Here is a 72089-nt window from a genome sequence, read left to right as displayed (position 1 = left end):
TAAAGACTTTCGATGCATTTTATGGATTTGGAGTTGGTGGAAAATTTGCGATTGATGGGGTTGATTTTGTTTTCCGTGAATTTGGTAGTGGTCATGCCCAAAGGCAAGAGGTGGATTCGATGAAAGGATGAATATCAGTTCTAGAATCTAGGTTTTGAAGTTTAGATCTAATGGGTTCCCAGTTTCGAGATGTATATTGATTGAGTTTTTTCGATGACTGTAGTTAAGAGTCCCCAACCCTGTGGTTCTTGATAGAAGTTCGGTTTGATAGCTAAGAAGTTGTAGATCATGTTGGCGTTGTTTGTGCTTCTTTGCAGTATTTAATGGATGAGGATCAATTTAGGAGTCGTCATGGTATTGATGTATTAGTTGTTTTCATCAGTAGTTCATGGTGTATGTGATGGTATATTGGGTTGACGCGATCTAGTCATGTTGAAGGCTCTATATTTGGGTCAACCTGCATGAAGATCACACAAGTTATGGGCTTCGAATTCAATAGTAGTGTTGGTAAAAGGATCAGTTTTTGTTCTTTGTTATGGTGTGGGTCGAATTGTTTGGATACCAGTTGGGTGATAAGGAGTGATTTCGAGGACGAAATCCAATTTAAGTGGGGGAGAGTTGTAACACCCTGTCCCAAATCATTTCCTAATTCAGGGTCGCGACCCGAAGACCGGTTATCATAAGGATTAAGGAGCTTTGTAAAGATATATTTAGACCCATCTGGATGTGGGTAAGGTAGGATAGATGATCCAAGAAGTTCGGTTTGTGATTTGGAGCCCAAGGGTATAACCGTAAAGTGGCAGTCGGGCCTTTTATGAATTTTGGATTTTTGTTCGGAAAGTTTTAATGCAAGGATGAGTTGATAGAAGTGTATATATCTTCTCTTTACCTTTTTGTGGATATAAGGATCGTAAAAAACGGACTTATAACGAAGAAGTTATGGCCTTTGGAAGTTTGGGTGATTTTAGGGTTTATATGGGTACCCGGGGCGTACTTTGGTGTACGATGGGTGTACTACATTGATGATCGTGGAAGCCTTAGGGAGTACGTTGTATGTACTCCAGTCAATCCCAAACCCTAATTTAAAGTCTTGTTCCATATTTAAGAACCTTAACTCATCACCAAAACCTAATATCTTCATCCTCCATCCTTTTTAGCCCTAGAAATGAATCCGCAGCCTCCATTGGTGTGGTTCTTGAGTTCTTGGTGGTAATTCATGCATCTTGGTGCTCATCGAAGAAAAAGGAGCTTCTTGGAGCAGTGTGAGATTGCATGGAGCTTGTGGATCCAGGCTTAGTGCATCATGATCTATCTTCTAAAGGTATAAGCTTCAAACTTGATGACTCAATTCTTAGATCTTTTCATCGCATAATTTCATGAGCTTTTTTCCCAAAGTTTGGATCTTTGTGAGTATGGATTACTCCAAAGCATTTTAGTTGTCCTTTTTGAGGTTTTGAAATGTAATGAGTCATAATAATGCTTGCTTGATGGTTTCCTTAGCACCATGCAAGAGTTGAATGGTTTTGAGTGTTGTGAAAGAAAGGATTTTGGAGATTTAGCCCTCTTTAGCCATGCATAGTCTTCAAGGTTTTGACTTCAAGGGTTAAGACATCATTTAGGGTTAAGAGAATTGGTTGGATACCTTTGACTTAACCCAATAAGAGCTTAATGTGATTTTTTTGCCCCTGATGAGTACGTTGGGTATACTCAGAAGTACGCTTAGCGTAAATGGGATTTTATGCTTTAAGGACTTGTACATTTCATTGGGAGAGTGAGTACGTGCGACGTACACTTCTGGTATGCGGGGCGTACTCCCCAGATGGTTGAATTTTGGTCCTTTTGGTTTGGGCCTTGTTGATCCATTGTATTTCTAACGTCAGTCCTTGGATTGAGTATGGGATTTCTTGGGATTTGATTCATGATGGGTTTTAGACCCAATTTGGAAGATGGACCCTACCGGGCCTTGGTTTTGGGCCAAGTAAGAAAAAGGGTAAATGGTCTTTTACCCTGGTCATTTGGAAAGCAGTTCAGATTCTTGAGTATGGGTCGAGATTCAATTATTAATTGGATGATATTTGATGGCGATAGCGAGCGGTGATTTTCGGATTAGTGGTCCGAAAATTTGTCTGAGATATGCAGCCGCTTCAAGTGAGTTTTCCTCATTGTACTTATGGGTCGAAGGTGATGGGTTTTGAGCATTACATCAATCCTATGGTGCACACGCAAACCCTAAAGCTTTGGATCTAGGTTTCTCTAACTGTACATGCAAATCATCCAAAGCTTGTAAACCCTAGATCTTGCATACAAAAATTGAAATTAATAACTAATAAAAGTTTAGATGATTACCTTTCAATTGAAGCTTGAAGATCCTTGACTTTAAGAGCTTAGTATCACAGATGTAATACCTCTAATCGATCACAAACACCAAGACAACTGGAAGAATGTACATACTAAATATAGTTATGGACATAGTCACTAATCCAAAAGAAGGCACACAGACTAGCCCATTGGATTGATGTCATGTTATACACTGATATGTCGAGTATGGAATAGATCTGCATGATTATGTGCTAGTTGTCGATATGCTAAACTTGTAGATCTGTAGGACTACCTGTGACTCTGTCTGCATGATTTTATGTATATGGTTGTTATCTGTCGACATATTGTGTTGGGTTGGATTTGCACTGCTTCTTGTTGTAGCCAACAAACCGTAAAGCATTCCAAATATGAGCTGAGGACCGAGTGGTACTCCAGACTCATACTGAGGGTGGAAGTACATTCCAGATACGAGTTGAGGACCTGGTGGTATGCCAGAATCATACTGAGGACTTGAGAGTATTGGAACATGCCAGATATGAGCTGAGGGCGGGATAGGGCATGACAGACTCATACTGAGGGCTTAGTAGCATTCCAGATACGAGCTGAGGACTGCTTGGTAGGCCAAACTCATACTAAGGGTTGACCATTTGTTTTCCAGTCTGATGACCGATTGGATTAGGGAGCAAGCTAGGCATAAGTTGTGGTCCTCAATGGTAAGCCAGACTTATGTTGTGGGCTCGGGAGCAAACCATATATGAGCTATGAGCCCGATAGGCAACCCAGACTCATACTGTGGATCATAGGTAATCCAATCTTTTAGCTGTTGACCCAATACATGTTGTTATTTGTATATGTTATCAGTTTTTGTGTTGGTACTTTGGAGGAACTCATTAAGCTTCGTACTTATAGTTTAATTTATGTTCTCAGGTTCTACAGAGGACCGTGTCAAGGTGAAGGAGTGACTGTACACATCCTTGGGTTTACAACTAATTGGATCTTGGGAGACTCTAATTTTAAATCATGTTTTGGAAACAATATTTTTGTAAATACTATTATTAGTAAATGGGTTGTTTTGAAAGGTTTAAATTGGTTGTGATTTTTATGGATGTTACATCTTGATTAAAGTGTATTAGTTTGTCCACAAAGATTATATTTCATGACGATGAAAACTAATGTGAAGTTGCACATACATAGAACGAGATAAACCCTAAGATTAAAAGGTCAAAGAATTGCACAAAAGCCCATATTAGAAATAGAATTTAAATTTGATGATCACGAATTAAACTAAAATTGATCGAACTATGTTATTATTAAAAAAAACAAATGTAAAAGTATTTAAATGGATCTTACATTTGATCTTACATCCATCACATCTAGAATCAAGAGCAATAACTTCATATACATTTGATCTTACATCCATCGCATCTAGAATCAAGAGCAATAACTTCATATTTATAAGCAATAACTTTCACCTTGACCTCCACTTGATCTTCAACATAGAAAGTGAGAATACATATTGTGCCTTCATCTTGTTTATAATCAACAATAATGAATCTTTGATCCATGGTAGATTTCAGATCGATTGATCATCATTGACAATGAAAAATGGATCGATTGTTGATATTGATCTGGAGGCAACAAGGAGACGTCAAGGAAAAACGTGAATGAGAATGTGACATCATCTGGAGGCAAATCGAGGAAATGAGGAAAAAAAGAGAGAGATCTATGAACGTTGTGTTCTCTCTCGATCACTCCCTGATGATTTCACCGGCGGAGGAAGAAGGCGGAGCGATGAATGATGACTTGTTTGTGTGTGAGAGAGAAAAGGATAGAGAGAGAAACGTAGAGTCGGTAACTAATAAAGAGAGAATTTAATTATCTTAAATTAGTTACATTAGTTATTAGGAAATAATGTATTTTATCTCTAATATACCCCTCTGGTCATTTTTTAAAAGTCTAAGGTACCATTAAAAGTGTTGATAATTACAAGTATGCCATATTTGACCTAAGCCATTAAAATTTTTGATCTAACGTCCCATCTTTAGTTCTCGGGTTCTCAGGAAACTATAGGTTCTTTAGTGATTATTCATATTTATATATATATATATATATATATATATATACACATACACACACACACACATATATATATATATATATATATATATATAGGGTTAGGTTATTTTGGTTTTACTAACTATTGTGTGCCCTTATGCACAGATCTGGACCACCGGATGGAATAGAATCAAGGTCATGATCTGAGGGTCTATGATATTACAATAGGGTAACATGTACCATATAATCACACAAATTTCAGCATAAGGACATTTTAGTTAATTAAGACAAATTTAAAAAAGGAAAAATCGAGATTTATGGGATAATAAATTATTTTGATTTAAATAATCTGATTTTTTTTTCAAATTAATTCAATTTCAAACGTAATTTGTAAGCATATACGATTTTATTCTATCAGAATGTCATTTTGTTAGAATGATATTCTGTAATTCTATCAGAATGGTATATAACTATGAACATAATATTATAAACACATATTATCAAGATCAATACTTTTTAATGAATACAAATGTTATATAAGACGAATTTTAATAGTTTAGAATAAATAATTACATTCATTCTTAAAGAATACAACTATGAACATAAATTACATTCATTCTTGAAATCTCTTGCAAAAAAAATATCGGCATTCTTGAAAGAATCCTCATTCACTTTCTTGTTTCATTCCTAGATGTCTTTTGTATGTTTGACCTCTAAGCTACTTCAAAATATCTAGCATTCTATGAGATTGACATTTTGTGAGATTTGCATTCTATCAGAATTGTATTGCATGAGAATGATTTTATAGGAGTTGCAAAAGGAGATAAACTCTAGGATGGTAAGTGATCCCTTGGCAAAACTTCAAACATCTGAAAAACATAAAAACAAAAATCATGTTAAAACATCAGCCAATTGCAATACAACCCTTGCAGAATCATTCTTATGTGATTATACCGGAAATACAATTCTGGCAGAATCATTCATATGTGATTTCCAAGATGATAATACTCTCCACAGAATATTCTTAAAGAATGAAATAATTATTCTTACATAATGAAAAAATTGAAGATAAGAATAAACACCCAACAACTATTCTACAGAAATATTCTTATGTGATTTCCAGCACTTTATTTCATAATCGAAAAATAATTCCCTCTCTTTCAATATTGAAAGAAAACGAGAGTAATTCTAAATTTAAAGTATGATAGAATAACATAATTCACTGTTTTTATTTTGTTTACCTTAGGAGATGAGATGCACAACAATAAACATTCCATCGCTAACCATGAATACAATCTAAGATTGTTATATTTCTCTTTGGCATTTCATCAAACACTTTAAGGACCCTCCCTAAATCACCACATTTTCTATGAATCATGAATAAAAAAAAAATCCAATTCAGAACCATCAAAATCAAATTCATATGAACAACAATATATTTCAACACCATTATAAAAATCTAAAACTAAAAGTTTAAATTGTAGAAATTGGTTAGTTGGAAGAACGAAGAAAAAAACTTGTTTTCTATGGAATGAAATTGCAAGTCTGGTAAATTAAATTGTAGAAATCTCTTTGACCAACTATTGGATATAGAAGATAGCTTCGATTGGAGATGGATTCGTCGAGAATAACATCTTCATCTTGTCAACGGAATGGGGAAATAGATTTGCAGCTTCTGATCCACGACTTCTTCTTCATTCGTCAATAAGAAAAGAAATTGGGAGGAGGCAGAAATAGAATACGTATCATATGAGAGGCTAGGGTTAAATAATTGGTCAAAGAGATTTTTATGGTAATTTCCATGAATTAAGAGATTTTATTTTAATTGTTATGCTAAAGTTACATAATTACCCTTATAACAATTTTTATTTATTTAATTATTCCTAAATTCATATTGGTGCATTTATGCACACAATAGTTGCTAGAAACATTTGAAACTAGCTCTCTCTCTCTCTCTCTCTCTATATATATATATATATATATATATATATATATATGTATGAAATCGCTATGGACCTCAAAATGGGGTCCAACAGGAGATGCTCTAAGATTAATCTTCATGGTTAATGATAGCGCTAAGTCCCTATTAAAACTAATATTGTCAAGATTAATGTCAAAAAGTAACATCTTATAATAATTAATCTGATTAATTTTGTTGTTGAAGTCACTTATGGTTTAACTGTATTCAATAAATTGTTTGGTTTCCGATTATGCCAGTGAAGATAACTTCAATTAGTAAATGGTTTTCCATAATAGGTGACATCCGTATGTCAACATGGTTGACATGAAATCACATTAAAAAAGTAAGTATGAAACGAATCAAAAATAGATATGTGGTTGGCATGAAATCACGATAAGCTTAAATAAAAATTCATGTAGACGTCATAACAACACCACGTGGACATAAGGATGCCACCTGTTATGGAAAACCATTTACGTAATTGAAGTTATCTTCACCGACATAATGAAAAACCAAACAATTTATTGAATACAGTTAAAACATAAGTGACTTCAACAACCAAATTAATCAAATTAATTATTATAAAATGTTACTTTCGGAAATTAACCCTGAAAAATATTAGTTTTAATAGGGCCTTAGTGCTATCATTGACCATGAAGATTAACTTTAGTGCATCTCTTGTTGGACCTCATTTTGAGGTCCGTAGTGATGTCATGTCATGCTGGAGATAAAGGACCAGTTCATGTAGCTCTCCCTCCGACATCACTTCCCTCCCGAATAACCTCAATATTCGTCTTTATTTCCTTCCTAGTTCGTGAAGACCATCACCTTCTTTTCCTCCCTCTCCTCCTTGCTTACTTTGAGTAGATCATAAACTTATTTTGGTCAATCACGATCTCCTCTTCTTTGAAGGCGTATCGTTCACCCTTAGCAACATATAAACTCTTACAAATCATTAATCTCTTTTTACTATTCATAAACATTTTCCAGATTTATAAACGGGTCTCATAATTTGTTTTATTTATTCAACTTTTATTTCTCTATTTTAAATCATATAACAGAAGCAAATCGTTATCTTTTATTTGTAAAACATATTATCCATCTTAATAAAAAGAAATGAATATAGATTTTGTATAATATATATATATATATATATATATATATATATATATATATATATATATATATGATGACAGATGATTAAAACTTGTTAAAATATATTTCGTTTTTGTTTTATTTTTAAGTGTATGGACGAAATACATTTAATGGTATCATTTATCTTATCTTCTCATTTATATATTTTTTTTTTGTTGTTTAGCGGTATCAAGTGTTGCTGAAAGGTGGCTCTCAGCCACAAGTTGTGGGTTCACGTCTTGTTGTCGACGAAATGTGTAGTTTATTATATGATAGAATATGTGTATGTTTGTCGTTCTAAATAAATAAATAAATAAGAAAAAATAAATTAAGTTAATATATATTAATATAGTTAGGAAAAAATCATCGAGGGGGCCAAGATATCGCTTTTAACCTCGTAGGATAAAAGGAACATAGAAACTTTGACTTATATGCATTTACTATTTACTCATCAAATCATACACAACATTGTGTTTTATAACATCAAGTTACTGATGCATTTATGCATTATCAATGCACAACCAACTCGCAAACAATAAACCATATATCTAGGTTTAAAGACTATATGATATTATCGTCTCACAATCACTCGTGATTAATTCCATGAAGTGATTCAAGTGAGCGCGGGTTTATTCCAATACTCAAATCTTATTTCAAGAGCACTCATGAACGTTGCAGCAAACATTTTCTATGTCTAAACACTTAGACAGTCTACAAGCCAATTCATGACAGTCTTCTTTCATACCTACTTCCAAAGTATGAGCGACTGTGGACAATTTAAATAATCTTATTTTATAAAAAGTCAAAACATGCAAAGTGAAACAATAGTAAATAATTGACATAAGATAGTAACATTACTCATAAATAATACTCACTTATTTAATCATCAAAATGTCAATTACAATTTATCTATTACAAGTTTCTATGGCTATCTAATCACTAAAACTAATATCGTCCTTCAACCCAATGCTCCTAGCATGCTGCAAGTGCTTAATGCTACTCAGTCCCTTCATAAGGGGATCTATTGGGATATCCTCTGACGATACCGTCTTAACCACGAGCATCCCCTCTTCTACCCGATGTCTAATGAAATGATATTCCCTGTCGATATGCCTGAATCTGCCATGATCCCTCGTTTTCTTGGTTAAGGCAACCGCACCTTCGTTATCGCAGAAAATCGCCATAGGCTCCTTTATGGCTTGCATAACTCCAAGGTCTCTGATGAAGTTCTTCAATCATATTGCCTTCTTTTACGCTTTGCTTGGTGCTATGTATTCTGATTCACACGTTGAATCAGCTACAGTCTCCTGCTTGGAACTTTTCCAAGTCACTGCTCCTCCATTCAGGGTAAAGACTCAGCTCGACTAAGAGCGGAAGTTGTCTCAGTCGGTCTGAAAACTGGCGTCACTATACCCTCCCACCGATAAGTCATCACTCCTACATAGGATAAGAAACCATTCCTTAATCCTCCGAAGGTACTTAAGAATATTCTTTACTGTGGTCCAATGTGCTCTACCAGGGTTCCGTTGATATCTATTGACCATGCTCAAAGTGAAGGCCACATCAGGGTGAGTACAAGTCATAGCATACATGATCGAGTGAACTACGGAAGCATAAGGTACTAGACTCATCTCTACTATCTCGGCTTTGGTACTCGGGCTTTAAGTCTTACTCAACTTGGTATTGCTTTGGATTGGTAACTCCCCTTTCTTGGAATTTTCCATACCAAAACGCTTTAGTACCTTATCCAAGTAAGTACTTTGACTAAGTCCTATTAGCCTTTACTCTTGTTTCTCACTATCCTTATCCCTAGAATATAAGTAGCTTCTCTAAGGTCCTTCATAGCGAAGCACTTCCCAAGCCAGGACTTAACTTCCTGCAGGGTTGGGACGTCGTTTCCTATGAGTAGTATGTCATCGACATACAAAATGAGAAAGCTAACTATACTCCTACTGGCTTTGATATATACACATGACTCATCCTCACTCATCAAGAAACCAAAATCTTTGACTTTATCATCGAAACAAAGACTCCATCTGCGAGATGCTTGTTTTAATCCATAAATGGATTTCTCAAGCTTACACACTCGATTAGGGTGATTCACATCGACAAAACCCTCTGGCTGACTCATGTAAACATCTTCAGCCAACTTCCCGTTGAGGAAAGCTGTTTTGACATCCATCTGCCATATTTCATAATCATGAAATGCAGCTATGGCTAGCATAACCCTTATAGATTTAATCTTCGCAACTGGTGAGAATGTCTGATCATAGTCAACTCCGGGAGTTTGAGTAGAGCCCTTCGCAACCAATCTCGCCTTATAAGTGTGTACTTTCCCATCCATTTCGGTCTTCTTCTCAAAGATCCACTTGCACCTGACCGGCTTACGACCTGGTACATTGTCAACCAAGTTCCAGACTTGATTGTCATACATGGACTGAATCTCACTGTCCATAGCCTCTTTCCATTTCGCACACTCTGGGCCTGCCATGGCTTCCTTATAGGTGTTAGATTCATCCAAATTTACTAGTGTACTATCACTAATAAACATATCGTCCTCACTCATTATATGAAAACCATACAACACGGGTGAAACACTAACTCCATTGGAACGTCTAAGAGGTAAGGACTCGTCAATCGGTTCAATAGTAGTTTCTTCCTCGGGTTGAACACCAACGTTAGAGGTTCCTTCATCATTTGATTCTTGAAGATCTTCAAGATCAATTTGCCTCCCACTATCCTCTTGGCTTATGAGTTATCGCTCTCGGAAAACCCATATCCTCGCAATGAAGACAACATTGTCACTTGGTCTATAGAAGAGATAACCAAAGGACTTATGCGGATAGCCGATGAAAATACACCGCTTACTACGAGGCTTGAGCTTGTTGTGAGTCTCTCATCTTACAAAATCCTCGTAACCCCAAACCTTGATATGTGCTAACAATGGAGGTTTCCCTGTCCACATCTTGTGAGGTGTTTTGGCAACATTCTTAGTAAGGACTAGATTAAGGATATGGGCGGCAGTCTCTAAGGCATACCCCTAAAATGAGGTAGGTAACGAAGCACGACTCATCATGGAATGAACCATATCCAATAAGGTTTGATTGCGCCTCTCAGCCACACCATTCAACTGCGGTGTCCTAGGTGGCGTCAATTGCAAAAAAAATTTGCATTTCTTGAGGTAATCATGGAATTCAAGACTAAGGTACTCACCACCGTGATTGGATCGGAGCATCTTAATTTTCCTGCCCAGCTGATTCTCCACTTCTTGCTTAAACTCTTTGAACTTTTCAAAGGTTTCTGACTTGTGCTTGCTTAAATAGATATACCCATATCTGCTATAATTATCGGTGAAAGTCCCAAAGAAGTGGCTTGCATTCCTTGTGGTGGATCTAAAGGGCCCACATACATTGGTATGTATGAGATCCAATAAAACCTCACCTCTTTCACAAGTGCCAGTGAAGGGTGACTTGGTCATCTTTCCAAGCAAACAAGACTCGCACACGTCATCGTCCCTAAGGTCGAATGACTCCAACACTCCATCCTTTTGGAGTTGGGCTATGCACTTCTTGTTGACATGTCCAAGATGGCAATGCCACAAGCATGCTTTGTCCAAACTATTGGAAGAATCAATATGCAATACATCATTTACTAGTTGTCTACAACCATCACAGTTTCATATATACCATTATAATGCAATGCTTCAAAATAGAAAGAACCATTCAAGAAAGCATTAATAGAACCTTGTTCGTAATCAAATGAAAATCTAAAACCTTGTTTATACAAATCATGAAAAGAAATAATATTTCGTGTCATTTCTGATGAGTAACAAAAATTATTCAAATCTAAACCTAACCCACTACTAAGCACTAAAGAGTGAACTTCAATCCTGGTGATAGGCGACACTTTCCTATTCCCCATGATCAAGTTTATCTTCCCATGCTCCACATCCCTACTTCTTCTTAGTCCTTGCAAATAAGAACAAATATGAAAACCACATCTTGTATCAAGGACCCAAGACATAGCATGTGATGAGTTGTTAGAATGAATAGTATAAATACCTGCGAAGGATGGATTTATCTTCCCATCCTTGATATCTTGAAAGTACTTTGGGCAGCTTCGTTTCCAATTCCCTTTCTCGTGGTAGTATTAGCACTCTGCAACCTTCGGGTTGGAGAAGGGTGCAGCGGGACCAGCCTTGGTTCCACTAGAAGAGGTGTTATCTTGGGACTTTTCCCTTGTGGCTCTTAGAAGGAGCCATCCTCTTCTTGCCCTTCCCTCGCCCAATTGCCAAGACGGGGGCGATAGTAGGAGTTGATGCAACAAATTTATCTTTCATACTGCTCTCAGTAGTTCTTAGCAAGCCTTGAAGCTTGCTAAGAGTGACCTCCTCCTTGTTCATGTGGTTGGTCATGTGGAATTAGTTGTAACAAGGAGGTAAGGAGTGTAAAATGATATCTATGGCCAACTCCTCATCGAAGTTAACATTTAACTTCAGCAAGCAGTCCATGTATCTATGCATTTTCTGTAAGTGGGTCGTGATGGACACTCCGTCCTTCATTTTGGTAGTGATCCTCGCACCGATGATCTCGTACCTTTCCTGCCTCGCGCTTTGATGGTACCTATCCATAAAATCTTGATGCATCTCATAGGGGTAGTAATCCTCGTAGGACTTTTGGAGTTCAGAGGTCATGGTCGTGAGCATGATGCAATGGACTTTCGTAGCATCTCGCTCGTGAGCCTCGAAAGCAACGATTTCTTCAGGAGTAGCAGTGTTGGCATTTACCTCTTCAACTCCTTATCGAGAACATACTTATTTTCCTCGTAGCGGGTGACCATGTGGATTTTGCGGATCCAATCATTGAAATTGGTTCCATCAAATATCACCCTCCCACACAAGTTCATGAGTGAGAATGAACTGGAAGGGGTCGAGCTTGAAGCTTGTTGTTGTTCGAAGTAGACATTTGAAATAGAAAATAGACAAAGTTTATAGATAAGAATCCCCAATTAAACACCCAAATGAGAAATTAGGGCTATGATCCAACAACATTATTCACAATTCATAAGAGGGATGCCGTAATCTAAACTGCAAATAATTTGAAGGTAAGTGAATGACGATTCACTAATTTCCACCATGAAAAACAAAAAAGAGATTAAGTTTTAAATGTATTGAAACTCCTAAATCTTTTGAGATTCATTGAACTTTTCAATGGCATGTTTAAATCTCAATATGCCCTTGAAGTTTGTGAATGGGATACCGAGGATGACAAACAAGGTGTGAATAACCATGCAAATATACTTGGTACCCTTGATGTCATTTGCCACCTAATCAATGTGTCGGTTAACCACACACGCTCCATTGATCTATGATAAACATCGACTTACCCTTTGCCACCATTGCTAGTCCATATTAGTGTGTTGGTTATCCATGCACGCTCTACTAACGACTTGGCAGGGTACAAAGTGTAATTTCATGGAATAACATCATTTCACATTTTTCCTAAAGTAACTAAGATTGGGAATTTAAAAAAAATATTTAGTTACTTTATTAATCATTATACTTTTAATAAGGAATAAAGGAAACGGTGGGTGATAGTGGACACCCATTAAACTGTCATTTTATATGCAACAACCTTATACCCCCTTATAGATCGGCTTCGTGAATAAGGCCTACTAACGGTAAGACTAGCTTAATCTTATACATATATTTTATTAATCTTATAATATTATAATAGTATAAGGGTTGAATTTTAAACTTGTAAAATTCTAGGGTTTAGAATTTAAATATTTCAAAATTAAACTTTTAATAAAAAATTTAAATTCAAAAACTTGAGGGCAAGTTTTGAAACTTTTCAAAACTTTCTAGATCAAATTATAAATAATTTAATTAAACAATTAATTAGTGATTATCTAAATTTGACCTAATCCAGTTACATGGCAAGATAATGCAACCAAATAATTCAAATAATTAAAGATTATCATATAAGAAAATAATTATCTAATTAATTTGCAATTATCTTCTATTTTGATAAGGATAATCATATATATTTAATAAAAAACGGATTTTATTAATCAAAAATGTTTTTGGTAATTATACTAATCAAAAATAGGCCAAAATCCCGAAAGTTTTGCTCCCTGACACTCCGACTCGCCGAGTCACTAACTGGACTCGCCGAGTTCATCTGACTCGTCGAGTTCATCTGGTGACTCGACGATTTCAGCTGTCAGAGGGAAGAATTTTCGATTTTGCAAGCAATAAATGATCAAACAAGTCATCAAATACAATAGAAAACAGCCTAGGCTCTAATACCACTAATGGGTTTTGAGCGTTACATCAATCTTATGGTGCACATGCAAACCCTAAAGCTTTGGATCTAGGTTTCTCTAATTGTACATGCAAATCATTCAAAGCTTGTAAACCCTATATCTAGCATACAAAAATCAAAATTAATAACTAATACAAGCTTAAATGATTACCTTTCAATTGAAGCTTGAAGATCCTTGACTTTAAGAGCTTAGTATCACAAATGTAATAGATCACAAACACCAAGGCAATTGGAAGAATGTAAGAGATAGAGGACGGAGGTGATTGTCGGCTCTAACAATCCTTTTAGGGTTAGGGTAGCCGAAAATGTGATGCCTAAGGTCCCTTTATATATGTGTGCTGCTAGGGTTTCAGTCAAAACCCTAATTGGATAGCTTAGGCCTTAAGCAGTCCAAATGAACCTTCCAGAATAATTCCCTGGACAAATTCAAGGTGGGCTTCCCTCCTTGATTTCGTCCACCCCATCCAAATGGATCCTCAGCCCAAAATCCAATTATCTTATAATTGCAATTCCAGTCCCCTAGATTCAATTAATATCTTTTGATCACAAAATTAATTATTGACCAATAGTAATTAAACAATATGATTTCGCTTTTAATATATTATTCATATAATATATTAATAAATCATAATAACCTCTTTCTGTATAATTCATCCAATCAAGTTGCTTTGGTGAAGGCAACCCAAAAGGATAATGCTACAACTGGGTCAAGTACATACCAAATATAGTTATGGACTTAGACACTAATCCAACAGAAGGCATTAAGGCTAGCCCATTGGATTAATGTCCTGATATACACTGATATGTCGAGTATGGAATAGATCTACATGATTATGTGCTAGTTGTCGATATGCTAAACTGGTAGATCTGTAGGACTATTTGTGACTCTGTCTGCAGGATTATATGTATATGGTTGTTATCTGTCAACATATTGTGTTAAGTTGGATTTGTATTACTCTGTGGTGTAGCCAACGAACCCTAAAGCATTCCAGTTATAAGCTGAGGATCGAGTGGTATTCCATACTCATAATGAGGGCTCAACTACATTCCAGATACGAGCTGAGGACCCGGTGGTAGGCCAGAATCATACTGAGGACTTGAGGGTATTGGAACATTTCATATATAAGCGGAGGGCTGGATAGGGCAGGCCAGACTCATACTGATGGCTCAGTAACATTCCAGATACGATCTAAGGGCCGATTGGTAGGCTAAACTCGTACTGAGGGTTGAGCATTTGTATGCAAGCCTGATGAACAATTGGATTAGGGAGCAAGCCATATATAATTTGTTGTCCCTAATGGTAAGCCAAACTTATGTTGTGGGCTCGGGATCAAACCATATATGAGTTGTGGGCTCAATAGGCAACCCAGAATCATACTGTGGATCATAGGTAATCCAATCTTTTAGCTGTTGACCCAATACATGTTGTTATTTGTATATGTTATCAGTTTGTGTGTTGGTACTTTGGGGGAACTCATTAAGCTTCATGCTTATATTTTTGTTTATGTTTCAGGTTCTATAGAGGACCATGTCAACATGAAGGAGTGACCATACACATCCTTGGTTTTACAACTGATTGGATCTTAGGAGACTCTAATTTTAAATCATGGTTTAGAAACAATGTTTTTGTAAACAATATTATTAGTAATGGGTTGCTTTGAAAGGTTTAAATTGGTTGTGATTTTTATGGATGCTACATCTTGAATTAAGTGTATTAGTTTGTCTACAGAGATTAGATTTCATGACGATGAAAACTGAAGTGAAGTTGCACATACATAGAATGAGATAAACCCTAATATTAAAAGGTCAAAGAATTGCACAAAAGGCCATATTAGAAATAGAATTTGAATTTGATGATCATGAATTAAACTAAAATTGATCTAACTATTTTATTATTTAAAAAACAAAAGTTAAAGTACTTCAATGGATCTTACATTCGATCTTACATCCATCATATCTAGAATCAAGAGCAATAACATCATATTGATAAGCAATAACTTTCACCTTGACCTCCACTTGATCTTCAACATAAAGAGTGATAATACATATTGTGCCTTCATCTTGTTTATAATCAACAATAATGAATCTTTGATCCATGGTAGATTTCAGATCGATTGATCATCATTGACAATGAAACAAGGATCAATTGTGGGTATTGATCTAGAGGCAACAAGGGGACGTCAAGAAAAAACATGAACGAGAATGTGACATCATCTGGAGGCAAATCGAGGACAGGAGGAAAAAAGAGAGAGATCTATGAACGTTGTGTTCTCTCTCGATCTCTCGCTGATGATTTCACCGGCGAAGGAAGAAGGCAGAGCGATGAATGAAGACTTGTTTGTGTGTGAGACAGAAAGGGATGGAGAGAGAAAGATAGAGTCGGTAACTAATAAACAGAGAATTTGATTATCTTAAATTAGTTAAATTAGTTATTAGGAAATAATGTATTTTATCCCTAATATACCCCTCTGGTCATTTTTTAAAAGTCTAAGGTACCATTAAAAGTGTTGATAATTACAAGTATGTCATATTTGATCTAAGTCATTAAAATTTTTGATCTAACGTCTCATTTTAGTTCTTGGGTTCTCAGGAAACTATAGGTTCTCTTGTGATTATATATATATATATATATATATATATATATATATATATATATATATATATATATATATATGAAATCGCTATGGACCTCAAAATGGGGTCCAACAGGAGATGCTCAAAATTAATCTTCATGGTTAATGATAGCGCTAAGTCCATATTAAAACTAATATTGTCAGGATTAATGTCAAAAAGTAACATCTTATAATAATTAATTTGATTAATTTTGTTGTTGAAGTCACTTATGGTTTAACTGTATTCAATAAATTGTTTGGTTTCCCATTATGCCAATGAAGATAACTTCAATTAGGTAAATGGTTTTCCATAATAGGTGACATCCTTATGTCAACGTGGCTGGCATGAAATCACATGAAAAAAGTAAGTACGAAACGAGTTAAAAATAGATGTGTGGTTGGCATGAAATCACGATAAGCTTAAATAAAAATTCATGTAGACGTCATAACAGCACCACGTGGACATAAGGATGCCACCTGTTATGGAAAACCATTTACGTAATTGAAGTTATCGTCATCGACATAATGGAAAACCAAACAATTTATTGAATACCGTTAAAACATAAGTGACTTCAACAACCAAATTAATCAAATTAATTATTATAAGATGTTACTTTTTGACATTAACCTTGAAAAATATTTGTTTTAATAGGGCCTTAGTGCTATCATTGACCATGAAGATTAAGTTTAGTGCATCTCATGTTGGACCTCATTTTGAGGTCCATAGTGATGTCATGTCATGCTGGAGATGAAGGACCAGTTCCTGTAGCTCTCCCTCCGACTTCATTTCCCTCACGAATCACCTCAATAGTTGTCTTTATTTCCTTCCTAGTTTGTGAAGACCATCACCTTCTTTTCCTCCCTCTCTTCCTTGCTTACTTTGAGTAGATCATAAACTTCATTTGGTCAATCACGATCTCCTCTTCCCTGAAGGCGTACCGTCCACCCTTAGCAACATATAAACTCTTACAAATCATTAATCTCTTTTTACTATTCATAAACATTTTCCAGATTTATATAAATGGGTCTCATAATTTGTTTTATTTATTCAATTTTTATTTCTCTATTTTAAATCATATAACAAAAACAAATCGTTATATTTTATTTGTAAAACATATTATCCATTTTAATAAAAAGAAATCAATATAGATTTTGTGTAAAATAATATATATATATATATATATATATATATATATATATATATATATATATATATATATTAAAACTTGCTAAAATATATTTCGTATTTGTTTTATTTTTAAGTGTATGGACGAGATCCATTTAACGGTGTCATTTATATTATCTTCTCATATAGATTTTTTCGTAGTTTAGTGGTATTAAGTGTTGGTGAAAGGTGTCTCTCAGCCTTAAGTTGTGGGTTCATGTCTTGTTGTGAGCGAAATGTATAGTTTAGACGAAATGTGTAGTTTATTATATGATAGAACGTGTGTATGTTTGTCGTTCTAAATAAATAAATAAATAAGAAAAAATAAATTAAGTTAATATATATTAATATAGTAAGGGTAGAAAATAAAAATATGAAAGAGAAGTTTAAATTAAATTTGCATCTTTGTCCTTTGATTTATTATTGATTCACTAAAAGGTTGAGATCGGTGTTTACTCGTGAAGAAAAAAAGACAAAAAGAGATGAGACGGGGAAGAGAGAGTTTCTTTTCTCTCCCTTTTAGCGAGTTGTAAACCAACTCACACCAAGGTTGGGTGCCACATCTTGTAGCCATTAGCCACCATACGTGATTGCCTTATACCATAGACCTCTTTTCTAAGATATATGATTAATTATCATTGCCCTTTATGGAAAATTAGAACTAATATATGATAAAAACCGGTTTGAAGACTCCACTATGATCTGACATTGTGGTTAGAAGACCCCTGATTTCTTAAATGCTTAATAAGTGTTCGCAAGATCAGTCTTCTATTCGTTATAAAGAATACTCTCCATTCTTAAACAACTTTAATATTTATATTTGCAGTTTAAATTTTATTTTAAAAAAAGTACAAACAAAATATAGAACATTTCACACAAACCCTTTGAATTTGCTTACTCAATGCTTCAAAGGTATGTTGTGTAGATATACATGCTCAGTAAGATTCCCTTCTTTACCAATTCTCACAAATCCCTCAAAACCCAAATGATGAATCTTCGTTTTCCAACTTAAAAGACTATGATATTTAACCATAGTCTCCACCCTCACCCTCAACCGCGCACCACCGCCGGCGTTTCCTGCCCGGAATTCTCGGTCAGCGTCAATCAAAACCTCCTCCGTCACAGTCTTCCTTTGCCTTTGACAAAAAGAAACCAACGACTTACTCCCACAAAGAACACCACCATTGTATAACTTCACATCAATCAAAAGATAACAAATTGTAATGCCACTGTTGGGATTCGTGATCTGGAGGTCAAGATCGACAGAATTGTTTCGAAGGGTTTCGTATTTTGTGAAGCTCCGGTTGCCGGATCCTGGAATTTGGATGGCGGTGATGGTGAATTTTGGGTTTCGTGGTTTTGTGATTAACCAAATCACGACTGCCACCATGCTTAAAACTATCAGAACTTGAAGGAACCAACAGTAGATAGCGAAAGGGGATTCTGATGCTTTTCTCCTGACCATGGTTTCAAGGTTATTGAACTGAGTTTAAAGATGTTATAGGATTCGAAGAGGCTATACTTTATAGAAACATGAGTGCTTTGTGGCTTTTCGTGTGCTTATGAAACTGCGTTGTTATAAGATACTATGCATTAAATATGGGACTTTCATTTATTTGTTTATTGACAAAAATTACATAAATGGTTCTTACAGTTGAGAAAACTTATCATTTATCATGGTTATGAGAATTTTTTAACACGTGTAGCTTACGTGGTTTTGAAAAGTTATACTTTTGCTTATGGCTAAGGGATTATAGGGTGTTGGAATTGGTTAAGGTTATACACATTTTTCTATGTTCAAACATATATTTTTGTTTGAATGACATAGAAATACCGTTTGATTTGCATAAAAAATTGGTATTTTTCCGTAAGATATGTTTTTCTCACAAAGCCTTAAAACCATATCTTTATGGCTCAATGAGTCGGAAAGACAATTGTGCCCACAAACGCTACCTCTTTCTTTCTTTTCTTCAACGCTCTTCATCAAACATCATCGCCTCCACACCAAGCTCCCTACTTCGTTGCCGACCAGCCTCCCCTATCGGAGCGTCGTTGCAACCACTAGCTCTGCCCTATAAGTAACAATCTCATCTCTTTTTTTGTTTTCTGGTTTATATTTTCTGATTGGAGAATAACGAACGTGAACCTATCTGTTTTATCTCATTTTCTTTCTTTTGATTTTCGAGCATATGATTTAAGGAGGATCATTTTATATATAAAATTTCAATAAGAAATTTAACATACATTTTGTGTAATTTTTATTTTGTAAGAAAACTTGTATTTGGATTTTTAAATGATTATTGTGTAGTTTTGGTTTTGTATAACAATTTGTATGTTTTTATAAATATTCAATAACTTCATCCATCATAATATAAAACATGATGATATGGTTATTTTTCATCATTCAAACAAAATGATTTTTCCAAGTTTGTAAACTTTCTTATACAACAACTATCAAATGAGCCCTAAATTGACTCATCCAAATTAAATTAGAGGTTGAGTTTGACTCAATTTAAATCAATTGCAACCAAGGTTTTGAAAACAGGACCGAAGACCAAACCGGTCGTCTTACTGGTTCGATGGTTCAGGTGGTCCAACCGGTCGGACCGGTCTCAAAAACCGGAAAAACCGGATGATGTCATAATTATATTTAATTATATAAAAAATACAAAAAATGAAAAAAAATAAATATTTTTTAAAATTTCCGGTTTTGACCGGTTTTACCGGTTCAACCGGACCGGTTTTTACCGGTTCGACCGGTTTTCACCGGTTCAAACGATTACCGGTTTTTTTGGCCTGTAAGAACCGGATCCGGGACCGGTTCCCGGTTGAACCGGCCGGTCCGGTCCGGTTTTCAAAACATGGATTGAAACTATAAAAAAACTTAATAACGTTAGAAAATGGTGGTTAAACTTTCTAAAATGAGAAATCTACCTTTGTTTTTTTTTTCTTATTTTGTTTTTTTGTCTCATTCATTTTTTATGATTTTTTTTATGTTAATTAAAGAAATTAAAAGTAAAACTAATATCTATTAAAACTTAAAAATGACATACAATGTATAATAGAGAAAAAAAAATGAAAGCGAGATGATATAATAAATAAATAATTTACTTTGATTCGTGATTTCAAATTTATGTTCTTAAGAAATAGTCTTTTTGTTGAAATGAATCTTCTTTTTAGCTTTATGGGGCACTTTCTTGTTGTCTCTTTGATGGAAAGTTAACCTTTGGACATTGGAAAACTCTTCTCTGTATTTGCTTAGTTGTAAACTTGTCTTTTTGACATCTTGCTTCGTTTAGAAGTTGCAAATCCATCACATAAAGTACAATCATTCATGCACAAAGTACATACACACGGAGAAAACTAACATCATTAAGTAAAATAAACTGGACATCTCTTTTTCTCATCGCTTCGTAATATCACCCCATTTGACCCAACCCCAATTTCACAATTGGCATGCATCTTATGATGCCTGCTGTCCCACGTGGACACCTTAAACCGAATCGATGATGCCACGTCAACCCTAAACGGAACTACCCCGCGTTTTCGGGCATCAAAAAGTTGCCCCCAACGGACCCGGTCAATCCTCAATGTGGGTCCTGACAATGTGCCATAGATTAAGTGTGCGCTCTTGGGTGATTGATAGAATGGAAACAGTATTGGTGATTCTGCGATTGTTTGATCTTGATGATAGATTGTTAGATTCATTGTGTCGTAGTAGATGCCTATATCAAGATTCGGGTTTCGGGCAGTCACGTTGAATGTTATCCGGGCAGATGAAAATCCGTTAGGGTCAGCTAAATTAGAGATGGAGAATTCTTGTATATAGAACCTGGGACGATGTGGACGCAAACTTAGCCATAAAATGAACGTTGCTAGGCCAACCGTGAACAAAATACCAAGAAAAATCCCGCATATTAGCTTTGTTATGCGAGTGGTTAGACTTTCTTTCACATGGTGTTTGTTGTAAAGGGCATTATGATTCCCTGTTATTACCTGATGACCATCGTCTATATGGTCATCAGGATTATGGCGGACATTCGCTAGATGTCCGCCAGGATTATGGCGGCCATCTATACGACTGTCAAGATTATGGCGGCCATCTCGTAGACGGTCGCCAGGATTATGACGGTCATCCGGTAGACGACCAATGGGATTGTGGCGGGCATCTGGGGTGTGATGGATGTTGATTTGGTGGTGTGGGGTGTTCATGGTGGTGGTGGGAAGTGGGAAGAGATTGGGGGTTAGTTTTAAAAATTGGTGAAAAGAGGGTAATGTGGTGGTGGGGTTTTTATTTTGAGGGTGGCCGAAGATCAAAGGGATGGTTAGTGGAGGTGTTGTGGTGGTAGAAAGTAAAGAATATTGAAGGTGTTGCTACTTGTTATCTTTAGGTGACCTTTTAGGTTGCTTTTGAAGGAAGTACATCATGCTAGTCTAGTTGTACATTAGAAGGTATAGGTATTTCTTGTGGTACATGACAAGTATTGTATAAGGTAATGTGTACCTATTAGCTAGTTGAATGTAACAATTACAAGGTGTTTGTTTGTTTTCTGAATTAATATTATATGATTGCTCTCGTTTGAAGAAACAAATGATTAGTTTTTAGTGTTTTAATTAAGTGATTTTGATTTTACTTGTCTCTAGCAAAAAAAAAAACATCGTTAAATTTCCTTCCATTTCGCCTCTTAGATATGGTTTCGTCTTCTTGGATTTGTGAACAATTCATATCATAATAATATGCACAAACATTGTTTCTATATGATAATAATAATAATAAAACTATTCATTAATTTAGTATTTTGTAGACCATAAATAATACCCATAGATTGAGAACTAAAAATGACAATTTGCAAGAGAAGTGAAATGCTTCTAAAGTTCTATGTTGGATAAATGAAAGCGTTTGATTTAACATACGTTAATCTCTTTATTAATCGAAAGTTAATCTCTTTATTAATCGAAAAGAGCAAAGTGGATGAGTTTGTTTTTGGAGAGCATGTAGAAGCATTGTTCAATCTTGATATTGGAAATCATTACAACGAATTCCGATTTGTAAGTTAAAATCGTTGTTCTTTGTACCACGACTAACACCAAAAACCAAAAAAATAAAAAATAAAAAAATAAAATTGGTCTGACAATATCAGATGTCAGAAAAGTTTTTCCAACCAATAAGTTAATGATTTAAGTCTCGTTTGAGACAAAGATATAAATTTATGAATATGTTTACAGATGATGTGTTCCTTAGCTGCTAAAAAAATTACTCTTTTGTTTAACATTGTCATAATATGCTTGTCTTAATTCGATAACTTAGCATTCTATGGTCACATCGTTTATACCAAGCATTACATAATCAAAGTTACAAATTGTTATGTTTTGCTCGCGTTATGTCAGAGGTGGCGGTCATAATGCCGTTTTAACACAATGAACACCATCCCTCCCCCTTCTCGTTAAGACCGCCGAGTATGGGTAACGCCTTTGGGCGTTATGCTGATTTGGCAACCCCATAATGACGCCATAACGTGAGCACACTTCTATTTCTAAAAAAATAAAAAATTTACCAATTAATTTTTTTAAAACTATATCAATAAATATATACTTCATTCTACACTTCTATTTCTCTATTTCTTTTATCATTCAAAACACAAATACAAAAAACCACTGTGGATCAAAACCCGAATATTCCTCCTCCGAACACAAACAAATCCACTCCAATAGGTTTTGTAGGATACGCGGGATACATGAATCTTCTAAACTCGCAAGACTCACCACAACTTCCATATTCTGGCAAAATTTTCCAATCCTATCTCACCCTTACTACAATTCTCTACCTCGCATTTTATGCAACAAAATGCAAACATTCAACAAAACTTTTTTAACACATTCGGTCCCATGCAACAAACAATCATACAACCCCCACCCACGCAAGAAATGGTTGTTGAGACGCAAGTCGGGGGTAGTCAGAAAGAATTGGGAAAAAAAGGGAGATCAAAAAAGAAAGGGAAAGAGGTCGTTGTCGGGGCGGAGCAAAAGGAAGCACCTCCAATATGGTGGACACCGGAGGAAGAGCATGCGTTGGCACTGGCTAGGTGCGGGACTTCAAAACAATCAACTTTGGGGAACGATATGAAGAAAGTTGCTTTTTGGGAAGCCGTAATTGTCAAATTCCGCACAATTTTGAACATGAGTGATACATATCGCAATCATGATATGCTTGGTGGCAAATAGACTCAAATTAGCCGGAAGTGCACTAAATTCAATTCCATATACAACAAACTTTCTTCACAACGTCAAAGTGATGCCAATGAGTTCGATGTGTTTAAAGTCGCGAAGGAGGAATATCACGTGCAAATGGGTCACGTATTTGAGTACGAAAATGTTTGGGAGATCGTGAGGAAAAATCCAAAATGGATAAAAACGCCAACATCATTGGAACAACAATCAAAGAGGTCTCGTGGTTCGGGTTCGGTTGACGTTTCCGATGGACACACGAACATCGACCTCAACGCGGATACCGATGAGATCCCGGACGAGTTTGAAGACATCGAGAAAATCTCTTCGCCACGACAACCAATGGGGCGCGACAAAGCGAATTGCGCTCAACGACATGCTGAGGAGAATGAAAGTCGGCTTCGAGAGCACAAGGAAATGAAAAAAAAAATTTGACGCCTAAACGAAAATCGCAAATAAAAGATATGAATTGCAAAGGAAGGATTTGGATCTCCTTCGTCAAGAAGCCAAACAAGATCGTATATCGAAAGATTTGGCAATTCTTACGATGAATGAAGAAAATTTGTCACCGAGACGAGCTGAAGTGATACGGAGGATGAAGACAAAGATCGAGAGCAAATTCTTGGACAACGAATATTTTATCAGTGTTTTTTGTTAATTATCATGTGTTTTTAGGACTATCTTGTGTTTTTTTTTGTCAATGTTTATTTTTTCTTCTTTTTTCCTTTGTATTTTTTCCTTTTTAATGTTTTTTTAAGATTGTATGGTATTTTTAATTTACTAGTTTAATGAAATTATGTTTTATTAATTTGTATGTTTTTTAGATATATGACATAAAAAAAACAAATCAGAAATATATGAAGTAAAAAAAAACAAATTAGAATAATAGAAATTAAAAACATCCAAAAAAATAGAAAATAATATGTTATCCTATGTTATTTGGTGTCGTCCATTTCTATCTTTGATGACTTGATGTTATAACACCAAATTGTGATTAGGATGATGAGGTGGATACTTTAGGTGTGGTAACATGTAATAACATGTTGCCACCTAATAGTCTAATGTTATGATATATCTAGTTTGTAACGAAGACAGAGATAAAACACTTCCTTTGGTTGGCTATTTCTTCATCCACCAATCAATTTTTTTTCTTTTTTCTTATCTCTCCTTTTAACACCATGTTATAACAACACCACCCCTTCTTGTTATAACATGTTGAAATATTAGATGACAATAGTTGGTTTCATAACAGGTTGCCCATATTCAATACTCTAATAGTAATGTGTATAGACCATGATTATTTTGATGTATGTGTACTTAAACAAATCCTTAATAATCAACCATGTTTGCTATTTCAGCATTTTTTACATAAATATAATGTGCAAATAGTAAAAGACTTTTATCACTATTATTTACAAATATACGTATACTCTATTTCTCTATATTTGTGTAAGTGATGCCAACTCTCACAATACCATACGAAAAAGGAAAACATCATCTTCAATGGAAAAACAAATTTTACCTTTACACTTCTAGTAACGTTTAGAGATCCGGGGCATCGAGCACCTGTTTTTTCGATCTTGGTAAAGTCTCAATACAGTAACTGCAGTTTCTTCAATGGCTTTCCCTGTCACTTCTGTAATCACCATTAACAAAATTCTTTTAAAGCTTTGAACTTTTTCCCAATTATTCAAAAAAAAAAGATAATATATATTGTAAATTTGTAATATTACTCACCAATTACTGGCCAAGTGGGATTCTGTGCAAAAATCTTGCATGCAAAATCAAGCTCCTGCCTCACATGATCCATCTCTGAATAATTTGTTCTCATTTCTTCCGCGAACCCTAAAGTTTTCGATCTTGCTCTTCTTATAGTTTGCAAAACAACAGGATTTATAGTCAACGCAAACACTTTCTCCTGGTCAACCTCAAACAATGCTTTTGGCAACGAAACTCCCATCACAATAGGCACATTCGCCACTTTGAATCCTTTCTGTGCTAAGTAGATCGACAATGGAGTCTTCCCTGTTCGTGAAACACCAGCAAGAACAATGTCTGATTTGTGTAAGTTCTGGGGTAAAGCTCCGTCATCTTGTTTGATAGTGAATTCAATTGCGTCGATTCTCTTGAAGTAATCTTCGGTCAGGGGGAATTTCCTGCCCGGAGCACCACGGGGCAGCCCGGAAGGGGAGACGCCTAAATGCAATGCGATTGCTTCTGTGATTGGGCTGAGAATGTCGGTGGATGGAACGCCCCATCTTTTGCAGGCGTGTCGAGCTGAAGCAGCCATGTTTTCATCGGCGAGTGTGTAAATCAGCATTGCTCCTTCTCTTGCTGCTTGCTTTATTATTTCCATTAGCTGTTCGACGTCTTCAATCTGATTCGAAATTGTGAAACATCAAATCTGAATTCGTGATAAGAGCTTTTTTTTTTTTTTTTGGAAAAACGAAATGTGATTATGAATGAATGAAGTATGAAATAGACTCAATGGAAGTGGAGATATTCAATGAAATTACCCCGGAGAACAAGTGAGTGAGGACTGGACAACCACGATCCACCAAGCAATGTTCGAACTGACCTAACGCCGCGTTAACAGAATGCTCTGCTGTCCATCCGGTGCCATCTGAAACCATGTATATATGTTTCGCACCGGCCGCCGCTTCCTCCATCTCTGCAACACAGCCGTCTTCCTCGTCTGTCGAATAACTCGGACTAGTAGATGATTCGCCGTCACCAGAACGCCGCACCGGTGGATCAATAACCTCTGAGTTTTGCAGGAGTGGACGTTGAACTGGTCGATCTAGTTTCAATCCAGATCTGATCGCGCGAGCTCGAGACCATCGGATTAACTGAGAGCTACCTTTATTGAGCTTACGATGATCAGGTTCCGGTGGACGGTGGCTCGTCTGCTTAGGTTCAGGTGTAGGTCCAGCAATCAGCGGTGAGGATTGTGGGGGGAGACCAGATAAACTCAAGGTTGAGGAAGATATCATTTTGCTTTTCTTATTTCCAATTTCTTTTTGTTGTTTTATTCAAATTATAGAATATAGATCTTAGTAGTCGGTTATAATGAAAATCTTGATATAAATGGTCCCTCTGGTTTTCATGTTTTACGTTTTTCTCTAAACCTTTTTTTTCCTTTGTTTTTAGGGAAATCTGCGAAAAAGTCCCAATATTTTAGGCCAGTTTACGATTTAGTCCCAAATTAAATTTTGTTTACAAAAAGTGACAGATTGCCGGCTAAAACTTCGGATTAATCCTTCGTGGCCAGTTTCACAGATTTAGCCGGTATCTCGTCTTTTTTCGTTAATTAATCCAAATTTTGGGGCTTTTTCATTAATTAATCAAAATTTTAAGGCTTTTTCATTATTTATTATCAATAAACCAAAATATTTGGACTTTTATGAAGATTACCTTTAAACTAATATATATTATATGATATAATTTAATATATATTATTCCATGCCTTCTTTCTTATGTTCTTCTAGGCTGACCGTGTGTTTTTATCGATGTCGTCAAACCCAACAACAAAAATCTCACTCACAAGCCTCGTTAACTCCATCGATTTTCCAAAATTATCCATTCACAACTCTATGATCATCTTTCAATCTCCAAATAAAGAACGGAGAAAATTCTTGCCGATTACATGGATGTCCCTATTACCTAACCATGACTTAAACCGTGGTTCCAACACTTGGATGTTCCTATTAACTAACCATGACTTGAATCCTATTTCGAACCCATACACTATTCGCATTGTCCATAGTGTTGTTCACAACACTATGGACAATGCGAATAGTGTATGGGTTCGAAATAGGATTCAAGTCATGGTTAGGTAATAGGAACATCCAAGTGTTGAAACCACGGTTTAAGTCATGTTTAGGTAATAGGGACATCCACGTAATCAACAAGGATTTTCTCCGTTCTTTATTTGGAGATTGAAAGATGATCATATAGTTGTGAATGGATAATTTTGGAAAATCGATGGAGTTAACAAGGCTTGTGAGTGAGATTTTTGTTGTTGGGTTTGACGACACCGATAAAAACGCACGGTCAGCCTAGAAGAGCATAAGCAAGAAGACATGGAATAGTACATATTAAATTAGATCATATAATATATATTAGTTTAAAGGTAATCTTCAGAAAAGTTCAAATATTTTGGTTTATTGGTAATAAATAATGAAACAGCCCTAAAATTTTGATTAATTAATGAAAAAGCCCCAAAATTTGGATTAATTAACGAAAAATGACGAGATACCGGCTAAATCTGTGAAACCGGCCACGAAGGGTTAATCCGAAGTTTTAGCCGGTAATCTGTCCTTTTTTGTAAACAAAATTTAATTTGAGACTAAATCGTAAACTGGCATAAAATATTGAGACTTTTTCACAGATTTCCCTTGTCTTTATAGTTTCAAAATTTCTTATAATGATCTATATTAAATAAATTTTATATTTTATATTTTTTTCTTATATTTTATACTAACTAATTTTAATATAAAAATAAAAAACATCATAAAAACACCCTACACTAATCTATATTAAATGATTTTTATACCTTTATTTTTTTAATTATTTTCAATAACAAAATAAATAAAAACACCCCACACCCATTTCGAAATAAAACTCTAATCTTACCCATTCCCTATTCAAATGTACTCATGTTGGTGACAATACACATTCTTTGGAAAAAAAAAATGCAACAAAGTGTTTACATATTGGTCTCATAATCGATTTAGTCTTATATCTTTTTTATTCAGTTAAGTCCCAAAGACCGATAATCGTATTCAATTTAAATCTTTTACCCGATCAACAGGTCATTTAATTTTCAAACATTACATTTTTGGCCCCGATTTCCAAATTTATTACAAATTTGGCCTAAAATTTACACTTTTAACCTAGATTTTTAAATTTTAGTACAAATTTAGTCCAAAATTTACCATTTTGGCTCAAATTTTAGAATTTTGTTATAAGTTCATCATAACTTTAGCTTTTTTTTTTACAATCTTTTTTCTCAAAATTTTGTTTTGAATATGTTTTTTCTTTATAAAATCATATTTATACAAAAAAAACATATTTTCACATAAAAATCTTAAAATTTCTATTTTAAAACTTTTTTGTATGTGAAATATCTATTTATAAAAATAGGCATTTATTTAGAACATACATATATACAAATCCGTTTTTATAAAAAAAAAATGTATACACACACGTATTTTACAAAAAAATGTAGACAAACACCTATTTTATTATAAATATATTTGTTTACAAACACATATTTATAAATGTAAACACACACCTATTTTCATAGTCTATATATATATATATATATATATATATATATATATATATATATATATATATATATATATATATATATATATATATATATATATAGAGAGAGAGAGAGAGAGAGATAAGTTATATTGAGAACACGAAAAATGCGTAGACATGAGAACAGTCCATTTTTGTTACTTTTTCAAAATTATATCCTTAAAATGTAAAATGTTAAAATAGGTTATCTCCTTAATTTATGCAATATTAAATTAGGGTATTTGTTATTTATACAATATTAAATTAGGGAACACGATATACTTTTAATTAGACTAATTAGACTGTTAACACGTATCCTAATTAATCGTACCTACTTTCTTCATCTACAAATATCCGCCTTATTTCCTTCGATTCGTCTTCTTCCTTTCAACTCTCATTACTTACAGTACAGTTTCAAGTTTGGGTTTTTTTTATTATCCGATGATTTGCAAGAATCTTTAAGCTGGAATTGGGGGATCCTTCTACATCAGTTTCTTTCACATTACATATCAATTATCTTGTGGTTTTTGTGATTCGATGATATGCAACCAATGTGAGGCTGGAACATTGGGATTCTTCAAGATTACTTGCGTTTTATCGTTAAAGATCGTCGATATAAAAGCTTATGGAGGTTGAATTTAAAGGAGGTTATGCAGTCGGGAATCGAACAAGAGGTAAGTTCCTTTTACGTTCACTGTTAACCTTTTTTTTAATCATATAACTCGATTTTGTATACTTTGTATACAATGTTTTACATGAGTTTGCAATGTATACTTTCGATTTTGTCAAACAGTTCATGGAAGATTTATGACCTATTTTCTCATCTATATGTTCACTGTTAGTTTTTTTAATCATATAAATCGATTTGCAAAAGCTTGAATGATGTTATTGGGATCACCATTTTCTCATCTATATGTTCACTGTTAGTTATCATGTATGATCTTATTGGCCCTAATTTCATGCTTATGTGTTACATGTTAAATTGTTTGCACTACATTTACTCACCATGGATTCCATATAAATGTATGTTCTCTATGTTTTATTCATATGTGTCAATTTGCATTATGTTTATGGGGGTAGTTAACAGTAAGATTAGACTTATACTTTGTTATCATGTATGAACTACAATAGGGCGCATGAAAAGTGAGTGTATTCATAAAAGATACTCACTAATAAAATACAAGAATGATCCCTCAAATCCAATAATGATAGATATCGATGTAGACGCATCTGATTCTATCAGAATTACCCCAATACCAACCATTGCTAAAGCTGGAGTTCTGACTCAAAGGTCAAGATCCAAACCTGTTTCAACTGTCAAACCAATTCAGAAAAAGGTAGTTTTTTTATTATTTTTTGAATTAGTTATCACACTAAAAAGCATATTATTCATTATTTTTTATTATGCCTCAGTATCAATACAAGGTCTACATTCCGGACATAGTGATTCTATTGAAGTGGTTCATGAAAATCGTTCAAAGCATAAATGTGATCCACATTCCAACTCCCATTCACCCGTGCATGGTTATACAAAATCAGGCAGCTAATTAACACTGTCTTTCTTTAAATTGCTAGTCTAATTCATTCATCTTATTTACTGTTGTTTGACTGTTGTATTGTATTTTCCACCCAAAACTACACAGATATTAGAAAAATGTTGTTTACATCTAAAGAGAAACAGCAGCCATCACGTGATGAATTGGATTTTAAAGACCCACACCCAGTTATCAGCCAAAATAAAAGGAAATCCCCTCCACTTGTAACAGCCAAAGTTGTGCAACATCAACAGAAGAAAGCTAAAGCAGATGTGGCCAGCCCTCAAGCAATTAAGACAAAAGTTAAAGTCAAGAAACTAGAGAACAGAAAATCAAAGAGGGGAGTTCATGTGGGTATTCCAACATAACCAAGGCAAATACATATTCGTACGTCACCAAAAATACTATTCTCCACAATGCAGTCTGACTAATGGACATAAGGAATATTTATTATCAATTGGATTTGGTCAACTTTTAAATATAAAAGTAGATGGGTTGGCATCACGAATTGGGTACTATGTGGTCAATAACATTGACCCTGAACGCATGGTATTGAATGTCGATCGGGGTGAGATACCAATCACTAGGAAATTGATAAATGACATGTTGGGTCTCCCTCTGGGAAATATCAATATCAGTTCACTAAAGTTCACACCCACTGAAGACAAAACTGTTGATTTGTGGTCTGCACAGTTCAAGTCAGAAAATGATATTAGGCCCAAAGGCGTACAAAGGGCGATTAAGAGATTAAAATATGTTGGGTTATTGTTTAAAGTTAAAAAATATTGGTTCTTATTTGTAACACCCTTGGACAATCCAAGAGCATGGGCACATGTGATGTATCAATGCTTTCAAGAGTTTCAGAGGATTTAGATTTAAGCAACATAGATTGGTGCTCTTATGTGTTAGAATGTTTGAAAAATACAAAACATGCATGGAATTCTATGAGCGATACATCTTACTATGTTGGCCCTATTGTCCTATTACAACCTAAGTTACTATACTGTTTATACTTATTTATTATTGACTTAGTCACTAATGATTACACTACCACATCGGTAACGACTAATTGACTACTCATTGATCACTAATGATTTACTTATTTTTTTTAACATATAAGCTTATATACCTGGAATATGTTTCATGTGATGCGGTTACGATCGATCGTGGAAGACCTGCTATATGTTTCTAGGATGTGGAAACCATGTGGTTACGTGAGGAGTATGAAATCAGAAATGGTGGAATTGGTTCTGGTGAACTTCAGGATCCTTACATACCATAGGATGACAATGCTGAAAATGTCAACTCGACGAATGGATCAGTTGAGATTAGAAAATTTCTCATCATTTTTTCATATTTATCACATATTACTAATCAATCATAATGTTTTCAGGAATACCTTTCCACCATCAAAAGTATGTTCATCAAGCTAGTTGAGGATAATAATTTGTTGGACTCAAAACTTGTAGAAGCAATCGAAATACATCCTCTTGTTTGTGACTTCTACGAATGGAAAGCCAAGATCAGAATCTTCCATAATGAAGCATCCGCGAAATATGGAGGTGGCAGTTCTACAGATGCAGACAGCATTGGACCTTTATCCCAATGGTGGTCAGACAACGCAGAACAGATTAACAGGTCATGTCAAATGGCTGAACACTTGGTTAAATCGTTCCATAATTCACCCTTTCCAAACTTTAGCATCGGGATGACACAAGAGTTTGCTGATATTATTAGCAATTCACCACTGAAAGATATCATGAAAACTCCAAAAGACCATTGTCCAAGTCCTCTTCCATTATCAATTGTTCCTATTCACAGTGATGATGTTTTTGTCCGCGCAAGAGAGTTAAGGCCAAGAAATAAGCCCCCCTGTACTACGTTCTACGTCCATTGTATGGGCAGTTGATATAACCAAACGTATATCACGTGCTCAGATGGACCTATCTGAATGGGTTTTCTCAACACAAGGTCACCCAAGGTAAATACAAATTTATTCATAACTGATAAAATCAAAATTATTTAAGTTTAACTTTTTATTTTATGCAGTGACGAACTTTTCAGGACTTGTGCTGGTGTAGGTGCTGAATGCTTTCACATGGAAAGCTTTTTCCCCAAATATGAACTTTTTGGACACGTACTAGATTGTTGTAGTCATATGTTAAATTTCGATGAAGATTTGCGTTCCAATTTATCTCCTCGCAGACTATTTGCCACTACCATGTTGAAGGTACAATTTGTCACACCCCGAAACCGAAGGCGGAAACGTTCCGGGTTGGAGGACGTCATACGTAGTATCACAACTAATGTACATAGTAAGCATAGTAAACACAACCATTACATTACATAGAAATATTTACATTTGTTTGAAAACCAAGTGATACAAGTTTTATACATATACATCATATAAACAAAAGGACAAACGAGACATTTACGCGCTCCGTCTTCTCCAAAAGACTGCGGGTTACCTGTCTAATGTAAACCTGAGAATACAAGCAGTTTTAAAATATCAGCATAAAGCTGGTGAGTTCATAAGCATGTTTTGTGAGGAAAAATATGATTAATAAATCTTGTGTAAACATTTCATTTCCTTTGATAAAGAATGCAATAATATCGAAAATCATAAATTCTGAGTCATGAAATACATATGCATATTTCCAAGAAAATCCCATATTTTCTAACATGTTTGTCAATTTCCATAAGAAAAGCCCTGATTATCACCAGTACGATAAGAAAACCATAAGTTAAGATCCTTGGAATACCATCCAGTACGAAAGTAGGTAGTTTTAATACATAAAACTATAGATTAAAGAACTCTGGAATACCCTCTAGTACGAAAGTAGGTAGTCTTATTACATAAATAAGACTATAGAAGAAAGAAAGAAAATCCGAGAATAAAACTAATTAGTTTAATACGTATTGTGAGTCGTATAACCATACTGATTTGACCCGTGACCTCCTTGACGTTCTTCAGGCGTCGAACGATATCCGAAATTTGTCACCCCAGGCGTGCCCGCCTAACTGTAGCTAGCAGTTAAGGTGTGGGATTGTCAGTCCCGAATAAATCTATTCACAAATTCCACGCTCTCCCTCCAGGATACTCTAGTTATACTTCCGGAGAGGATTTACTGGTATCCCGAGGGGTATAATGAAGACGAATCTCACAAGCTAGTATTAAATAATTCACGGTGCACTTGGTCGTTATCGAGTTTCGAAATCGTTTGGAACAAAGTAGAGTATAAATAATTACATACAAAGTAATTATTTAGCATGATACTCTAGATTAAACATGGATAAACTAAATTAAACATAGTTTATATATTGACATTGCATGAAATCTGAATCCGTAAACAAGTAATGAAGATCCTAAATTATTCCCATAATAATTTGATTGGTTTGATAAGTTTCCCACGCTGTATTGAAAACTATGTAATTATATTAAGAAAACATCCCTTATGCTCCGCATATTACAAAAGGGATAAAGATATCTAAAAGTTTGTCAGAAAATCGTATAATTACATCAGTTTTTAAGTTACAAAAACCTTTATGATTTTCTTGTATTCCCCCCCCCCCTGAAAACATGAAAAACTCGGAAAAAGTGTAGGGGTATGAATTCACCAGTCGAGAAATGTGTCGGTTGGATGCTAAGTGTCAGTTCGGGGCTTGAAAACGCGCGGGATTCTTATGTAATATGAAGAGATACATAATTGTATCGAATTAGACTTTGAACTACCAAATAAGTAAGACAATACACTCCCAGACGCGAAAACACTTTATTTCAAGTGTTAGGAGTGATCCGGGTTGCATCTAAGGGTGTGTAGGGCCTAAATATGGAGTTTGCTCTTCAAGAGTAAACTCTTTGAGGATTTTATGGTCTAAAGACCATATCCCCATGAGTTTACGACCGTAAACTCATGGGTGGTGTGTTCTTGGATGCTAAATGGTCTTACAATGCACAAGGGAAGGTTCTAGGGTTTAATAAAAGGCTTAGGAAGTGATCGGGACTTGAATTGACCTTGGAAAGGAGTTTACAGTTTATGAAGGTGTTCTTGGTGAGTTTACTGCCGTAAACACATGAGTTTATGGCCGTAAACTCATGTTTGCCCATGATTCATGTGATTTGGTGGTTGTCGGTTAAGCATGCTAAGTTCTAGACCCAAATCTAAGCCATACAAGGTGTTAGGGGCACTTTTACACCCTTAAATGGTGTTTATGGTCCATGAATGATGTTTTACGGTCCAAGCATGTTCTTGGGCTGTAAAATCATGTTTACTCCTCAAATGGTAAGATTTTGGTGCTCTAAGTCCATTCATGTAAGCCCCTAAGTCATATCTAAGCACTAGAAGTGATTTGGAAGGGTTTTGGGGCTTCAAAACCCTCTTTAAACGAGTTTACAGTTTTGGGAGGGTTCCCAAACACTAAACACATGTTCTTGATGGATTTGGATGGTTTAAACACGAATTTGCATGATAAACAAGCTTAGTAACAGGCTAGGATAGATTACTTACCAATTTGAAGCTTGAAATGGGTGTTTTTGGATCAAACCCAAGTTTTAGAGAGAGTGTAGTGAGACGAAGTGTTTTAAGAGAGTGAAAAAGCTTCAAAATGTGGTCACTCAATCCCTTATATAGGGGTTGAGTTTATGGCCCGGTGGAAATCTACCCGATACCGACATTAAACGGAGCTTTTGGTCGTACCTTATTAATTTGCCGTAATTCGACTTATTTGAAACTAAAAATTTTCCAAAAGAATATTGAGGATATTTTAACGTGTTTCTAATGCTTTCCGACACTTATGAAGAATAAAAGTCACAATTTAATTAACTTAACCCAAAAGTTAACGAAAAATCTTAATATAAATAAATTTTATTAACGAAAATGAAATATTGTGACGGAATAAATTTCGGGTTGTCACACAATTTTAATAAACATTATCAATCATTATCTGTGTCATAATATACTCTTCTACGTTTGCAAATACATGACTGCCACATTTTCACATTACACCTTCAATTTCATCTTCTTATTACACTACTCAGAAACATTATTAACAACATTTGTAATTTCACTACATGTCTTCTTCACAGAGTTTGTATCTCGAAAATACTGTGTTCACAGAGGAAGATTGTCAGAATTTTTTTTATGAAAATTTGAGCCTATCCATTGACGATTTTGATGCAACACTGTGCGATGTGCAACTAGTATGTTTCCTTACCCACTTTTTATAATTGCTTATTGTTTTTAATATTTTATTGGATATTGATGTAACCTTCAGTGAGTGAATTGACAATACCAACACTAAAGTATTTTAAATCATATACTTAATATTTGTTTCGGCTTTTCATGCCAGTCGTTCGTGAATTTCATATTTTCCTTGTCGTACTCGACTTTCAACAACCAACCTTTTGGATCATGGACAACATCAAAAGAGATGCCGAAACCCACAACACATATGGTTTACTACCAGACATCATTGTTAGATACATATACAACTTGAAATTATTATTTTATATAAATCCATTTTTTTAAACATATAATCTTATATCATTTCCAGCATTCACACATGAGTAAATATCTTCGATCTGTTCACCATCCAAATGTTGAAGCCTTTTCACATGCCCCAAGACAAATCCCCGAACTTTCTTGGTCAACAGTAACCAATAGCACTGACTGTGGTATTTTTACTATGAGTCACATGGAGACATTCATGGGTGGAAATATTAGAGATTTGAAAACTGGATTCAAGTCAGAGTCACTTGCACAGGACAAAGAATTATCTAGACTACGGGTCATATATCTTTGCAAAATAATAAATTCTGACTACAACTTGCTTAAGAATTCAATCCTTCATCAGGTAGCGGAATTCCAAAAGCTGAATGCATCTAACCGAAAACAACTACTGAAGGATGCTGCAACCAAGATACATGACAGGGTGATTGAATTTGGTTAAAGAATATTGTGTTTAAAAGTCTTTTTTGTTTACCTTCTGGGATGAATAATATGTTATTTACTTTTTCTTTATTATGTAGATGGCTCAATGCAGCTAACCTGTCACTATATTGCTTTTTGATTATGTACCTCCCTTTAGTCTTCATATCATATGAAAGTGTCTTTTTCTAAATCATAGATGACAGTCTCTTGTGGTTATTGTTAATTGAATCTTATAAGTTATACCTTTTATACCTGGCTTTTATATTACATACCCAAGTTGTTTTGGCATGTTACTCGAAACTGATATCTTGATGTTTTCGACCTTTGACATCACAGGATACATGTGTGGTATGAATTTATATAATTTTATTTAACTACTAACAACCCCACTTATTTCTGTAATAAATCATCAAAAATGACGTGGATACCCAAATAATACATCAATGCACATGTAATATGCGTAGCCTTTTGCCTTTTTAGTTTACTCCACTAAACCATACATAGCTCTTACATTCTCTAAAATCACATACCGAAACAAAACAAACATTACAAGCATCAAACCATATCATCATACATTACAGATGTACATAATCAACACACCCATCACATGTGCAATAAAACCGTGGCAAACATCACCATCAACATAATATCATTAACAGATTGCACCAAAAAATTAAGCGATAAAAAAATAAATCGACAACCAACACAAAATGATGTTATTGAATTTAAAAAAAATCCATAAAAAAATAAATCGAAAAACAAAACAAAATGATGTTATTGAATTTAAAGAAACCCAAATGCAGATGTGCAAACATAAGTCAGTAACTTATTAGTGATAAACTAAAACATCAGTAAACTAACACTTAATTTAACTACAATTGGATTTCTCACGCGCAATTCTCACTTTTCAAGTCCTCCAATTATGATTCACATATAAGTTGCATCCTGTGCATTTGCGTAACCCACTTTTGGAAGATGCAGCTGCCCTCTCTGCTGCACTAACCATCTGTTTCTTAGTCCCACTCCCTTTATTATGTATCACTGGTTGGACATTAACTTCAATGTGCTCCGGAATACTAACCCCAAATAGCCTAAACACAGCTTCATCACTTTCATCCAATGTAATAGTATTATCCGGATCTTGCTCAAACACCTTCCTCATCGTACGTGTTGTCTTCACAAAATCTTCTAATTTGACCTTATCATTCTGAAGACGCTCCAGACAGTACTCCAGGTTACTATATGCTTCGGTTATCAACTTAAAAGTTTCATCCTCCAATTCAGCAAGCCCATTCTTACTAACCAACAAATGGCTAGAAATAATATCCCTTCTCCACCTCCGCATAATATATTGCTCTGGTATCTCCTCAATGTGATTATTCTTCAGAACTGCAAATACATATCAACACAAAAAACCCATTCGCTTGAAGAGTTCGCATGTACATTTTACATCCTTCTCTGGCAACTTCAGTTCCACCTACATCAAAATTTTAATACATACTTTAGACACATTTTAAAATAAAAAATTATTAGTTTATTTTCTTAAAAACATTACTGATGCTTTTACATTCAGTTGAATTTCAGGAACTAACCTTACACTTTGTCTTCACTTGTCTCCTTTTGTCCAAATGTGTAATCATTACTATCCGCCACCCATTAATATTTTCTACACTATTAATTGAACAATTCCATACTCCTTTGTATATCTCCTTTCGAATTTCTGCAAAAACTGTATTTGTATACACTTCTGCTGCATGTTTCTCTAGTCCTGTGCCCATCCCAAATTTATGTCTGGTTCTCTTAGTTTGATTATCAAGACGACGTTGCGTGTTACGTTGTTTTCCAATCGCGTGTCATAGTTCACCATGAAATACAAAAGAAAATTCCCATGATGCGAGTACTTATTAAAGAATGAATTCGCAATTTCAGACCTGGAAGTTGTTTTCATCAGACCATGCATTGGCATTTCCTTAAAATAAGTTGGTATCCATGACGTCCGCATACAATACATGTCTTTAAACCATCGTTTATCTTGCAGATTGTGATCCTTCATCAATGACTTCCACGCTGTTTCAAACTCAATAGTATCCATATATATATATATATATATATATATATATATATATATATATATATATATATATATATATATATATATATTCCATACTAGTTTGTTGAAGCGTTTTTTGAAATCCGTGTTTTTCAAAATATCCCCACTAACCTGATACACAACTATTTTAAACGTCAAATTATACATATATTTTAACATATAAATGTACATTCATCAACAAAATTAGAACCTCATTACATATTCACCATATGTAATTCAATTACCCATACAACATACCTTTGCCTATAGTTTTTTTGTTATATGCCATAAGCAAAGTCTATGCTTTGCATTCGGGAATACAGCCTCAACTGCTTGCAGAATCGCTGGATCCCGGTCTGTTAACACCAATGTTGGTTCTTTTCCATGAGCCTTTAAAAAAGCTTCGAGCAACCAACAATAAGACTCTATTTTCTCATTACTAAGCAGGCCAACACCAACAGTAACATATCTTTTGTGATTATCAATAGCTGTAAAAGGTACAAATACCATTCCATACCTAAATAATAATATTTGTCATTAATAATGAAATCGTACAAACATATTAATCCAAAATACATGTCAACCAAAATAACACGCAACTTTACACTTAATTATTTGTTCGAAAGGTAGCGTCACAAGATATCACATCTCCAAACTCCTTGTAGAATACCTTATCTTTTTCATCAGCCCAGAACATAGCATTTAACACACTATCGACACATTTATACTCAAAGGAATAATCTGGATAATATGTTTTCCTCTCATTCATTTTATTCACCATTAATTATGCATCCTTGTTTCCTATAATGTTACCCAAATTTTTCCTAAAATTTTTGTAACCACTCTCTTCGGGACCAACACACTCATATCCACCTTTTAATGCAGCACAAAGTTTATGAGCCTTTGTTGCACCCACATTTGCCGTTGCTGCATGTATAATAAACTCCTTGTCTGCATAATTTAATTTTCTCGCTTTTTTTGAATGTCTACGCTCTTCTTTGGTATAAAGAGGGTGGTTGTGCAGCTCTTGAAACTCTCTAATTTGAAACTCATTTGTTCCAATACTAACACGTTCAAACTTTATTAATGCTTTACAATCCGTTACAATAAAGTTTGAATTCCTATGTTTCCTTCCACCATTATTTGTATCCATTGTATCCATGCTTCTATGTGGTATTTTCCTAGCGCAATTGTAAACAACATACTTTATCTTTATTATTGATTTGTCATGCCGAAACCTTGTAGTTGTGTTCAACCGAACATCAAACCCCGCATGTTCTGCATATATTCTATACATATTGATTGCATGTGTCTGTGATTCGAATATAACCTGATCATCAGGCATAAATTCTTTCGCGACACTAGGTTTCCACAGCTTATTAGATCCACTAGGTGAATATAAAATACTATTGTTGAAACATTCATTTTCATCAGATTCCGTACTTGATCCAAACTGTTCCAAATAAAATTACATTTATATAGATGATAATTTTTTTAAAAATTAACCATAGTTCATTACCATCACAATCATCAAGACGTTGACCTGATTCATTGTCACTCTCATTTTCATCAGATGTATCCTCGTAGCCACCTTCACTTTCTTGTGTAGAGTTATTTGTTCCTCCACAACAGATATATCAAAATTTTGAGTTTATTACACTACCATTTTTGTTATATTACTTATTACTCATTAACAACCATTGTGGAATACAACTACTGTTATATAAATACATTTAACCATTCCATGCAATAAAAAAGCTGTTTTGTCTAATAAATAGTAGCGACCATTAATGATTGTCTCAACATGTATTTTTCAATGATCAACATACAACTACGAATTAACAACAAATTGAGTTCAAATCAAATAAATTTTATACTGACCCAAAAACATTTATAGATACCCCAGTTCCATCACAACTACATTAAATTAGTTGTGATTATAAACAATCATTCATATATAACCAACATTATAAAGCGTAATTGAATTATAAGTCTACATTTTAAATAAACAGAACTGTTTTGACTAATAAGTAGTTGCGAACATTAATGATTGTCTCATCATATATTCTCCAATCATTCCAACACAACTACGAATAGACACCAATTCAATTCAAATCACATCAGTTGTATTCAATGATGATTGAAACACTAACATTTACATACACCCCAGTTCAATCAAAATAATTGAATATGGATACCCAACCAATACATCAATGCATATATAAATGTTGTTGTTTTATTTAGTATTGATTGAACTAACAGCAATGCACATTCATTAAATCATTTGTGATCACAAACATGTTCAAAAACTGTTTCACCGTAAAACCACATAATTACTTAAATTAAGCATTGTTTCACATATAACAAAGACTATGCAACCTAATGGAATAATAAGTCTAACTTTGAAATAAACAATACTGTTTAGCCTCGTATATTATTCAACGAATTCAATACAACTACGCATAGACACCAATTGAATTCAAATCAAATCATTTGTATTCAATCATGAATAAAACACCAACATTTATATATACACTATTTCCATCACAAATACATTAAATCATTTGTGATTACAAACATATTGAAACACTTAATTCCATAAATTAAGCAACGATTCACATATAACCAAGATTATACAAATTATTGGATTAACAATTCTATATTTGTCACTGGTAAATTATATATGTACATACAACACAATATAATCATAAGTGAATAGGTCTATGTGTTTATCAACCTATTCAGATGTGCGTCAACATAAGACCACACACGTTGGAAAAAAAATAACTCTATATTTGTCACAATTTACTTACCAACGTGCATACACAACATCATAATCATCATTGAATTTAAATATTTTTCGCATTACATTAAATCATTTGTGATTACAAATACATTAAATCATTTGTGATGACAAACATATTGAAACACTTAATTCCATAAATTAAGCTTTGATTCACATATAACCAAGATTATACAAATTATTGGATTAACAAGTCTATATTTGTGACTGGTAAATTATATATGTACATACAACACAATATAATCATAAGTGAATAAGGTCTATGTGTTTATCAACCTATTCAAATGTGCGTCAACATAAGACCACACACGTTGGAAAAATTAACTCTATATTTGTCACAATTTACTTACCAACGTGCATACACAACATCATAATCATCATTGAATTTAAATATTTTTCGCATTACACCCTACATATTCATTATTGATTATACAATTCTAGCATTTAATAACGATACAACATGTAAATCAATCACTACTGCTTTTACAGTTGTTATAAACTTACTTCACGTCTGTATCATTCATCAGTATAAATCAATTCATTCGAATTGAACTGTTCTATTTCGTTTTAGCAGAAACTAACACTTCTTTTTCGTTTCACAATATGATTACAGTCAAATAATAATTTTTGATTCCAGACGACATTCTTCATGACAGCCGAATTCAATAAACTTATCGTAATCTGATTCCAGACGACTACAACAATATTGTTGTACTATTTTGGAAATTTCGATTCCACCTCTAATGTCGGCGATATGGACTTCAACAATCACTAATACGATTTCAATAACTTCTATCCAATTAACGTTCTTCATCGTTCTGGCTTCAATCATGGAAAACGTCTGTTACATGGTTATTTAATACGTTTAGGTTATGTTTATGTTGCCTAATTACTGTTAACATAACTACATACTATCCTATTTTTGACCCTTATGAAACGATTGGTCCACATTTGTTCTCGTGTTTCTCAAGCTTTTCGTGTTCTCAATATAACTTTTCTATATATATATATATATATATATATATATATATATATATATATAAAATATATATATATATATATATATATAAGTGTGTTTGAATAGAAATGCATTTATTATAAAATAGGTGTTTATATATATATATATATATATATATATATATATATATAAATACATTTTTTACAAAAGAAATGTATGCAAACAAATATTTGGGAGCATATAAATATGTTTCTACAAAAGAAATCTATACGTTTACTATGAAATAGGTGGTTATATATATATATATATATATATATATATATATATATATATATATATATATTGCAAAATACATGTTTGTATGTATTTTTTTATAAAAACATATTTGTATATATTTATGTACTTAATAAATACCTATTTTTATAAATAGGTATTTCGTATACGAAAAAGGTTTTTTTAAAGAAAAATTTATATAGAAAATATAAGATTTTTTATGTGAAAATATGTTTTTCTTGTATAAATACGATTTTATAAAGAAAAAACATAATCGAAACAAAATTTTGTTAAAAAAAGTGGTAAAAAAGTTATTGTTATGATGAATTTATGACAAAATTCTAAAATTTTGGCAAAATGGGTAAATTTTGGACAAAATTTGTGATAAAATTTAAAATTTGGGCCAAAAGTCTAAATTTTGGACCAAATTTGTAATAAATTTTGACATCTAGGCCAAAAATGTAATTTTTGAAAGTTGGATGATCTGTTGACCAGGTAAAAGAGTTAAATTGAATACGATTACCAATTTTTGAGGCTTAATTGAATAAAAAAAGATATACAGATTAAATCGATTATGAGGCCAATATGTATGGACTTTATTGTAGTTTTTCAAAAAAAAAAAAACAATTTCATTGGAAAAAAAATTGGATTTTGTTGGATATATATATTTTTTGAGGTTGAATTCTAAAAGTAGACATAAAATCAACCATTTCTACATATAGACAGGCTTTTAGCGAATGTTGGGTCCACGGGCTACACGAAATTCACTTAAGCTTCGAGGAATCGACGTAGCCTTAAAAATAAAAATAAAAGTTTGAAGAAGAAATCCGCAGATGATTATACCTGAAGAACAATTCCAGAGAGCTCCCTTTGCGGGCTCTGCGAAATGACACAAAGGGCGATTGATTCAAAATTTATTGCTCCGTGGAATGTATAGTTGTAGGTATGCGGGCTCCACATAATTGGTAGGTGGAGTTGGTGACAAGCATTTATGAGGTTTTTTGTGTCATATAAAACAATTTTCTTATTTAAAAAAAACTGAGTGTATGGGAGAAAATTTGTTTTATTTTTCAGAAAAATTTAAGTTTCATTATTTTATGTATTGAAGGGTTTCGACAGTTAATTAATGGAATTAACACATACATTAGAATAAATCATAACAACTTAGGTTTATTACTTCCGCCTATTTTTGACCATCGGATATTGTTTGATTTCGTTAAAAATAAGGCACATACGTTCAATAGTAATATATCTTTGTCTTTTCAACACCCGGGGTCGTGGGTATGTCATGAACATTACAGACAAAGCAGATGTTTTTCAACTCGGAAATGTAATGTGAACAATTTCTACATATAGACAAGCTTTTCGCGGATGTGGGCTCCACAGGCTACACAGAGTTCCCTTAAGCTTCGAGGAATCGACGTAGCCTTAAAAATAAAAATAAAAGTCTGAGGAAGAATTCCACAAATGATAATACCTGAAGAACAATTCAACAGAGCTCCCTTTGTGGGATCTGTGGAATGACAGAAATGGCGATTGATTCACAATTTATTGCTCCACGAAATGGGTAGTTGTAGGTCTGCGGGCTCCACGAAAATGGTAGGTGGAGTTGGTGACAAACATTCATGATGCTTTTTTGTGTTATATAAATCAATTTTCTTATTTTAAAAAGAAAAAAAATATGAGTGTATGGGAGAAAATTTGTCTTATTTTTCAGAAAAAAAATATAAGTTTCGTTATTTTATGTACCGGGGGGTTTTGACAGTTAATTAATGGAATTAATACGTATGTTAGAGCAAAGTATAACAACTTAGGTTTATTACTTCATCCTATTTTTGACCATCGGGTATTGTTTGATTTGGTTAAAAATAAGGCACATACGTTCAATAGTAATATATTGTTGTGTTTTCAACACCTGGATCGTGGGTATGTCATGAACATTATAGAAGAAGCAGATGTTTTTCAACTCAGAAATGTAATGTCTGAAACGAAGGAGATAGTGTATTTGTATTTGTGTAACATCTCGATGTTAAGGTAATTTTAATCATGGGATTTATGATTTTATTATGTTGTATTTTGGTCCATAAAGGTGAGAAATGGTAAAAAGGGGGCCCAAAGTGGCTTTTAGTGGAAATTGGGCCGGATGAGTACGCCATGCGTACGTGTGTGTATGCTAAGCGTACTAAGGTGCGCCTTAGTACGTTGGGCGTACACTTCGTACGCGGGGCATACGAGGGTAGCATGCAAACCCTAGTTTTAGGGCCTTGGTTCATATTTATGCAACATTATAGACTCAAACCTTATTCTTATCTAGCCTCTTTTAGAGATTTCTACCCTCAAGCAACCCTAGAGCAAAAGGAAGCCATTTTGTGAGCCTTTAAGAGAGTTTGGAGTGGGTTTTGAAATAAAAAAGAAGGTGGTGTGAAGACCTTGGAGTGAAGTACTTTGTAGATCTAGGATTTCTAGCTTGTTTTCAACCTCAAAAGATATAAAGCTTGCATCTTTTCCACTCCATCATGTAGATCTAGGTTTTTGCTATTTAAAGTTTCTTTTTGGTCCCAAAATAATGATTCTAGAACAAAACATGTTCTTGACCCATTAAGTCGTCCGTTCATACCTTTGGAAGGGTCTTGAGTCATAAAAATGGGTTCCAAATGGTTAGTTTTGCTTCATGTCATGTAGAAGGTCTTAATGGATTAAGACCTTAAGTTTAGCACTTATTGGACATGCTAAGTCATAAAGTTGGAGAGTTTATGTCTCCTAAGGGTATTTTAGTCATAGATCTGCAATATGGACGTAAGAGCTTTAGCCATTAAGCTCTTAATGGAAGTTTTGGATTTTTGGGAGTACGCCCTACGTACTTCGGTGTATGCCCTGCATACTCACTCTAATTCGATTCAGCTGATTTGACTCGGTTGGGTTGACTCGGCTGAGTTAACTCAGTTGACTTAGTTGGTTTGACCAGTTTGACTTTGATTTTGACCAAGTTTGACCTCAATGGTATTTTGGGATTTTGATTGAGATTGGTCATTTGGTTGGAATAGGAGGCGGGTAAAGCTGAGATTCGGAGTCGAGATCTCATCAGCTTTTGTTCAGTTTGCGAGGTGAGTTTTTCGTCACTGTAATTGTGGGTCGAAGGCACCAAGGTCGGCCCATTGGTTTGATAACCTGATATTCACTGAGATGCTAAGTATGGAATATATATGTATGTTTATGCTAGTTATTGATATGCTAGTTTGGTAGATCGGTAGGACTACCTGTAATTCTTTATGCATGACTATCTGATTATATGTTTATGATATGTTATATGTTGACATATTGGGTTAGGTTGAGGTTGTACTACTCCGTGCTATACCCAACAAACCCTGGAGTATTCCAGATATGAGTTGAGGGCCGAGTAGGGTATGCCAGAATCATACAAAGGACTCATGAGCATTCCATATACGAGCTGAGGACTGGGAGGCATGCCAGACTCGTACTGAGGGCTTGATGGTATTTCAGTATGATGGCTGAGTTGGTCAGGGAGCAAGCCAGGCATAATTTATGGGCCCGAGGGCAAGCTAGACTTATGTTGTGGGCTCAGGGCTAATCCAATATTTTAGTTGTGGACCCATTACATGTTATTATTCTATATGTTATTTGGTTATGTGTTGGTACTTTGGGGGAACTCACTACGTGTTGGCTTACAGTTTTGGGTTATGGTTTAGGTACTTTGAATGACCGCGGGAAGGCGAAGGCATGACCGTACACATCCTCTTGTTTCATGAGCTATGATTTTGGGAACTCTGATGTTTGAAAATGTTTTGAAAACAATGGTTGTAACAATTTATGAATTTGGGTTGTTTTAAAAGTTTAAAATTTCTTGTGGTTTTTATGAGTGTTACAAGTTGGTATCATAGCCTTGGTTTGAGTGAATTGGAGGAACACTCGTGTGAATCCAATCTCAAACTAATGAAAAAGATTTAAAAAATAACTTTCAAATTGTTTTAAAAAATAATCAAAGAGGATGTGATGTGTACGATCAACTGGAGCTAGTAAGTAGACCCCAAATTACCACACTGTTATTTGATTTTGTGATGTTTTAGAATATCATGCTAGTGATAGGCTAGGGATCTTTAAGAATTGCATGATAGAATTGTATGTTTATATGATGCCTGATAGCCTAGGGTATGAAATTGACATTATTATTGTAGTTACTTAGTGTATGCATAATAGTTGTACATAGCTAAGATTCTATAGCCTGCGAATGTTTGGTTTAGCCTTATTTCCTGTTCTTGTTTGATGAAGGGCTTAGGGTACAATCAGATATTCGACTATCTATAGGGTCCAGTGTTATGTATGATTAGCATAAACGAGTGCTTCAGGGTTGGTGGAAGTTTCATGGATGTGTTGTGTGGGGTCAGTTGGCCAGCTTCATAATGTTTAGCCTTCCTCTAGGATATAAGCATTGATCGTATGGACATATGTTAGTGTGTATTGTTAGGGTTGTTATGATGATCCTCTAAGAAAAATATGGGTAGGTGTGGAAGGTAGTATGGGCCTGTACTACTGAAAGTACATGACCCATACGTATAGCAGGGAAGTCACAACCCCTAGGGCTTTGTAGGGGAGTTGGTTCCCCTAGTATGTTATGTGTGTTATCTGATATCTCCCTGGTTTATTTTCAGTATGGTGATGACACGATGTTTCGAGGATGGATCCGGATCAGGATCAGGGACAGGTGGCCAGAATGGGCCATCTGTGTCCAAGGACAGTATTAGGGAGATCCTTTAGGATGAGATTGTTGCTCATTTTCGGGCACAGTTACCAGAGATTTTTGGGTCTATTAATACCGCCACAGTGGAGTACTTTGATGAGCGATATGTTGCCCTCTCTGAGGCTACTACTGATACAGCCACTACATCCATTGCCGCTGTTGGGGTTGGTGCTGGGAGTGTCCTCCAGTATCGGGACTTCGACAATACAAAGCCCCCAACATTCGACGGAGTTCAAGATCCGATCATAGCCATGAGGTGGATGTCTGACATTGAGGGGTGCTACTTCACTTGCTTTTTCCCAGCTGACTAGAAGGTTAGGTCCGCTCTGAACCTCCTTAGGTCCGGAGCAAAGGATTAGTGGAGACTTGTTACCAGCTCGTACTCCCCTGAGTAGAGGACTTCAGTGACTTGGGAGCAGTTCTCGTAGATTTTCCGTTCTAGATATGTTCCACTGGTGGAACATGAGATGTTGGCTTAGGAGTACCTGGATATGAGATAGGAGACAGAGTCGGTGATAAGGATCACCAAAATTTTCATGGAGAGGGCCATGTTTTGTCCTGAGTTTGTTGCTTCTGATCAAGCTCAATTGACCCATTACTTAAGCATGCTCAAGACGGACAATAGGCACTTTGTATCCACTTAGCGTTATGGTTCATTGTTGGAGTTGCAGGAGGCCGCCAGGCGGCGTGAGATTGAGATGGAGCTCCAGACGAGGGAGCAGAGACTAGCCCCGACGTAGTCGCAGCTTGCGCCAAATCGATTCAAGGTCGCTGATGTTAGATTTTGGGGGTCGGAAGGGCCGCACTTGTGGAAATTGCAGCAAAGTTCATGAGGGTACTTTCCGATCATCTTCTGAGGGCCACAACTGTGGCCGGCAGGGCCACATGACGAGGGATTGCCACCAGCAGGCCCCAACACTCAGCTCCAGGATTTGTTACCACTGTGACCAGGTTGTCCATGTGAAAGCCAACTGTCCCTCACTTGCTGCTAGGCCGGTGCAGGCTCCAGCACCAGCTACTCTGAGGATCGCGAATGAGAGTCACGATGGGGCGGAGTCTCGAGGGCCCAATGTCGCGCTTTCTAGCCCATGGCAAAGGAGGCTAGGTCGGCACCAAATGTCGTGACCAGTATGTTTCTATTTATTATTCTCTTGATTATGTTTTATGTTATGCTCATATATATGCTCTTAATAGGTACGTTCCTAGTGAACTCTTTGCCTGCTCTTGTGTTATTTGACTCGGGAGCGAGTTGGTCCTTTGTATCTTGATCATTCATTAAGGAGTTTGATATGCCTATTGGGGAGTTAGAGTGTCTGTTACAGGTTTCTATCGCCAACGAACACAGGGTTTCTGCATCCGCAGTGTATCAGGGTTGTATATTAGAGATCTTCGAGGTGCCTTATCTGTTTAACCTAATCTCTATCCCCATGGGGGATGTATGCGTGATAGTGGGATAGGGATTGGTTAAGCAGTTTTGTTGTCATGATTGATTGTGAGGGCCAGTGAGAGGTAGTTCGAACCTCAAGTGGGGGAGAACTGGTTATCTATGGAGAGGACACCAGGGTTGGTTCAGGGTTTTGTTCGGTAGCCAGGGCCCGTCAATATATTTAGCACGGGTGTGAAAGTTATTTGGATTATGTGGTTGATACTCAATTTGGGGATCAAATTTCAGTTTCAAAGGTTTCAGTTGTCAGAGATTTTCCTGATGCGGTCCCGGAGGAGTTACCCGGTGTGCCTCTTGAGAGGGAGGTTGAGTTTAGGACCGATCTTGTGCTAGGTACGGCCCCGATTGCCAAGGCGTCATACCATTTGGCACTACCTGAGATGCATTATTTGTCATCTCAGCTTTAGGAGATGCTAGGCAAGCAGTTCATCAGACTGACAATTCTCAGTGGGGAGCACTGATACTGTTCGTCAAAAAAGATGGTTCATACCAGATGTGCATTGATTACTGGGGAGTTGAACAAGTTAACGGTGAAGAACCATTATCCCTCCCACTAATTGTTGACCTCTTTGATTAGTTACAGGGTGTATCTTGGTTCTCCAAGATTGATTTGAGGTCTAGGTATCATCAGGTAAGAGTGAGAGAGGAGGACATGGATAAGACCGCGTTTCAGACTCGTTATGGGCATTACGAGTTCGTGGTGATGCCATTTGGGCTCACCAATGCGCCTGTTGTATTTATGGATATGATGAATTGGGTATGTAGGCTGATGCTCGACTGATCTGTCATCGTGTTTATTGATGATATCTTGGTGTATTCTAAGACCTGAGAGCAGTATGAGGAGCACCTTTGAGAGCTTCTGGGAGTGTTGAGGTAGGAACGACTTTATGCCAAGTTCTTGAAGTGTGAGTTTTGGTTACTAGAGGTCCAGTTACTTGGGCACCTCGTTAACCAGGATGAGATTTTGGTCGACCTGGCCAAGATCGAGGCTGTGATGCAATGTGAGGTTCCGAAATCTCCCTCAGAGATCAGGAGTTTCTTGGGTTTGATAGGGTACTATCGTAGCTTCATTCAGGTCTTCTCCAAGATTTCGGTATCTCTCACTCATCTGACAAGGAAGGGGGTGGATTTCTGATGGGGCCCTGAGTAGCAGTCGGCCTGTGAGACTCTTCGGCAGAGGTTATGCGAGGCCCTGGTATTGACCCTCCCAAAGGGAGTTGAGGATTTTGTGGTATTCTGTGATGTATCCATCACCAATTTGGGGGCGGTCCTCATGTAGAGAGGACGAGTGATTGCTTATGCTTCGCGGCAGCTGAAGCTGCATGAGACACGATATCCCACGCATGACCTGGAGTTGGGGGCAGTGATTTTTGCGCTCAAGATTTGGAGACACTATCTTTATGGGTCCTTTGTACTGTCTACACAGATCATAAGAGTTTGAGGCATATTATGGACCAGCCGAACTTGAACATGATGCAGCACAGGTGGTTGGACGTTGTCAAGGATTATGACTACAAGATCCTTTACCATCCGGGTAAAGCGAATGTGGTAGCGGATGCTTTGAGCCAGAAGTCGGCTGGGTCTTCGGTTAGGGAGATGTGTATGAGGATATCAGTCGATTCTCCGCTTCTAGGATTGATCAAAGAGGCTCAGGTAGAGGTAGATCGAAAGGAGCACTAAAAGCAGGAGCAGATCAGGGGTAAGATTGACAGATTTGTCACGGATAGTCGAGGGTTGTTGACCTGGTGTGGTCAGGTTTGGGTTCCATTTTCTGGTGGGATCAGGCAGATTGTGCTAGAGGAGGCTCATAAGTCTCGCTTTTCTATACAACTGGGAGCCACCAAGATGTATAAGGATTTGAGATTGAGTTACTGGTGGCCATGTATGAAGAGGAAGATAGCCTGGTATGTCGAGAGGTGCTTGAACTATAGGATGGTCAAGGCTGAGCATCAGAGGTTACATGGCAAGATGCAGCCTCTGGAGGTTCCCATGTGGAAATGGGAGCAGATTACCATGTATTTTATCACCAAGTTTCCAAAAGTGGAAAAGGGTTTTGATGTTATATGGATCATCCTGGATCGATTGACCAAGAGTGCCCACTTTTTTGCTATCAGGGAGTGTTCTTCGGCCAAAATGTTGGCCGATTTTTATGTCCGGGAGATCGTTGCTCACCATGGGGTCCTGGTATGCATTGTTTCTGACCGAGATGCTCGGTTCACTTCCCGATTATAGCAGAAGTTCCACGAGGAACTGGGCACGAGGTTACATTTCAACACTGCATATCATCCGCTGACTGACGGCCATAGTGAGCGGACGATAAAGACCCTTGAGGATATGTTGCAGGCATGTGTTATTGATTTTTCGTGGGAGTTGGGACTCCTACCTACCTTTTGTGGAGTTCTCTTACAACAATAATTATCACTCCAGCATTGGTGCTCCGCCTTTTGAGCTCTTGTATGGTTGGAAGTATGGAACCACGGTTTGTTGGGTTGAGGTTGGTCACAGGGTCATGGGAAGGACCGAAGTATTCCTTTAGACCATGAAGCTTATTCAACAGATCATGCAGAGATTGCAGACATCACAAACTTGGCAGAAGAGCTACACCGACTGGCGCCGATCTGAGTTGGAATTTCAGGTCTGTGATATGGTATTACTGAATCTCTCACCTTGGAAAGGTGTGATACGCTTCAGGAAGAAGGGGAAGTTGGGTCACCGATATATTGGGCCTTTTCATGTGATTGCCAGGGTTGGCAAGGTTGCTTACAAGTTGAATCTACCCAAGGAGCTCAGTCAGAGTCACAACACTTTCCATGTTTTGCAGTTGCGAAAGTGTATATTGGACGACAAGGCAGTGGTTTCATTGGATGATATTCAAGTCGATGAGCGATTGAACTATGTTGAGAGACCTGTAGCTATTCTAGAAAGGAAGATAAAGGTCTTACGCAACAAAGAGATACCTTTGGTAGAGGTACAGTGGCAGCATCGGAGAGGCTCCGAGTGGACCTGGGAGCCGGAGGTTAAGATGCGGGAGCGTTATCCTAAGTTATTCGTTGCAGAAAACTTCAAGGATGAAGTCTAGATCAAGTGAGGGAGAATTATAACATCCCAATGTTAAGGTACTTCTAATCTTGGGCTTTATGATTTTAGTATGTTGTATTTTGGTCCATAAAGTTGAGAAATGGTAAAAAGGGGCCCAAAGTGGCTTTTGATGAAAATTTGGCTGGATGAGTATGCCATGCGTACGTGAGTGTACGCTAAGCGTACTAAGGCGCGCCTTAGTATGTTGGGCATACACTCCATACGTCGGGCGTATGAGGGTGTGTTAGGTTGCAAAGTTCTCCTTGGATGTGGCTTACCCTTTTGTTTGTGTAAATAGGTTGAGTCTTTCCTATAAATAGGAAGTGAATGATTCCCATTTGGTTAAAAACTTGTTAGACCCATTTGTGAGTGTTAGTTTAGTGAGAGAAATAACAAAACCCACTTGTACCCTTACTATTCTAATGGAGGTTAAATTATTTTATTTACTTCTTGCATTCTTGATGCTTGAATGAATTCACTAGATCTTTGAACTCTGCACATGTCATCATAATTAGGATCACTATAATTGGTATCAGAACGGGTGTTCTTGAAGGTCTCAAGAATTGATCAATGATGACAACATGATTTTGTGAATCTTCATTGTTTTGGGTTCTTCATTTTTCAAATTTTAAAATTAAAAATCAATTCGTGAAGATTGGTTTGAAGATGATTATATTGGTCATTCAGTTTTGAAGGACTTCTCAATTGTTTTTGCAACCGGGTATTTTAAACAAAATTGACTGCTTTCTTGTAAGAAATGTGAATGTGGAAAATTCAATAGTTATCCTCTTGATCATGATCATCATAAAGTGTTGCTTAATCGTTTGGTAAAACTTACCATGAAAGAAGGAAGAAGAAGAAAGATGATGAAGTCATTGAAGGAATTTGTCTTGATGAATGCATATATGGTGTTAATGTTTTTGCACTTTACCCGGATGTTCATGAATTTCAAGAAATGGGAATTCAATGTGATTTTGATGAAGATGTGAAAGTTCTTCGTTCAAGTGGAGTTCAAACTGATGATTGTTTGAGTTCTTGTGATTCGTTTGAAGGAATGGTGTCATATCGAAATCCTTCAATCCAAGAAGTTCAAATGTATCAAACTCCAAAAGATTTGATTCAAACTTGCAATGTTGAAGTTGTCAAGAATGAAATTGTTCTTGAATTCAAATCTTCAAGATCCAAGAAGATGAAAAGGAAGAAAAAGAAGAAAAAGATCAAAAGCAAGAACAAATCAGTTTCTTCACAAAAATCTTCAAAATTTGTTATGAATCTGAAATCTATGAAGCAAATTTGGGTTCCAAAGCAACAATCATCAAGTGTTGCAATGAATTTGAATTCTAAACCCAAAAGTGTTGATGATTCTAGATCACTGAAGAACACGAAGAACGGTTTATACTACACGCATAGTGGGTGGTACAATGTAAATTGAGATTTTCTTGTTCCAACAAAAGAACCAAGATCTTCAATGATTAATTCGTTTGTTGCAAACGAAAAAACAATTATCAAGAGGGTTTCTCTCATTCTTAAATGGATTCCAAAAAATTCATGTTGAGATCAACAACAAACGATTAAGGGTTTTCTCAAAACTCAAATTTAATCATTTTTTTTTAAATCGTGCATTTCGTTTTTCATTTTTGATCATTTTGATTCGTTGGATTTATTTCGTTTCAAACCCCATTGATGATCCATTAATTTTTTTTTAAGATCAAGCCCAAAATTTACGATGTGGTACTTTTTATTAAATCCAAAATTCAAAGCCCAATGTCTAATTCACAATTTCTTTAATCTGTTAAGGGATATATACAGTAAAGTCCCAATATTTTCATCGATTTGACAATAAAGTCTTAAACTTTATTTTTTTGACAGTAAAGTCCAAATTACCGGCAGTTTTTGACACTTTTACCCTTTTTCCCCGGTTAGCCGGTAATTAGGACTTTTTTGTCAAAGTATTGGGACTTTAGTGAATATATAATTTTTTTTGTTAGAAATTTAATGGTATGATACTCTTTAAGCATAAGAGTTATTGAAACATTCTCTAATCAGCTAGATCCTATTGAAATCCTTTACGTTTGCTTCTTGTTAAATCATTTTTTTAATCTCAACAAACCGACATTGAAAAAAATTGAGATAATCAAGAAAGAAAGAAAGAACCAAGGTTGTGTTGGCTTTTTGCAGTCTCAAAAATGGAGAAATAAGAAACCAAAAAAAACAAAATTGCCCTTCTTTCCCTTCTCCACATTCACACCCTTTTGACTAGGCATGTGTTGTTTGTGTTTGTATAAAGCTAGAGCAATTTCGTTTTTTTAGGTTTCTAATTTCTCCGTTTTTGAGACTGCAAAAAGCCAACACAACCCTGGTTCTTTCTTTCTTTCTTGATTATCTTAATTTTTTTCAATATCGGTTCGTTGAGATTAAAAAAACGATTTAACAAGAAGCAAACGTAAAGGATTTCAATAGGATCTAGCTGATTAGAGAAGGTTTCAATAACTCTTATGCTTAAAGAGTATCATACCATTAAATTTCTAACCAAAAAAATTATATATACACTAAAGTCCCAATATTTTCAATGATTTGACAAAAAAGTCCTAAACTTTATTTTTTTGACAATAAAGTCCTAATTGACGATTTGACAAGAAAATCCTAAACTTTATTTTTTTTGGCAAAAAAATCCTAATTACCGGCTAACTGGGAAAAAAGGGTAAAAGTGTCAAAAACTGCCGGTAATTTGGACTTTACTGTCAAAAAAATAAAGTTTAGGACTTTCTTGTCAAATCGATGAAAATATTGGGACTTTACTGTATATATCCCATCTGTTAATGTTTCGAAGGCCAAACCAATTTACATTGGTTTTGCTGTTCATCGGAGCCCAATTCGATTTCTATTCATTTTTGTTTAGCCCAAAAAACACTGTTCAAAAGAATATTGGTGTTTAGAAAGTCAAAATCGAATAACACACTGTAAACGAATTCTTAATGGAAAGTATCACTTGAGTTGACTGTTCATAATCGAACATCATACTGGGTGAATCGAAACTCAAAACCGATGCTTAGAGTCAAATTCATCATATACCTGGTACTAATTGGAATCTAAACTCGATTCGGTTGATTGGATTTGAAATCGATTTCGGTTTTGCAAATTGATTTAGAGTCGTGTTCGATGTAAGGTGTTTGACTGATGTTGTTTGGAATCGAAAGTTGATGGTCATGGACGAAGATTTTCCTTGAGTTGAAATTGGTATTGATATGGTCGTTCGCATTTGGGAATGGTTGACATCGAATGGATGTTTAACTGTTGATTTCAAAAGTGACGAACGGATTGAGTATGTTTGAAATTATTGATTACAGTCAATGTTACTTCTGATTCATACACGATGGCTTAGCTATAGTTCATATCTGATCGAAGTAAAAGTCAATGGAAGAAAAGTCAAAATTGAAGGTTCTACACTAAGATGTGAACTGGAATTGAAATTTATGAGAGTCTGATAATGAATGGTATTGTTAATCCAAAGTGATATCAAAATATTGAAGATTTTTGAGTCAATTGAAAATGGTTGAAAACACAATTGAATTCAATTGCTATCAACTGGTATTGGTTATTCTTGTTCCCATTGAACGTCCTTGGTGTCCAAATCGGAAGTCGATGAAGGGTCAAATGCTAGGAAGTCGAGCAGATAGATGTTCGATGTAAGGTGCTGAGTGTTATTCACCTTGGAGTCGAAACACTGAGCTACAATTGGAGTCGAAATCATATTCAATTGTTACTAAGACTATTTCGATGCGTGAACAGTGATTTCGCTATTGGTGATTGGGTTGGGATGTCGAACAAGTTTTGAATAGGTTTTCGCTTTGGGTTGGTTGTGCTAGAGATCGAAGGCTTCACTATTGGTCGATTTTAAAACTTTGCTATCGGTTAATGGGTGTGATGTGGAACACGATTTCGCGGATGGCAAGTTTGATTTGTGGATAGTGAGTTCGACATAAGAAGATTGTTAATTGGGTTTGGAAGTCGAACAATCACCGGATTTCGACATGAGGAAAACTGAGTCGTTCTATTTGAAGTCGAATACAATTTCGATATGAAAACAATGGAGTAGTTTCTTTGATCACTATTCGCATACATACGTGTGACACTTTTTGATCACTATTCGCATCCGGTAACAAATTGGGGAAGAAAAACAATGGAGTAGTCGAAAACAATGGAGTAGTCGAATACATGCGTGTGACGTTCCTTTGATCACTATTCGCATCTGGTAACAAATTGGGGAAGAAAAAGAAAAATTTTCATTTTGAATCCCCTAACTTTCAAAGTAGTGGCAGAAGAGACCCACTTTTGAAATGGGGGTAAAATTTTGTGAAGAATGCATAATTTTCATTTCGTATCCCTAAAGTTTCAACGAATTGACAGAAATTACCCAGTTCCGACACTAGGGGAGGAATTGTAGGATCCCGATTTGTTGGGGTGAGGTTGGTCAGCGGGTTATGGGGAGTACCGAAGTGGTACTGAAGACCACTGAGTTGATTCAGCAGATTCGGAGTAGGCTTTAGATAGCTCAGAGTCGCCAGAAGAGTTATGCCGACAGACGTCGGTCATATTTAGAGTTCCAGGTGGGAGATATGGTTATCCTGAAGGTGTCACCATGGAAATGTGTCATCCGGTTCAAGAAGCGGGGCAAGCTGGGGCCCAAGTATATTGGTCCTTTCAGGGTTTTGGCTTAGATGGGCCAGGTTGCTTATATTTTGGATCTTCCAGATGAGCTCAACCAAATTCATAGCACGTTTCAGGTCTTTCAGCTGTGGAAGTGCTTAATGGATGATTCCTGTAACACCGTAAATTTTCAAACAAATTTTTTTCATTTTAAAATAACATAATTCTCATAACACATTTCACAAAAATATCATTGACTTAATTTACAAAACGCAACTCCATAATTGTTTGATTAATACTCCAGGATCCTCAAAACATAACTCTTTATCTTGTGTATACAATCAAGTCGGTGCCTTCCCGCGATCCTGAGAAAACCTGAAACACATATCACATAACATGGTAAGCATGAAGCTTAGTGAGCTCCCCAAAATACCACACATATCTCAATAGCCTCTCATGACTATACTCAAATAAGACCCTCCGGTCAATGTGTCTCAGTGGGACCCTCCGGTCCCAAAACTCGGGTGGACCCTCTGGTCCTAACTCAATAAGCTCATAATAATATACTCAACATAAATCACAAAGACATAATGCATAATATCACAGGTAAGCACATAAGACATCTCAGTCACACAAAGATACCACTCATGGTAAGTATAGTGAGAAGACTCACCTCGGATGATGAACAACCCCTATAAACGATGTTGCTCCGCACCGGCCTCTATCTCTGGGCCAAACCCACAATTAACCCAATTAGGAACTAAGTCTAGACTCTCACTCATTAGGTCTAAAGGTAGTCTACTAACCAGCCCATCAATAACCTAAAACCCATTGGGCCCACCAAGGCCCAATAATAAATGGGCTCTCCTCAGGCCCAACTCTCAAATCTAAATAGCAAGCCAAACTCAAGGGCCCAAAGCATATATATATATATATATATATATATATATATATATATATATATATATGTATATATATTTCTCTGGTCCAAAACTCTGTTGCAACAAGCCCAAACTCCAGGCCCAACACTCAAGGCCTAAAATGAGACTTAGCCCAAAAGTCCACAGTGAGTTTACGCGGGGCGTACCTCCCTTGGTACGCTCAGCGTACTCACGAATCCAGATTGGCCATCGGGGACACTTGGTCGGTACGCGGGGCACTCTGGAAATAAGCTCAACGTACTTCCCAGATTCACTCTTTCTACTCATTTGGTCTTAATCAGTTAAGACCTTGGCTGATAGCACAGATCTGGACTCCCTAATAGCTCTTACTCCATAAAGTTAGTGACTTTAAGCTTTTGCATGGCCGATGAGGTCACAAACACACAAAACTCTCACTTTCTTAGCTCAAAATGCTCATATCTCATGCACGGCTTGATCCCAACGTCCAAGTCTTGATTTTTATGACTCAAAACCACTAAATACACTAAAAGGGGGTTGATCATAGTCTCTGGAGCTCAATAACTCATAAAGTCTCCAAGTTTTGGGACAAAAACCCTAAAATACTCTACTATGATGCACAAATCAAAAGAGTGAGAAAGCTTGAAGTTTTATACCTCTACATGAAGCTCCGAACATAGATATGCTCAGATCCAAGGGCCTGGACTCTCACTCCTTCTTCTCCAAAGCTTCTTTTTTACTCCAAGAACACACAAAATCACCCACACGCTCTCGAATGCACTCACAAGCTCTATGAACAAAGGTTTAGGGTTTGAGAGGGTTTGTTGACTAAGAATGGTGGCCATGATTGAGGCTATCATATCATTTATATAGGGACATGCCCAAAATTAGGGTTTTCACTCTGTGCCTAGTGCGCCCAGCGTACCCTCTGGTACGCCCACCGTACTAGGTGACTCCTACTTAAAAATCACGCACATGACTACGCTAAGCCTACACACACGTAGTCCCAGCGTACTCAACTGCCACCTTTCACAAATAAGGGACTTATCCTGCCAAAACTTCAAACTTCCATTGCTTTCTCGATATAACTCCGTTTCCAATGAACCTCATATCTATGGAAAGGTGACAAGATACCCTACGCTTCTAGTAACTCGTCGCAACCCCGAGACTTCTTCATTGCCGGGTTGCAACCCACAAACCCTAATCACGGACGATCTGAAACAGAATGTTACAATTCTCCCCCACTTGAGTTAGATTTCGCCCTCGAAATCGCTCCTTATCAATACATAGATCAAACCAAAACCCTTAGAAGCACCACCGAATGGACCTCATATCATACGAAAATCTCTTCCAAATGCAGCTAAACCCAACAAGAACTCCTGACCCTGAAGAAGGACAGACCTTTCCGCCGCTGTGGTATTCGATCTGACTCTCCAGAACTTGAAAACTCTAGTGGTCTGTCTCCCTGCCAGACCATCCTTGGAAAATATCATCATCTTAATCGCTCATCGAATAAAAGACTCTAAGAGCACTCTACCAACTCTAATTCTCTAATCGATCCCAGTCGAACTCAAGTGGAACGGAAATGTCGGATCCCACTAAGGACCCACCGCCTGAACATCTATTAGAACTCATCTAAAAGAATGAACCCCAAAACTCTGACCTCAAACACAGAAAAGATCATGCTCACTTGGAAGTATCCTCTAACATCTATAGACACAAGCCCCAACTTCCTCTTAAATATCCCCTTCAACACTGAGCATCAGGTCAGCTCCTGACCCAATAGATGAACCTCCAAAGGTTACTCATTGCATACCAAAAACGTCTCACTGGCTTTCTTCTCACAATATCTGTCTTAGTCCACTGTGACACACAAGTCACGACATTCGCTTCACCCCAAGTGAATACTATAACCCCATCCAAAGTCGTCTCACCTCCGACCTGTACCGTCTACCACCTACTGGTTCCATGCGTCTCGCGGTTCTTCCCATACCAACGAAACTGACCCACTCCTGTCTAAGATATCAGATGGAGATCAATACCCCTCAAAATGAAACCCATCCACGAATCTGAAACCTCATCTCACCTACTCAATACATGAAAGGATACAGACTCAAGATTGAAAGTCAGATTCAATAGCAGAATTGGAACCACTCATTTCCAATCTGGTACTCAACTCATGACCCATGATTCACGAATTTATGCACACACCATCTCCCCAATTCCTTCTGATTACGATAACCCCTCCTTAACCTGGGATATAACAATTCCGACTGTCACGGAGACCCCAGTCTCGTCCCTGGTCCGACAAGCTGGTTCCCGAAGACTCAAGTGGTAAGGCTACCCAAGCCTAAGAACCACTCTATGTCATACTCTGACTAGTGAATACTACAACTCCCCGCAGAACAGTATTCACTCTTATCGACTACTGAGTGCTACGGTTCCCCCGATAGTCTTAAGACGCTCCTTCATTGACTCATGAATGCTATGGCTCCCCACAGACTTACGATACCCTCTGATTGACTCGCGAGTAGTATGGATCCCCGCAGTATCACAACACTCTTCCGCTAACCAGTGAATACTACAGCTCTCCGTAGTATCACGACACTCTCTCGATGACTAGCGAATACTACGGCTCCCCGTAGTACCACAACATCCTTTCCCACTGACTCATGGATGCTACGGCTCCCCGTAGTCTTACAACACTCTCTCGCTCACTGACTCACCATGGGCTCACTCCATGGTTTCTCCTGATAATCCCAAGCGATTAATCCCACCCGAATCCACTTGCTCTCTTATCACCCCATAATCTCATCGTCAAGTCATCACTACACTGAGTTCACCAACTCATTCTCTACAGCTCAACATAGATAGGTGCTTACACCCACCCAGCTTATGCACTACCACTCCTGATGTAAGTTCTCGTAGGCAAGGCACTTTTCTCAGCACAAATACACCCTTAGATAGTCCCACTCCGGCGACACTTAACTGATGGGTTCACAATGGAACAAAAGTCTCTCAGTACTCCACGCGCCATCTCACAACTCGAGTCCCAACATGACCAAAATTAGGACTTCATATATGGGTACCTCGGTACACCATCACAACATCTGAAAATGTCTTGCCTCTACCACTGATCCTCTAATCACGCAACTCGAAACCTTGAAATGCTCCCATCTTACAAATTGAAACATGGGGGAATCATCAAAGACTGAAAACACGTTGACGGAAATCCAAAGCTCCATCCTCTACTAATCACCACCCATACGAAACTACTCATACTGATTCTGAAATTGGTTGACGAATCAGCTGCTGCCCTTCCTAGAGTATCGATCACAATCTGTACCTATACCCGCAAATCTCAGCTATTGCACCCTGAACGCAGCGACCCAACCACCTCGAACTCAACATTTGCAAACCCGAAAAAATCCCTAGTGTCACACCCCCAAACCAGAACGGCGGAATCGTTCGAGGGAGGATGACTTCATGTAGTATCATAACAGTTGAGTAAATAGTAAAGAAAGCAAACACAACCATCATAAATATAATTTAAAATTTTACATTGTTGATTGTAATAAATGTTTCAAAAGAAATTACATTATGATGATATAATAAGTTTGAAATTGACGCCTTAGCGCCCCTTCCCCAAAAGTTGTTGTTTACCTGTATTACTGAATCCCTGAGAAATACAAGTAGTTTTGAAAAAGTGTCAACAATTAAGTTGGTGAGTTCATAAGCGTTTTTTTATAAGAATTGTATGCCTTTTTGTATAAAGTAACTGAGTTTGTTTCTAAAAATTCCAATATTTTCCATAAATGAATAGTAGTTTTAAAAGTTCCAAAAACCGGAATGCATATGTATTTTCCATACCTAAAATAGTGTAATTAGATTTATATATGTATATATAACCACTAAGGCGTTTGATAGACCCGTAAATCAAATGTTTTAATACTTCATGTGAGTTTTATAACCGTACTATTGACCCTGACTGTCTATCACAACGTTCTTCAGGCGTTGGAATGATATGATGCTTGTAACCTCATACCTATCGGTCCAACTGTAGCTAACAGTTTAGGTGCGGGATTTTCAATCCCGTATAGATCTATACACAAGTATCGTGCTCTCCCTATAGGAGATTATGGTTTATAACATAAGATTTGAAATGCGTACTTGAAAGTACATGAAGTTAAATGTCTCACAAAAGTTAGTATCAAATAGATTTACGTATGAAAAGTCCATTTTTCTTGTAAATGTAAGTATTTCCTTTTTATAGTGTTCATATAGTGTAAAATATCATGAATATCTCGTAAATTATACCTATTATAGTTTTTCAAAAGTGTGTTTCATTTGAATGATAAACCTTGGTATATTACCAACTTTGCGTGTAAAGTATAACATTTTTAATAACGCTATTTTACTTATTTAACATTTATATACAAAATGTAGATAAAGCATTAGAAACTGTATGTAACGATTTGCATTTTAACATAAGTTTTTCATGCGTTTCACTTGTATTTTTCCCCCTAAAATATAGTAAAAACGGGAAAATATAGGGGTATGAACTCACCTGGTAAGTGGGATGAATTAAAGAAAATGAGACTTTTCTCGGCCAGCACTTCGACCGGAAAGTGGAAAATTTATCGGGAGTTTCAGACCTTCGGACCTTCGTCGGAGCTTGGATACGTAACCAAGGCGTCGGGATAGTTTCAGGAGGCTCGAGAGTGAGAAAATATGGGAGAAATGTTGTGAATTAGAAAAAGAATTCGGAAGCCTCGCACCCTTTATATAGGGGTGGAACTGGACTCGTATGTTGGGCGTACTCGCGTACGCTAGGCGTACGTCATGCATGACGCCTTCGTCGGATACCGGACTTCGGATAGGACGAGTTAGAGGTAGTAGGGAAACGTGGTCGATCCGAGGCCGCACACTGAGTACGCTGGGAGTACCCTCGTACGCCATAGCATACTCCCCTCGGTTTGTGTGCCTCAATCTTCTAAAATGCGTAACTTTCACATACAAGCTCTGTTTTTGACGTTCTTTATATCCACAAGTAGGTGAGAATATATTCTACAACTTTCTTTTATATTTCGTTGGCAAATTTTGATTTATTTTTAATTATATATTTTTAATAGGCCGAGACAGGAAAAGACCGTTCAAAATTCATAACTTCTTCATCCGATGTCTGTTTTTGTCTGTCTTTTTACCGTTGTATTAGTATTGTTGAGATCTTCATTTCTCGTTTAGGTTGTGTCGGCTAAATATCGCTCGATCTTTATTTTGAGTTTTTAGTTGTCTAATGTTATTCCGAAACTTAGAAAAATCATAATTTCCTCATACGAAGTCAGATTTGGACGTTCTTTTTATGTACGTTCATGGTTTAACCTAATATAACAGTTTCGTTTAGATTCCTAAGGCTAAAAAGTGTCACACCCCCAAACCAGACGGCGGAAACGTCCGGGGGCTTGTGCGTGACTTCATCTTGAAATATCATTATAGTGAATATAATTGAAACATAACATCATCATCATCACACATGTAATATAACAACATTCATTGTTTACATCGAGTATTGTATATGAATATTACATGCCAAAATAGTAAGAGTATGATGAAACAAAATATAACACAATACCCATTAGTTTGTTTCGTTCATCGTGCTTCAACGGTTTCCTGAGAATACAAGTTATTTTGAAAACGGTCAACATAAAAATGTTGGTGAGTTCATAAGCATGTTTGTGAAAATGATTTGTATAACTTCGAAAACCACCAGAAAATCCGATATTTTCTGAAAACTGTTTAGTGTGTTTGTGTTAGATCTTGCATTAATGCATGTATGTTATTGTTTATTTGACTAAAAAGGTAAAGAGAATGTAGAGAGAATGTAAGAGCATGTAAAGAGAATGTTGCCTGTAAAAAAAAGGTCTTCCGTAATCTTCATAACGTTAATTCCTCTAAGCGAGCCATCATAACCATACTAAATAATGTCAATTTCACCTGTCTTGGCGTCGTTGGACGCCGGTTTTGACTTTGATTATAACGTTTTCGTCACCCTAGACTGAGTTAGTCTAACTGTAGTGAACAGCTCAGGTGTGGGGTGTCATCCCCGTATAGATCTATACAAAAATCCCCATTCTCCCTCCAAGAGACTCTAGTTATAACTACAGGCTACGATCGTACACTTAATAGGTGCCAACCATCAAAACTCACTAGATCCTTAATCGAATTTACGCGAAGAAATAGGTATAAACTCCTTCCAGGCCCAATGATCCATGTAAGTGAACCACTAAGGCATCGCTAAACATGTAAATCATTTCAAGACCCAATTGGAATGCGATTAGATAACATAGGCCCGAAATATATATGAAAGGACAACTAAGGCCCATTTCACATGTATGGTATTTACAGGCCCAAATAGCACACAAATAGTATCCAAGGTCCGTCGCACATGTTAATGGGTTAATGAGGCCCAATAAACATATAAATAGTATACAGGACCTCTCACACATAAAAATGGCCACTAAGGCCTAATAACTAAGAAAATGATCAAATTAAATCTATTTGTTGGTTTATCATTGGTTTTGGCTCAAGTATTCACTAAAATAGCATAAAAGAAGAACGCATACAAAACCCATTCCCAGGCCCAATAAGCATGTAAGTGGACCACTAAGGCCCACTATACGTGTCTATTATTTCCAGGCTCAAAGGAATATGAATGTCTATCCTAAGCCCAATATATATGTAAAAGGACAGTAAGGCCCACTAAACATGTATATTATTTCCAGGCCCGATAAGGATATGAATATCGTTTTTAACCCGTTTGCTATTGTTTTGTTTATTGTAGCTTGATTATTTACAAAGTTGATATAAAAGCCTACTTTTTGTAAAAATAACGTTCTTGGCCCAATAAGCCAAAAATTTACAATTAAGGCCCAATTTTCATAAGAATAACACTTTAATCTCCAATTTTGTTAATAACTTGTGTTGATGACTAGTTTGTGATAAAAGTAACATTTTAAACCCATTTTTGTCAAAAATATCATTTTTTGCTTGATTTTTGTGGAAATACATATTTTTCTGGTTTTGGGCTTTTCCGACCTAGTTTTTGGAAATTTTGTAGAAAAATCATCGTAAATCGAAATTTGGATCCGTCAATTCTGGAATTTTGGAAATTTTGTCTGCTTTGCTAAGAAGTTTTCTCATAATTTTTAATGGCTTATAACAAGTGTCAAACTGCCCACCTTCATAGGTTGGTCCGAAAATTATTTCAAATTTGATAGGCAGTTTTGTAAAATTCGCCAAAAATTGTAGAAAAATCGTATGAAAACATGAGAGTAGTCATTTTAAAGGTATAAATATGAAATTTATCCATGTAAAACAGTTTTGAAAAATACTTCCATTAAGAGGGTCAAAACAGTCCGAGATTGGACCAAAACTTTCCTGTCAAGGGCTTTTTTATGAGTTTAATTTATAGATATTAAAACACAACACTCATTTTCGCTATTTAAAGTGTATAAATCTCTGATCTACTAGTTTAAATGTATTATATGTGATAAAACATACTTTTATCAAGGTTCTAATGAAGATCCAAGTGATAAACTTCAAGTTCTTAACATATTTTTAGATTAATGAAGTAATCAACACATAATCACCAATTAATTCAGGGAAAACACACATAGTCATGCATATACACATAGATCTACACAAAGCAACTTGTATTCTCCCCCCCAAAACAAGTAAAACCAAAAAAAGGGGGTATGAACCCACCTTGGGGTGTTGGATTTGGTTTTTGGTTAAGAGATGAGAAGATCTCGACCCTAGGTGTGTTCTTGAGGAGATCTTTGAAGATGATATGATTCTAGGAGCATGAACAAGAGATTGATGATGTTTGATGAAAGATCATAGCATAAAGATGAAGTTTAACATCCTAATTATGAAGCAACTTACCAAGAGGATGAAGTTTGTTGACAACTTGTAGAATCACTCACACCACCTCACGGTTTTCTTGAAGATTTAGAGAGAATTTGTGTTTGATTTGTAGATGGAATGAAGATGGTGATGGGGGCTCCTTATGGACGAGAATAGAAGGGGAGGGAGAGAAGTGAGAGAAGGGGAAGATGGATACCTTAGAACATGAGATTTAGCCTAAATATATGATGGATAATTTGCATGGATATCCTTCATGCAAATATTATGTGTCACCTTAGAATTTATTCAACCTTTTCCTTTTTTTTGTTATTTGGGCTGAGAATTGGGCCAAAGAAGAATGGAGATGAAGTGGTTTGGGCCCTTCCTTATCTTAGCTTGAATTTATGGTGCCCAATAATAATTTCCAGCCCATTGGGCCCTTGTGAGGGTTCATGGCCCAATGAAATAAAAGGAATGGGTCTTACGGCCCATTGGGTGTAATTAAATCCTTTATGGCCCATCATGGCCCAAAATGTTATAGATTTATGAACTGGGTCCAATTAGAGCCTAATTAGGGTTTTTAGGCCCAAGATGGTGAAGTAGGAGATTTATTGGTCCATTAGACCCAATAAGAGAACCCTAGTCCATAATGAACTTGAGTCGGGATTTCTAGGGTTTCCAACCCTTATTTGAACATATGAGATATATTTGAATGAGAATGAAGTATAGTATTCACTTAGAGTATAAGTTATTACACTAGGTGAATGATTGCATGAGAGTAGAATTTCCTAGCAAAAATTCTAGTTGTGACATCATCCCCCCGTTAGAGGGAATTTCGTCCCGAAATTCTTTGGAAAGGTAGGTTCATGAATGATAGAATAGGTGAGGGTACTTCTGTTTCATCTGGTCTTCGCATTCACATGTGAATCCTGATCCACACTTGGCGCTCCATCGAACCTTCATAATCGGAATGCGGCATTGTTTTGTACGCTTTACTTCCTTATCCAATACATTGACTGGTTCTTCGACGAACAAGAGATTCTTGTTTATTTCGCTCTCTTCTAAAGGTATGACCAGAGTTTCATCAGATAAGCACTATTTCAAAATTTGAGACGTGGAACACGGGGTGTACATTGCGGAGCTCCAAAGGTAGCTGTAGCTTACAAGCTACTGGACCAATTTGAGCAAGAATCTCGCACAGTCCGATGCATCGTGGGTTTAGCTTTCTTGTTTCCTAAAGCGAATCATTCCTTTCTAAGGAAAAACTTTCATTGGTACCCGACCTTCGACTTGGAATTCCAGAGATTTTTGTCATTTGTCAGCATAACTCTTTTGTCTGACTCATGATGCTTGAAGTCGAGTTCTGATTTGGATTATCTTCTTTGTCGTTTCGCGAATGGTTTCTTGTCCCGTGAGACTACTGGTGAGTCATTTGCATTTATGACTACAAAGAGCTTCGAAAAGAGCATCCTCGTTGCCCATGCGATACCTGTTATTGCATGAGAATTCAATCAAGGGCAACTGGGTATCCCCTGACTTGTTGAATTCAAACACCCAGACTTGTAGCATGACTTCGAGTGGTTGAATGTTTCATTCACTTTGGCTATCGGTTTGAGGGTGGTAAGCAATGCTCATACTTAGATATGTTCCTATAGTCTTCCGAAATGATTGTCAAAGTCTTGAAGTAATCCCGTTATCTCGATCCGAGATAGTAGATACTGATATTTCATGGAGTCTCATGATCTTCTTGATATAGGTCCATGCTAATCTTTCTGTCTTGTTTGATTTCTGTATTGGCAGGAAATTAGTGGATTGGGTTAGCCTATCGACGATCACCCAGAAAACGCCCAAGTCAACTCGCATAACTATAAGCTTCGTCCTTCGACTTCGAGAGTTTTATCCATCCATGTAGTGTTTTCTTCGCGATATTCTCTAGCTTTAATGCTTTCAAGGCTGGTCGTAGATGTTGGCAGAGTTTTGTTCTTGCTTCGTGAGCAGATGAGTATGTTATCGATGAAAATAATTAAAAAGGCTGACTGGGAATGGTTGGGATAACCCGGTTCGTATGGTCCATGAATACCATGGGAGCATTCATTAGACCGAAGGGTATCACAATGACTTTGAAGTGGTCGCGACGAGTTCCGAAGGCAGTTTTTGGAATGTCGTCTTCTCGGACTCGAAGTTGATGATAACCGGTTCTTAGATCTATTTTAGAGAAGTAGCTAGCTCCTTGGAGCTGGCCAAATAGATCGTCAGTCCGAGGGAGTGGGTATCGGTTTTTGATAGTGAGCTTATTCAATTTCCTAAAATCAATGCACATTCTAAAGGATCCGTCTTCTTGAAGAACAAGATCAGAGCTCTCCAGGGTGAGAAGATTGGTCCGATGAATCCTTTGCGCAACAATTCTTCTCAATTGACTGGATAACTTGTGAATTTTCGGCGGGAGTCAACCTATAGGGTGAATTGGCAATTGATGTGGTTCTCGGTATGAGGTCGATTCAAAATTCAACCTGTCTCTCTGGGATATTCTCGAAAGTTCTTCAGGAAACACATCTGGAAAATCACATGCTACTGGAATACCTTGTATGCTTACTTCTTCCTCAATCTTTGTCCACAACATGAGCGAGGAGAATGTAGTTCTTCTGGTGCAGGCACTTCTGTGCCTTGATGCATGAGATAGGACGAGGATTTGGTGTCAGGTTTATCACCATGGATTATTAGAGTTTCGTGATTAGGAAGGCGAAGGCAAACGACCCTCTCGCAACACATAGTATTAGCACGGTGGGGGCTTAACCCAACCATGTTAATTATTACATCAAAACTCCTAATATTTACTGGCATTAAATTTATTTGAAATGAATGGTTGTTTAGTGTTAAGGTGTACCCTATATAACTATCGTAGGTTGATTCGGTTTTCCCATTAGCCATCTCCACCGTGAAGGCTTCGTTTAGCTTCTGGGGTTGTTGTTTCAGTAAGCGTTTGAATTTGTTACTAACGAAGCTTCGCTCAGCTTCACTATTGAATAAGAGGTAAGCGAAAGAGTTATTAAGTGGGAACATACCAGTAACAACTGTCGGGTCTTGGTCTGCTACACCTTGACCCAAGGTCAGGACCATTTCTGATCCTTCTGCTCCTTGATTGTTATCATTGGGGCAATTGCACCAAAAGTGACCGATTCCTCCATACCCATAGTAGGTGTGACTGGTCTCATTATTGGTGTTTTTGTTAAGGTTGTTGCGATTGTTGTTGTTGTTTTCATTTGGCTGACGGTTCTGACATGGATAAGTTCTACAGTATTTGGCGGTGTGATTCTTTCGGTTGCATTCCTTACAATACATCTCCCGGCAGGCTCCGTTATGATGGAAATTACACTGGTTGCATTTTGGAAGGCTTCCAGCATATGGTCTCGTTGATGTTGGTGTGATAGGGGTCATGGTTGCATGAACATCAACAACATGTTGCTTCTTTGAGAACCTTTGAGTTGGCTGTCCCTTTCTCTTACTTCCAGGATTTTGCTTCCTACTCTTAAGCTTGGGGTTTAGTGTTCCTAGATAAGCTGTCACTTGTTGGTTTCCGTGTTGATTTCTTCGGCTGGAGTTGTCAATGCTATTCCCGCCTCCATTGGTGTTGTTTGCATTGATATGTGCCATAGCAGCGGTTACTGCCGCTGTTACAACAGCTTGGAATGTAGCAGAGTCCATCTGCAGGAGCGGTGTCTCGCGGGTGGGCTTGCTATTCCTGCGGGATGGCATTTCCCTGCTGCACATTGATAATCCTGATCGTAAGTAATGATCGTCATTCCTGGTTGTACTCTATAAATTTTTCATCTTGTTGTATAATTCTCTCTGTTTCCATCTACATCCCTATGATGTATTCGCGGTAGTAGGTAATCGCATATTTGGCACGATCACTACGTCTATCCTTAGAGTATATTGGTTGTTTTGGTTTTGAGATCCTTAAGTATCTAGCGGTTTCGAGGGTGTGATTGAATTTATGCAATAATTTGAAATAAAGATAGCAGATAATCATTTCATTAGTACACGAAAGAGAGTCATATCAGATAGTAGGGTGACAAAAGAAAAGGTTGATCCTAATTGTGGTGGAAAGTGTCTGGTGGTGGTGCTGATGAAGTGGATGCACCTCGGAGACGAGCTACTTGTTGTTCGGTATCTTGTAGTCATACTTCCCAAACTAACTGTCTTGCTCGGCAGTCTCCGTTCACTTCCTGTGTTTGCCTCTCATCTCTCTCAATAGAAAACCGCATTGGTTCCGTTCATTTTGGGGTGTCCTGAGCTTGGTTATCAATACCTCAAGTGCGCCGGACCATGACTGGGAGGGCCCGGTCAGCTGGTCCTCTATGACTAAGATCAAAGAGATCTCGGTTCCTACCGTAGTGTGGTCGTATCCCTTGCTGGTGACTCCATCTCCAAATATCGTGTGCCCATTGGGGTATGGGGCCACCGGGGCCCATACGATAAGTCAGTATTCTTGGCTTTACATGGAGGATTGATGACATCGGATTCTGCATCCGATTCATCATCATCATTTCCCTTGGTCACTTCCTCTTCGAGGTCGACTATTGACTCGGCGGGTCCATCTACAAGTTCTACTTTGTGTTCCTCCTCTAATTCTTCCTCTGAGTCTCCTTCTGGGTCTTCCTCTGGGTCGAGCCACCCTGCTACTCCCTGACTAGGGAGATAGGGGTTTCCTAGCTAATAATACTCGTGTATAGTGTATTGCATGAAGGGGTATAAACACTAGAAACAAATAGCATACCAATTACTCCTATAGTAATTTAATTTTGTTTAGCTTTGGTTCTATAAGCTCTTCAGATAATTAAATGGTAAGTTTTTGATTGATTGTCTATCACGATTACTCCCAAACACATGTTGGTCGTATTTTGAATGAATGTAGTTGATCAGGTTACATTCACCCCCAATACGACTACATAACTGCCCGAGTTTAATAGCGATGTTCAAATCCTCCAAAGACTTTTACTATTCTTGTTGTGTTATTATTCTAAAATGCACACAAAGGTATGTATTTTAAATTATTATGTTCAGAGTTGTTTAGAACCATTATATTTTTAGTTGCATATCTAGTATGATTAGATATGCTAGTTCACTATAAACAATACTCTGATACCAATTTGTCACACCCCCGAACCAGACGGCGGAAACGTCCGGGGGCTTGTGCGTGACTTCATCTTGAAATATCATTACAGTGAATATAATTGAAACATAACATCATCATCATCACACATGTAATATAACAACATTCATTCTTTACATCGAGTATTGTATATGAATATTACATGCCAAAATAGTAAGAGTATGATGAAACAAAATATAACACAATATCCATTAGTTTGTTTCGTTCATCGTGCTTCAACGGTTTCCTGAGAATACAAGTTATTTTGAAAACGGTCAACGTAAAAATGTTGGTGAGTTCTTAAGCATGTTTGTGAAAATGATTTGTATAACTTTGAAAACCACTAGAAAATCCGATATTTTCTGAAAACTGTTTAGTGTGTTTGTGTTAGATCTTGCATTAATGCATGTATGTTATTGTTTATTTGACTAAAAAGGTAAAGAGAATGTAGAGAGAATGTAAGAGCATGTAAAGAGAATGTTGCCTGTAAAAAAAACTGTCTTCCGTAATCTTCATAACGTTAATTCCTCTAAGCGAGCCGTCATAACCATACTAAATAATGACAATTTCACCTGTCTTGGCGTCGTTGGACGCCGGTTTTGACTTTGATTATAACGTTTTCGTCACCCTAGACTGAGTTAGTCTAACTGTAGCGAACAACTCAGGTGTGGCGTGTCATCCCCGTATAGATCTATACACAAATCCCCATTCTCCCTCCAAGAGACTTTAGTTATAACTACAGGCTACGATCGTACACTTAATAGGTGCCAACCGACAAAACTCACTAGATCCTTAATCGAATTTACGCGAAGAAAAAGGTATAAACTCCTTCCAGGCCCAATGATCCATATAAGTGAACCACTAAGGCATCGGTAAACATGTAAATCATTTCAAGACCCAATTGGAATGAGATTATATAACATAGGCCCGGAATATATATGAAAGGACAACTAAGGCCCATTTCACATGTATGGTATTTACAGGCCCAAATAGCACAAAAATAGTATCCAAGGTCCGTCGCACATGTTAATGGGTTAATGAGGCCCAATAAACATATAAATAGTATACAGGACCTCTCACACATAAAAATGGCCACTAAGGCTAGATTACTCCTCTACTCAAAGTTCTCTCTAAAAGAGATTCATGCTGGATACTCTTACTCCGCACATACACAAAGCACATCACAGATAGCAAAATTGTAACATCCTGTTTCGGATCGTCCGTGATTAGGGTTCGTAGGCTGCAACCTAGGCATAAGGAAGTCTCGGTGTGGCAACAAGTTGCTAGAAGCGTAGGGCATCTCATCACCTTTCCGTGGATATGAGATTCATTGGAAACAGAGTTATATCGAAGAAGCAATGGAAGTTTGAACTTTTGGCAGGATAAATCCCTTATTTGAGAAAGGTGGCAGTTGAGTACATTAAGCATATGTGTGTGTACGCTTAGTGTACTTACATGCATGATTTTTAAGTGAAGCCACCTAGTGCATTGGGCATACCAGAGGGTACGCTGGG

The 72089-nt window shown here is 36.5% G+C and overlaps 3 protein-coding genes across 4 annotated transcripts; all 3 read right to left on the bottom strand.

The window, feature by feature from the left end:
• Positions 1 to 20666: 20666 nt before the first annotated feature.
• On the bottom strand, positions 20667 to 21848 carry LOC145062562 (NDR1/HIN1-like protein 12). The gene has a single exon (XM_079010150.1). The coding sequence runs from the start codon at positions 21781 to 21783 to the stop codon at positions 20944 to 20946; it is 840 nt and encodes a 279-aa protein (XP_078866276.1). The 5' UTR covers positions 21784 to 21848; the 3' UTR covers positions 20667 to 20943.
• A 3265-nt stretch (positions 21849 to 25113) lies between these two features.
• On the bottom strand, positions 25114 to 26824 carry LOC145062886 (putative pyruvate, phosphate dikinase regulatory protein, chloroplastic). 2 transcript variants are annotated; one of them, XM_079010478.1, is made up of 3 exons: positions 26313 to 26823; positions 25534 to 26173; positions 25114 to 25432 (listed from the first exon to the last, which is right to left on the bottom strand). In XM_079010478.1, the coding sequence occupies exons 1-3, from the start codon at positions 26787 to 26789 to the stop codon at positions 25329 to 25331; spliced, it is 1221 nt and encodes a 406-aa protein (XP_078866604.1). In that variant the 5' UTR covers positions 26790 to 26823; the 3' UTR covers positions 25114 to 25328. The 2 variants fall into 2 exon arrangements, with proteins under 2 accessions (XP_078866604.1, XP_078866605.1); XM_079010479.1 differs by having other exon boundaries at positions 25322 to 25455; positions 26313 to 26824.
• A 10654-nt stretch (positions 26825 to 37478) lies between these two features.
• On the bottom strand, positions 37479 to 38349 carry LOC145063791 (uncharacterized). Its single transcript, XM_079011372.1, has 3 exons — positions 38164 to 38349; positions 38015 to 38048; positions 37479 to 37960 (listed from the first exon to the last, which is right to left on the bottom strand). Exons 1-3 carry the CDS (start codon positions 38347 to 38349, stop codon positions 37479 to 37481), a joined length of 702 nt encoding a protein of 233 aa, XP_078867498.1.
• Positions 38350 to 72089: the final 33740 nt, after the last annotated feature.

The sequence above is a fragment of the Lactuca serriola genome, chromosome 7 (assembly GCF_051521515.1).
Source record: "Lactuca serriola cultivar US96UC23 chromosome 7, Lser_US96UC23_V15, whole genome shotgun sequence".
In the NCBI taxonomy this organism is placed as follows: domain Eukaryota; kingdom Viridiplantae; phylum Streptophyta; class Magnoliopsida; order Asterales; family Asteraceae; genus Lactuca; species Lactuca serriola.
Note: the sequence above shows the minus strand (reverse complement) of the source record. Positions and strands in the feature narration are given on the sequence as shown.

Bases quoted from the DNA above. Each gene is read 5' to 3' on its own strand.
- LOC145062886 (XM_079010478.1), bottom strand. From the start codon at position 26,789: ATGATATCTTCCTCAACCTTGAGTTTATCTGGTCTCCCCCCACAATCC. The intron at 26,174-26,312 runs GTAATTTCATTG...ATTTCGAATCAG, and splicing joins TCACTCACTTGTTCTCCGGG to ATTGAAGACGTCGAACAGCT. The intron at 25,433-25,533 runs GTGAGTAATATT...TGGTGATTACAG, and splicing joins TCCCACTTGGCCAGTAATTG to AAGTGACAGGGAAAGCCATT.
- LOC145062562 (XM_079010150.1), bottom strand. From the start codon at position 21,783: ATGAACACCCCACACCACCAAATCAACATCCATCACACCCCAGATGCC.
- LOC145063791 (XM_079011372.1), bottom strand. From the start codon at position 38,349: ATGGGCACAGGACTAGAGAAACATGCAGCAGAAGTGTATACAAATACA. The intron at 38,049-38,163 runs GTTAGTTCCTGA...ATTTTGATGTAG, and splicing joins AAGTGAAGACAAAGTGTAAG to GTGGAACTGAAGTTGCCAGA. The intron at 37,961-38,014 runs GTACATGCGAAC...ATGTATTTGCAG, and splicing joins GCCAGAGAAGGATGTAAAAT to TTCTGAAGAATAATCACATT.